This window comes from Xenopus laevis, chromosome 1S, assembly GCF_017654675.1.
Source record: "Xenopus laevis strain J_2021 chromosome 1S, Xenopus_laevis_v10.1, whole genome shotgun sequence".
NCBI lineage: Eukaryota > Metazoa > Chordata > Amphibia > Anura > Pipidae > Xenopus > Xenopus laevis.
The window spans coordinates 29,701,448-29,757,361 of record NC_054372.1 but is presented as its reverse complement, the minus strand read 5'-3'; the positions used below and the strand labels follow the sequence as shown (position 1 = coordinate 29,757,361).

Sequence of the window (55,914 nt, the reverse complement as noted above, 5' to 3'; positions counted from 1 at the left end):
ATGCAAAAGTTTTTTGACCACGCCCATTTTGTGGCCACACCCCCTAATTACCGTGTTCATTTTACAACATTTGGCAGGTTATGAAAGTTTGAACATATTTCTGTGGATTTTTTTCAGTTATTACAGGTTTGCTTATGAAGGTGTATTGCCCTTTAGGGCAGAGACACACGAGGAGATTTGGGGAGATTTAGTTGCCCTGCGACAAATCGCCTCTTCTTCGGGCGACTAATCTCCCCAATCTCTCCCTTCCCGCCGGCTAAAATCTAAATCGCCGGCGGGATGGCACTCGGAGCTCTTCGGGTGGCTTCGGAAAACGAATCGCTCTGAAGTAAGGTTGCCATCTTTTCTGAAAAAAATACCGGTTTTCCTATTATAATTTTCCCCTATTAATAACATTGGGATCAACCATCCTTTACCGGCCAGATGGCAACCCTACTCTGAAGGTAGTTCGGGGAGATTAGTCTCCCGTAGAAGAGGCGGTTTGTCTCGCTGAATCTCCACATGTCTCTGCCCAAAAGCTGTGTCTAACTTTTCCCAAGGAACCTCCTTATCTAAATTGTTACAATTACTTATTTTCTTATCTCAAAGCTGTTACAAAGTATCTTAGTTACACCTGGTAGCTGTTATGGGCCCTCTACAAAATCAAATTAAGTTATAAACGTTCCTTCTTTTTCTGGCTGTTCAGTGCAAACGCGGGGGCTGCAGGTTGAGCTGTCAAAAGCGGGTCTATCCCGCTGAAGACGTGACAGTTGGGAGGTATGGTAATAGTATGGGATAAGGGTGAATGTTTAAAGTAGATTGCCACCTCACCCCTTTAATACAGGCCACATTTTGAATTCACATGTTGCTTGTAGGCGTTCGCCACCTTTTCTGGAAAAAAATACTGGCCTTCCTATATTTTTATCTTTTTTCCCTATTAATAACATTGAAATCAACCATCATTACCTGCCAGGTGGCAATACTACCTGCATGGCTACTTAGAAATTCATTTAGATGCTTGCTGCATGGGTGTGTATAAATAAGTTCAGTCTGCAGCAGATAGGGTTGCCACCTGGCCGGTATTTTACTGGCCTGGCCAGTAAAAATGATGGCTGATCTCAATGTTATTAATAGGGAAAAGAGATAAATACATAGCAAGGCCTGTATTTTTTTCCAGAAAAGGTGGCAACCCTAGCAGCAGAGCTGTCATTCCTCCCCCCCCCTCCTCATTTTGTCGGGGCTTAACAGGTTTTTTTGGCTCTGTCCCCCGGTCTTCCACCACTCTTAATTAAGGATTTTCCTGCATGCACGTGATGTTACTAATGCTTATTGCACTTGCGACATGGAAAATATTTAGCAGCACAAACACACAGAATATGGCGATGTGACTAGGGTTGCCATCTGGCTAGTATTTTACCTGCCTGACCGGTAAAAATGATACTTGACCCCAATAGGGAAAAAATCTAAATATATAGGATGGCCAGTGTTTTTTTCCAAAAAATTGGCAACCCTAGTTGTGACCAATACCCACTGTGAACTCTTGTGTATGTGTGATGTGATCTTGAGCCATTAATATTTTGAGTACCAAGGATATACCATCAATGTCATTTCTATCTCATCATCTATGTTATTTCTTGGACTGGTAAAATCTGTTTTTGTTTAAAAACTGAAGGAATCCAAGTTTCTTTGTGATTGTGTTGAGTTTTAGTTCAGTCTGTAGACTCTTATTCCTTAACTTCTACAAAGGCCCAGCTGAGGTGAAGAGTCACATGTAACAATGCTCTACAAGTAAGAACAACTGGATAGAGGAGCCTCAAGTATTTGCAGAACTAAATATTAGTATGTGCTCTGGAGAAATGTGGAGATACTTTCCTTAGAGCAATTTTAGTTATACTGGTTACTTGTCCCTGGCAATGCCAAGTGAACTGGTTTTGACCAGCCTGTACACAACGTCATAATACCCTTTTTTAAAGAAACAGTAACAGCAAAAAAATGTGAGTGTTTCATGTAATTCTAATATAATGTAATGTTGCCTTGCACTGGTAAAAGTTATCTGTTTGCTCTAGAAAGACTACAACAAGCTGCTGTGTAGCCATGGGGGCAGCCATTCAAACTGGAATAAGAAAAAGGCACAGGTTTTATAGTAGATAACAGATAAACTCTGTAATAGAATACAATGGTATGCAGAGTGCATCTGTTATCTGCTATGTATCCTGTGCTTGAATAGCTGCCCCCAACACTACATTATATATATATATATATATATATATATATATATATATATATATATATATATATATATATATATATACATATATACATATATATATATATATATATATCATTGCTGCTACTGAGAAACTGAAACCGTAGGCTGTTACAATAAATTCAGTATGGAAAATATGGCATTATTAACCATATTAATTTTCAGGGTTTAGTTCTCCTTAATAATCTCATTTTTGGTATTAAGGAAGTGCTATGTGTGTAGCATGAGACATAAATAGCTTGATGAAATATCGAATAGCTGATGCTAGATTAACAGAAATGTGTGATAAGTTTCAGGCTAGGGGTTACCCGGAAGACATTTTGCAGAGGCAATGTGATGAGGTAAAGGCACAAGAGAGGACTACATTGCTAAAGAAAAGGGAGAAGAAAACTGATGAACATGTAACCTTTGTTACACAGTACAATGTGTAAACACATCACAAAAATACTTAAATGTCATTGGTCACTGATAAAGGATAATCTACCTCATATTAGGGCTTTTGATAGACCCCCTGTGATTGCATATAAAAAAGGAAAGACCCTAGGCTCAACTGGTGAAAATGGATATAGGGATAAAAAAGTATGGAAGTGAGGGATAAGGATAAAAATGGTACTTTTCCTTGCATAAATTGCAACTGTCGTTCTAATGTTCAGAAAGGAGAATTTTTATATCATCCCAGGAAGGGAACAACAATACGTATTACCTGGTGGTTCTCTTGTAATTCCACATATGCAGTTTATGTCATCCAGTGTCCATGTGGGCTTGCATATGTGGGACAAACTACAAGGACCGTCCGGGAAAGTATCCGGGAACATAAGACTGCAATTAGAACTGGCAAAAAGGAACAAACAGTTTCTGGCCATTTTTTTGAAAAAGGCCATAATGTTAACCAACTAAGATTCCAGGTCATTGATGTAATTCAGCCAAAACGTCGAGGTGGAAATAAAAGCTTTACTATATAAGGGAGGCTTACTGGATAAGGAGACTGGAGACACTTACTCCATTTGGCATGAATAAAGAATATGACCTTAAACCAATTTTTAGATAAATCTATTGTTTTTAAGTTTTTTATACTAGTTTTTATTCTGGATCTTTTACAGACCTCTTCTTTAAAAACATGATTCACCTGCACTGTTAGAATCACTTTGGATGGATATCTGTTGAAAATTGTAACACTGTTTAAATATATGGAATAACATGTATCACATGATTGTAATTTGTTACTAACTATCCACTAGATGGCATACAAGGGTTTAATAGGCTGTGTTTGGATTAATAGTTTAGCTTGATAAAAGGCCATTTTAGGCCTGAAACGTTGCTTTGATGACCAAAAAAGGCAATTTTAATTCAAAAAGATTGAGTGGTGCTGTTCAATCACAACTGCTAGTTACACCATGTGTGACATTAGCCTAGCCAGAAAATTGTATCTATAAACTATATAAATACTTGGAATGTGAACCTGTAATGCATTTACAATAACACCTTATAGATATGTAATGATATACCTTAAAATCCATTTCAAATTGCAACAACATGGTTTATTTGCCATCACTAGTTAGGCAAAGCCCTGAAACATATTTTCAACTACACACAGACACACATACTGTAGATTCCCTAGACGAGTCTTCTGATAACTTTCTTTTGAGAAGTAGTACAGTATCATAAGCCAATTATTCAGAATGAAATTTCCAAAATACAGAAATTTCATATGCATAGTGTTAAAGAAACAGTTAACCAAAAAATAAAAGTGTTTGTATACATTTATGAATAATGTATTGTATTAGCCCTTTTTGACATTACTGGTCATATAAAGGGCATTTACTGGGCTTTCAATTTTGAGGAAACAATACTTTTTTTCTGCAAAAAATCCTTGTTGCAAGTGCTATGCTGCCCCCACCAGGAAGCAACTACTTAAGCAAGCGATTATGTTTGGTCACAAATGTGTAATAAGCAAGCTGGGACTCTAAGGGGCAAATTCACTAAGAGCTTAAAATGCGCTAGCCAGGGGAATTTTCACCAGAGCGCCGCTAATTCACTAAAATCCAAAGTTGCACTCAGGGAGGCAAAAGGTAGCGAAGTTGCGCTAGCGTTACTTTGTCAAGCAAAGCGAACTTGCACTAGCGATGCCTAATTTGCATACAGCGCCAAGTAAAAGTACAATGGACATATATGTAGCAGCAAATACATTACACTACACAAGCCTGGGAAAGCTTCATAAAATAAAATAGAGTTGTTATTTTGCCCTATACATGAGCCCACTGTATAGTTTAAGTACCATATGTTAGGAAATGTAGGGGGGAAGGAGGGTACCCCCAAAAAATTTAAGATCTTTTTGAGCCTATCACCCTTAAAAAAGGAAAAGACACCAGCGTTTTTTGGGACTTCAACTTTTTTTTAAGCAAGTCCTATCTACTCTATTGCACTTTACCTGGTCTGAGGTGGCGAAGGCAAGTCTGGCACAAGAGGTAACGTTCAGTAAAATCCGCAAGATAGTGAATTAGCTTAGTTACGTAGTTCGCCATAGCGCAACTTCGCCTGGCATAAGGGTGCGAAGTAGCGATAGAGTAGGTCCACTACGCTAGCAAATTTATGCCAGCACCCGTTAGTAAATCGGCGAAGTGGCAAAATGATGTCACGCTGGCGAATTTTCGCTAGCGCTAGCCACTTCGCCCTTATGTAAATTTGCCTCTAAGCATCTATTGCATGGTTGAGTCCCAATATGGCTGCTCACACTGAGACCTCCCAGTATAGATAGCCCCCTAAAATAGTATTGTTTACCCCAACCAAAGTACCTCCAATAGGTGCCCTTTAAAGAAGAAGGAAAGGCTAAAATTAAGTAAGCTTTATCAGAAAGGTCTAGATAAATACACCAGTATTGTGTACATATTGGCTTTTGTATCAGACTTCCTGCCTTCAGCTTAAACCTCCTTGCCCCAGGCGTGAACATGCTCAGTTTGCTCCTCTCCCCCCCCCTTCTCTGCTGTAATCTGAGCCCAGAGCTATGAGTGAGCAGGGAGAGTCTCAGGCAGAAAGTGATGGCAGAAAGTAATAGCAGCTGCTATCCGAAACAAACAGCTTCTAGAGCTGGTAAAACATTCAACAGAATAAATATAGCATTACAGCTTGCACTATTGCAGCTAATCTATTGCCAATAAAATGCCTCCGTAGCTTTCCTTCTCCTTCAAGATAAAACTTCCTATATTTTGACTGGTTTCCTTTTTTTCTGTAATAATAAAACAGTAGCTTGTATTTGATGGTACCTAAGCTGCATTAATCTATATGACAATGTTATTGGGTTTATTTAATGTTAAAATGTATATATTATAGAAAGATCCCATAACCAGAAAGCCTCCAAGTCCCAAGCAGATAATTGATTATATACTTGTACAAGCTTATTAAATGTCTATTTTTTTGTTAACAAAACATTTTTATATTTATTTATTAGGAAACAAAATTCAGTAGTTTTCCAAAAGTGAAACTTTATTTACAGTTAAATGATCAGTTAAAAACAGACAATATTGTATATATAATATGAACACATGATGGTGCTGTGTGCCATTTAATGCAGGAAACATGAATATCAATTATTTACTTATTTTTTAGAATTTAGAACCACAAGTGTTCACATTCAGTCATACAGCATAGATTTATTTTGAAACTGGAATAAATAACGGCCCTAAAACCATGTGGACCATAAATAGATGAAGAAATGAATGTAGTCGTGAAACAGGAGTTCAAGTTCAAAGTATCAAATGAATTTGATATGTACTTTTAAAACACCAAGGGGGGGATGCAATTAAAAATCGCAAGTTTTATTTACAATGGTATTTTTGTGAATTGTTATCACCGCTCGTAAAAATAATTTGCCAGCGAATATTACATTGCGCATTATCGCTAGCCAAAGGTTAGCGTTAACACCTGCTCTGGAGTTTCGTTAAATATTTTGTTGCAAAAAACACTTTGTGATTGTGAAATTTTATTACATACATCATGTATGTTTGCAAAAGCCTTTTGTTCGCAAACATTGCAAAAAAGTCGCTGGTCGTCGGTAATCAGTCATATAGGGCACAAACATGGTTGCTAACATACACAAAGGTGTTTGCGAATGAAACATATTATTCCCCCACAAATCAGATATTTAAGGGTATATTTAAAAGGTGTGTAAATACAATTTTTGAAATAAACCAGATTTAATCTGTACTGATTTTAGGGAAAAAAAAACACATAACAAAGTAGAGTTACATTTAAACGCTTTGTCCCATTGACTTGTTCCACTGAATTGATTACACCAGGTCTGAAGTGTTGTAAAGTTATATGCAGTCTGTAATGGATATCCTCCAGGATGGTAATATGTGGCTGGACAGGGTGGCATTAAAAATGAGTTATTTAATTACATAGTTTATTCCCCTACAGGTAATCATATTTATTGCAGTGCAGTTACACGTAGCAACCACACGTAGCACTGCAGTTGTTTTGGTTGGTTTACTACAAATAAGAGAATACAAGCAAAACTCTGGTTGCTATGGCTAACTACCCTGGTGAACTGTATCACACATACTAGTACATAATACTTGATTGCGGTACAGGTATGGGATCTGTTATCTGGAAAACCATTATCCAGGAAGCTGTCTCCCATAGACTACATTTTAATCAAATCATTACATTTTTTTAAAACAGTTTATTTTTCTCTGCAATATTAAAACAGTACTTTGTGCTTTATCCCAACTAAGATATGATTAATCTTTCTTTGTGTAAAAACACTCCTGTTGAGTTTAATTAATGTTTCAATTATTTTTTTAGTAGAATTAAGGTATGGAGAGCCAAGTTACAACAGTAATCCTATGGAAAACCCCAGGTCCCGAGCATTCTGGATAATGGCTCTCATACTTGTAGTTGACTTAGGGTTGCCACCTGTCTGGATTTGACCCGGAATGCCCGGTTTTCAGAAGTGTTGCCCGGGTCAAGAAAGTTTGCCTGGTTTTCCAAATAAGGAAAACTGGGCAGGATCTCCCTTGATTTACATAGCGATCATAGCCCCGCCTCTGTGACATCACTCACTCTGCCCACAATCCCACTGGGCCTCCCCTTTGACATTATGGCCCAGCCCCCTGTCCAGATCATGGGCCACAGAAAGGTGGCAACCCTAAGTTGGCTACAAATCAGTATTGGCCCTGCATGGCCAATATACCCCACATGTTGCTTTAAATTGTTGTAGTGACCCCAAACACCTCTTTTGTTCACTTTAGGCTTCTTTTAAGTCTGGAGCCTCATCCATCCTTATTATCATCCATCCATCGTTTATACTGTCTGTCTAACTGTGCTGTGTTTCTGATGTGTCCATATATCAAGAATATGCATTAAAGTTAGACAGGAGGGGATGGCGGTATTGGCACTGGCCTAGCCACACGCCAGCAATGAATCCAGCAATGAATGAAAAGCTGATACCTTTTTATGCATCAAACAGGGTGATCCCAAAAATGTATTCCATGGTGCTCTTGACACAGTTCACAAGATCAAGCGTTTCGGGACCACATGGCCCTTGGGTCCCGAAACGCTTGATCTTGTGAACTGTGTCAAGAGCACCATGGAATAAATTTTTGGGATCACCCCGTTTGATGCATAAAAAGGTATCGGCTTTTCATTCATTGCTGCATATATCAAGAATGTCATATGCTTCAATTAACTCCACCGTTGGAAACACTTGAGTGACCTTTACTATAAAACACAAAGCAGGATTATAAATCTGCACTGTAACAGAAGTTGTCTTGACTTGCAGCGTCCAAATGTATGCTGTGTATATATAATATTGGCGCTGTTCACATGAAGGCTTCTGTTGTTCATTTCAACATATTTTCTTGAAGACTAATGACCATATAAGTGAATAGTCATGGACAAAGAAAAGGTGGGGCATCCTACTGCTGTATCCTTGAACCACAATAATGACTGCCCGAATTCATAAATCATTTAAATCACTCTAGCATCTCCATTATGCATGCTTTATAGCTATCTTGCTCAATCTGACTGGACATAACTATCTAATAAAAAAACTGTAGAATGGACTTAACTGATTGTGACAATCCTTTAGTTAGTTATATTAATTATGGAAGAGGACATAAGGCGAGACATAAAAGGTTTGAGGCATAAAAGCATATTCTCATAAGTACTAAGCAGTCGCCGTTGTTTGAAGACCACATCACACCATCTTCTATGTAGGAGGAGTCGAAATTAATAACTTTGATGTCTCTTTTTGTGTAGAGAGTATTTAGTTTAATTATACTTCGCACAAATGCGTATTTTGAAGCACAGCTGTATGCCTCCACATTGCAGACTTCCTCAAACTTCATATCAAAGTGCGCATTGTCCTGAAGAGAGAATATAGCATTTAGCATTATTTAGACACTGACATTAGAAACAAAAATAAAGGTCAAGCACTATTCTAACTTTTAAACACATTCCATAATGCATATGTTGCAATGTTTTATCTGACTTTTGAATGCACTTCATGTCATAAGCAGACATTTAAAGAAGCCATATATTATCGTATACAGAACACTTGGATATACGATTCTTCTTAGGAAAGATTAGTTGTTAAACTGACTATGCTTGTAAACACACCAGTAAGGAATGATACAAGAACATAATCAGATTGATTATACATGAACTGAAGTGTTCATAAATAAGCCCATAGGTATGTATTTTTGCCTGAAAATAATGCATAAAATTAAGCCAATGTGTTTGCAATTATGTAACCTTACTTTTTATTAATGTTTTAGTTGATTTGCAATGTTCCCAAAGCTAAGCTGAGATACAGGACTCAAGAGCACACTTTTTGCTTTGCTTCAGGAACAGGCTGACCAAGAGAATAAAAAATAGTATATAATCTACAATTTGGTCATTTTCCTATGGGACCAAACTGTAAATTATATCCTTATAAACAATGTGTTCCTAAGTCAGTATGTGCCGTTTATTAGCTAGAGAGAGCACTTGCCCCAAAAAAGAAACTAAAGGGAGAAAATGTAATCAGCAAGGGGGGGGGGGGGGTAGCAAAAGCAAAACAGCCTTCAAAGTGTAATTTTGTTGCAGATAGAGCAAAGCCAAAACACTGCATATACTGTAGCAAAGGATGTAAGACACTGGACAAAAAAACTGTAGGTTACTTAAATTTATATAAATTTTAGTAGTCATCTTGGAGTTATGTGACCTGCAGCCTTGTACTTTTATATGTTCCCTTAACTCCTCGGTGACTAATAATATCTTTATAAATTACAGTAGGGGGTACATTATCCACTATATAAACAGTGAGCAAATTTGCAACTGGGCAATAACCCATAGCAACCATTCAGTGACTGGCTTTATCCAGACAGCTGCAGGTTGAACGAATGAAAGCAAATATTTGGTTGTCAAGGTTTACTGCCCAGGTGCAAATTTGCCCAGTGTCTTTAAATGAGCCGCAGAGAGTACAAGTTGTACTTTTGGGATATCACACTATGTCCATAAGTACATAAGGTACATTATAATCCTTTTAGTCTAATTCCATGGCTTGCTTTGGCCCTTCTTTAAAATTGCATTGTTGGTCCTTAATTGGCTGTCCTGATTTTTTTCTTTGTAAAAGCTAAATAATGACCCAAAAATAGAATGTGAGCAGGCAGATATCACATGATAAAGTATGGCAATTAACAAATGATATAAAATGTGTCATCACTGCACTGTATTAATAAGCATTATAGTATTGTATTAAATCACACAGTATTAATAAACAGTCTCTATGATGGCTTTTTCTTTTCCCATCAATAAAGTTACAAAGTATATTAAATGAAAAATCATTCTACTTACTGTATCAGCATCTTTCCCATCAATACACTCCAAGTCTTTAAGAAACCATCTCTCTGCGATTTCATACTTTTCATCTAGGCATACTTTATAGTGCTTTACCAAAGAGATATGAACCTCCTTCCGTTTCACCACTGAAAGAGATAGTATTGTTGTTACATGCTGTCTTTTAAAATGATAATGGCGTCCTTATTTAATTGTTTACAATGTACACAGTCTTGAATCTTTCTTATGGACCTGTCTGGACTGACACATTGAATGAAAGAAAATGACAACATGAATGATGTATAGATGATTTTCATGTATAATTAACAGCTTCTTTCCTTTTTATTGCAGCCAGGTGGGGGTATGAGCAGGTGAACCAGGATTTAATGCAGAGTCTTTAAGAAAATGTGTAACTATCAACTGAAAAATGGACAGCATTGCCTAGTAAAATGTTAGTGTCAGTTCTACAGCCATTATAAGTTTCTTTCTCAAGCAATATGTTGTTTGTAACAAAAGTTACATGCAATATACTTATACAGAATTCAATTTAAGAAAAAAAGAAGGGTGCTCGTGATATTGCCTTTTCTACCTTAAGGTACCCAATACATTGAGTTGGGAGTTAAAACTATTGTAGGATTAGGTCGAGGACTATAACACAGTTACTATTACAACTAGGACAGATTCTTACCCAAAAACTGTGGCATGAACACAAAAAGTTTTCCAGATTCCTGTGAAAGGACTGTCCCTAGGAGCCAATATACTGAGGTTTGTACTTTAAAATTAACTTTTGTACTATCTGTAATTTACTTTGCAAACTCTGAATCTTTCTACTTTGCTATATACTTTGCATATCTATATATTTTGCTAAATACTTTGCATATCTATATATATATATATATATATATATATATATATATATATATATATATATAACAAACAAGGGAAAGTTGTGCTCACCACTATTTTTTAAAACCATTAGGCGGGGGTGCAATGAGGCTGTGACCACAAAATACATATAGTCAAATACAAGAGTCCTCTGCACTCAACCCATTATCAATATATTTAAGACAGAGACATTTTGTGCATATTGCTACTGAAAAATGCCTTACCCTTTAAACAAAACAGGGATTGTTTGTCCATATATTGCAATATATTTAAGCTGGCCAACTACGTCAAAGTCATCCCATATCTGGCCAGTCCTATGCTCAATTTTATCTGATTCATTAAGAATTCTATTGCTTCATTAAACATTTTACAAAGGGACTAGGTTTTACCTGCAACTTACTTGCTGCTTTCAAAGTAAACCCCCATACTTGGCTGCCCTTTTATTAGACACCAGTGGGATCACCTGACTATAGCTGGGAAGGGTGGGAGCTACAACATGGAGCTGGTCACTGCTCCTGTATAACTATAACAAACAAGGGAAAGTTGTGCTCACCACTATTTTTTAAAACCATTAGGCGGGGGTGCAATGAGGCTGTGACCACAAAATACATATAGTCAAATACAAGAGTCCTCTGCACTCAACCCATTATCAATATATTTAAGACAGAGACATTTTGTGCATACTGCTACTAAAAAAAAATGCCTTACCCTTTAAACAAAACAGGGATTGTTTGTCCATATATTGCAATATATTTAAGCTGGTCAACTACGTCAAAGTCATCCCATATCTGGCCAGTCCTATGCTCATAGGACTGCACAAATGTCGCTGTCTTAAATATATTGATAATGGGTTGAGTGCAGAGGAATCTTGTATTTGACTATATGTATTTTGTGGTCACAGCCTCATTGCACCCCCGCCTAATGGTTTTAAAAAATAGTAGTGAGCACAACTTTCCCTTGTTTGTTATAGTTATACAGGAGCAGTGACCAGCTCCATGTTGTAGCTCCCACCCTTCCCAGCTATAGTCAGGTGATCCCACTGGTGTCTAATAAAAGGGCAGCCAAGTATGGGGGTTTACTTTGAAAGCAGCAAGTAAGTTGCAGGTAAAACCTAGTTCCTTTGTAAAATGTATAATGAAGCAATAGAATTCTTAATGAATCAGATAAAATTGAGCATAGGACTGGCCAGATATGGGATGACTTTGACGTAGTTGGCCAGCTTAAATATATTGCAATATATGGATAAACAATCCCTGTTTTGTTTAAAGGGTAAGGCATTTTTCAGTAGCTGTATGCACAAAATGTCGCTGTCTTAAATATATTGATAATGGGTTGAGTGCAGAGGACTCTTGTATTTGACTATATATATATATATATATATATATATATATATATATATATATATATATAAAAGAAAACACCAGCACCAGGGGTCTTTTTCTGTCAAATAAGCAGTATATTGTGTTGCATGTAAAACCAATGTTTGTATATATATACCAAGTCCAAAGGTGCACTCAGTTAACTTTGTAACTACCTGGGTGCCAGCACAAAGGTAATAGATATTTGCAAGAAGAGCGACACTCACAGGATTTTCTTTGCAGGTAAAAATGCGTTTATTCCACTCGTTTCGATCCCCCACAGGGATCTTCGTCAGGAGATTACTGATAGATATATATAGTAATAATGATATAATGTGATAAGTTAGTCAGTTAATTGTTTTTTTTTAAATCATTGGGGATCAATTACCTGCACATGTTAGGAATGCATGTGGGAAATAATAAATTGTTCTTGAATACGCTCTACTCTATGTAGATCAGTTGGCATTATATATTTAGTCAATGGGGATCTTAAATAGGAAATCCCATTTAATAAAGGACATACATTTATTGTATTTAACCTTTACTTGTCATGTAAATGTGATTTATTTAAATTATCATTTAAATGTGATATATTTTGTTTAAAGGGATACTGTCATGGGAAAACATGTTTTTTTCAAAACGCATCAGTTAATAGTGCTACTCCAGCAGACTTCTGCACTGAAATCCAATTCTCAAAAGAGCAAACAAATTTTTTTATATTCAATTTTGAAATCTGACATGGGGCTAGACATATTGTCAATTTCCCAGCTGCCCCCAGTCATGTGACTTGTGCCTGCACTTTAGGATGGAACTACTTTCTGGCAGGCTGTTATCTCTCCTACTATTGAGTGTTGTTCTTAGATCTTGTGTTAGGGAGCTGCTATCTGGTTACCTTCCCATTGTTCTTTTGTTAGGCTGCTGGGGGGCAGGAAGGGAGGAGGTGATATCACTCCAACTTGCAGTACAGCAGTAAAGAGTGACTGAAGTTTATCAGAGCACAAGTCAAATGACTGGGGGCATCCGAGAAACTGACAATATGTCTAGCCCCATGTCAGATTTCAAAATTAAATATACAAAAATCTGTTTGCTCTTTGCAAAATAGATTTCAGTGCAGAATTCTGCTGGAGCAGCACTATTAACTGATAAGTTTTGAAAAAAAAACATGTTTTTCCATGACAGTATCCCTTTAAGACCGAGATTTGGGGATTAATTTATTTATGTATTTTAAAATATCAGAGATTATTTAGGAATATCGTTGCTAAATTGCAGAAGTGTAGTTGGTAAAATAACAACCTATCAATAATTAGGTTTGATCAGTCTTCTATAAAATGAACTATTCTTGTACAATTTTGCAGTGGCCAGTAACAACCAATGAGCAATCAGTTTTGATCAGCATGCTAGTAGATGAATGAAAAGATGAAAACAATGATCTTACTGGTTGCTATTTGCAATTATGTTGGTGTAATTCAGCACTTATGTTATTAAATCACCTCTTCTACTAGTGAAAGAGACCGTCGATAGTGCAGTTTTTGGCCCTATAATCAGCCTGATTTTCGCTCAGGCAAATGATCGTTACACCACAAATTCACTAATGTGTGAATTGTACAGATTGTTTCTTCTTTCACTAGCGTTTCCTTCGCCACCTTAGACCAGGCGAACTGCTAAGATAAAGCTACCTCCTCCTCAATCTTATGTCAGTGACTTCATATCCTGTATGCCAGAAAGTCATAAAAGTTGTAAAACCTCTGGCGTTTTTTCATTTTTTAAAGTGGGATTGCCTTCAAAAGTCCTAACTATTAAAGATTTTTGTGTTAACATTTTTTTTCAAACATTTGAGGGGCATGCCATATTTGTTTTAGGGGGGGGGTCATGTCTAGGGCATTACAGGATCTCTTTTGTCTTTATTTTGCTTCCTTGGACATAATAATAAGTGGCCACGTCAAGCATTTGCATCATCTCTAATAAACACATCTATATGACCTATATGTACCCACCATATTAAAATTGACCTAAGTGTAGGAGTACTAAGTTTCACTAGGCAGAATTGAACGCTAGCGGAAGATCGCTAAGAAATGCTCGCGCTGACGAATTCACGCTGGCAAACTTTCACTAGCGTGAATTCGTCAGCGCATGCATTTCTTAGTGAACTGTGGCAGATTGTTTGCTAGTGAAAATTTGCCCTTTAGTGAATCTGCCCCTTAGTGTGATGTAAAGAGTAAGATTCTGAGACAATTTGCAACTGGTTTGTAGCCTTAGGGTCACCATAGATGTTAAGAGTTTTCTCTCCTTAACAACCGATTTTAGTGCGATCAGAAAGATCCGTCAAATTATCGAAAGGTTAGTGGGCACCGAACGATCGATTTTTCGTCCGACATTGGTCAGAAAATTTATCGGGCAGGTTAGAAGATTTTCATTGTTCACATTAAAATGTATCCATTGTCCAATTGTTTGCAGGGCCAAGCAGGCAGCTCCCCACACTTTTCCTAGCTCCAACTAAACAAGTTGCTGCCATTAAGACAAGCAGCAGGGGTGGGGGTGCCGAGGATCCAAAGCAGACAAGATGATTAGAGTTCTAACCGGAGAGAAGTCTAGGAAGTCCTATGGAAGATTTGCTTGGCGCATGTGCTCGGGCTCCCTGCAGCGTGCGTGCAGATACAGAACAGTAGGAGCCGTAGGAAGCATCTGCTTGGCGCCGTACAGTACAGGCCCCACTGTCTGCCTGCTTTCAAAGCGCTGGTTGGAATCTCGATGCTGCAGAGATGGGAAGGAGCCAGGCTCTGGGGTGGCAATTGCTCTGATCCAAAGTATCGGGCTCCCTGCCGTCTGCACGCTGCTGCTTTAGCTCTTCCGACAGCGCCCCTACTGTACTGTATCTGCATGGACGCTGAAGGGAGCCCGAGTAGATGCGCCAAGCAAATCTTCCATAGGCACACCTAGACTTCTCTCCGGTTAGAACTCTAATCATCTTGTCTGCTGTGGATCCTCGGCACCCCCACCCCTGCTGCTTGTCTTAATGGCTTGCGATCCCAGCTCACTTAACCGTTTGACATCACTAGCAGTTCGGCAAAACATGCCCAATGCACCACTGCCTTGCCAGAGTGTCTTCTTTCTTCATCCACCGAATCCAACAAGAAGAAGAAGCCGCATGCTGTTAGTAAGAATAGCCAGGCAGAAGAAATGGAGCACAGCAGTATCGATGGTCGCCCTGTCGCCTTTTCTGAAGAGGACAGGAAGTGGAGTTTCTGTAAGTTATTTCTTAATAAAGACTTTGTGATTTTAAAGTTGAATTTGTGTTGGTGTTTTTTTTTCGTTGTATAGTAACGAATTTTTAAAAAGATTTTTTTGATCTTACTGTTCCTTTAACTCAACAGCAACAAAGGTTGCAATTTGTTTTAAAATCCCACTGCCTACATCACACTACACAAATTCAATCTGAGGTGAACTAGAACTTAAAAAAGTTAAGAACTGTATTGTAAATAAAGGGAACCTTGTAAAATATCATATTGCATCAGACAATGCAAGTTTATAAGCACCCGTCACTAAAATCTTAATTTTTAAACATTCTATATAGAACAGTTCATGACTCCCTTCCTTTTAATTATATGTCAGCCATTTTGGTGCCGTGTTTGTACAGGACAGTATTTATTACTTTTCACTGTAAAACAAATTGATGTACCGTGATAGGGGGAAATTTGTTTAAGAGTAAAAAACTTGTTCATTGTTTCATATAGACTTGGGTTATGATTATGAAGGACAGTCATTTAAACATGCCAATCTATTTTCCACAGGAGTTAGAATTAGCCCACTGGATGTCCACAACTATGACTTCCATTCCATTCTTGGGCAAGGAGGATTCGGCAAAGTGAGTTTCCAAAGACAAATACTTTATTATTTTAATATACAGGGAATTATATGCTTTGTGTTTTATAGAGATATTTTGCAACTGACATAATTACATTTTATTTTATGTAATTTTATCTTTGAATGATTTAAAATATTATTTGTGTTAATATATGTCTACTTCTCCCAGAGTTCCATTATTCGTACTGAAGTCTAGTCAGTGATCTGATCCATCTACCTAATAAGTGTATCAGTACGACTGAGTGTCCCTACAAAAAATCCTTTAATACTAATTTCTCTATGGCTTTCTCAGGTTATGTTGGCTGCATTTGCCAACCGGAAACTGGCCGTGAAGGTCATCAGGAAGAGTCCTGAATGCAATTACAACAGCATCCGGATAGAGGCCAGTGTGCTCATGATGCCTCATCTGAATCCATTCCTGTGTCAAGGTTATTCAGCTTTTAAAATATGGGACAATATTTGCATGTATTCACTTTTGTGCCATCATCTTTTTTTTTATTCTCTTTTCATTTGTCTGTGTAACCAACACCATGTTTTCCTGGTGATGGACTACCTCAGTGGAGGAAGCCTTGCACATCACCTGGATTTCTACAGGAGCCTGGAGCCACAGACAGTGCTTTACGTTATATGGTGGGAGTTTAGGGAAAGGCAGTTGGCCTTTTCCTAAAATAAAAATAATGCTATAAAGCAAAGTATAACTCTGCCGCTCCAGATCTCATCTCCATAATTTTTTTGTTGGGTTATCTATATTTTAATCACTTTTACATTGCTTCCTACTCTCAATTTGATTCTTTTTGTATCTATTTGACCCATCTGATTAACCCCTACAAATTCTTTTTTTTAATATTACAGAGATCTTAAAGGAGAAGGAAAGGTTAAAACTAAGTAAGCCTTATCAGAAAGGCCCACCTAAATATACCAGTAAACCCTAAAAGTAGTGCTGCTCTGAGTCCCCTTTCAAAAGAAACATTGCATTTCTTTTCTTCTATTGTGTACACATGGGCTTCTGTATCAGACTTCCTGCCTTCAGCTTAAACCTCATTGCCCTGGGCAAGAGCATGCTCAGTTTGCTCCTCTTCCCCCCCCTTCTCTACTGTAATCTGAGCCCAGAGCAGGGAGAGACTCAGGCAGGAAGTGATGTCACACCATGTTAATACTGCAGCTCTTATCCTAAACAAACAGAGAGTTTCTAGAGCTTTTTACTCAGGTATGGTAAAACATTCTACAGAATAAATATAGCATTCTAGCTTGCACTTTTGCAGCTAATCTATTGGCAATAAAATGCCTCCGTAGCTTTCCTTCTCCTTTAAGCCTGACAACATCCTGCTGGACCAAGATGACTATGCCAAAATATCTGACTTTGGCCTGGCAGTTCCAAACATATTTGGCAACAGGACCATCAGTAGCCGAGCAGAGAAACTGGGGTACATGACTCCAGAGGTGAGCAGTGCAGTTTCTGTAAATTTAGCATAAATTCAGTAAAATGATTGTATTAGAATGTGCCCAAAGCAATGATCTAAACTCAGCTTATAAAATGAACAAAGGGATATCAAGGGATATCTCGGTATAACTCCATTTATATCTGTGCATATGTATGTTGCTAAAAATTCAGTTTCTTTCCCCTTTTTACCTCAAGAACAATCCTGCTATTGAGATGAATTCATCTTTCTAAACTGTATCAGCGCTGTATGTGAATTATGTCTGTTAATGGGCCCCCAGAGATAAAATTATGTGATCAGTAGGAAGGTCAGAATATTATAAAGGGAGTTTATTCACAGATTTCTTTGATGTTTTGTATTCACTTTGTTTTCAAGGTCCTGCAAAGGCAGAGATACAATGCTGCAGTGGATTGGATTTTGCTTGGAATCATCATCTGTCAGATGGCCTCTGGAGACTATCCCAACAACAGGGATAAGATCATCAGCTCTACTATCAATAATGAGCCCAAGATTCCTCGTTGGCGGAATGAAAATCTAAAGGATCTTCTGAGAAAAGTAACATGAGCAGTGGGATGGAGTAACAGGTTGAGGTCAATACTGAACCCCACAGTACTTCATTAATTCCCTTATGGACAACCAATCTTTACAATGTGCATGGTACAAGTGATAAAATATTTAATATGCAATTTTGTTTTTTTACTTTAGCTACTAGAGAAGGATCCACATGAGTGTCTTGGTGCTCATGGGAATATAATCAACCACCCATTTTTCTCATTTATCTCATCTAGGAAAAAAGCATCACTGCCTTTTCAGCTAAGAGCAGTAAGTACTTGAATGCTGAATGCTAATTAAATAGACTATAGCTCTGAATTAATATCATTACATAACAACATGTTAGCATATTCCATATAAGCCTGACTAAAGGGTTGTTTTTCTCTTTTTTCCTGCAGCCTCCAATGCCAACTGAAGGGAATCCTCAGTCTTTCCTGTTGTAGGACCTTATACCATTTACATAGTTATAACAAACAAGGGAAAGTTGTGCTCACCACTAAATTTTAAACCATTAGAAAGGGGTGCAATAAGGCTGTCACCAGAAAATTCATATAGACAAATACAAGAGGTCCTCTGCACTCAACCCATTATCAACATATTTAAGACATGTATATAGTTATTGCACATTTTTTATTATATATGTCTGTTGAACCCATACTCTGATATTAATGCTTATAGTCCAATCATCTACAGATGAACTAGAAGTTTATTAAGAATATTCTGAGCAAAGGGTAAACTTCATAGACATGAGTAAGCCTCACTATTTTCTTATGTTATTTATTGACTGTTGCTATAATATTATTAGACCCCCTGAGGAATGTTACACCCGGAGTGAATGGACAGTAACAGGGTTGAAGCCTTGACGTGGCGTTACTGCTCATATGTATAATCATGTGCTAATTCAACCAATTGTGACACAGTGGGAATGGTATGGTCGTATTATCAGAACTGCAGTATCTTTGGGCAGAGCAGATTTTTTTCTGGAATAAATGGGGTTTTAACGTGTGACATTTCCTGACCAATTTTATGGTGTGTGTTTGGAGTTTTAATACCCATTTAAGTGCAAACCAAAAGGGTGTGTTTTGCAATAAATGAGAGATATGGCTAACAAAGTTTACTAAGGCTGGAATAGGGGTTCTAAACCCAGATGTAACATTTTGCATTATATTTTGCATTATAAAACATATTAATTTCTAAGCAATTTTACAATAGATATTAATTACAAATGTTTTATTATTTTAACTTTATTTGTTAACATAACTGATACTGAAAGCGATATCTGTTTGTCCTTTACTCTCTCTGCACTGCTGTTCTGACTACATGCACCAGTAAAATAATACTGCAGTAGTCAGTTCTCCCCCAGCCTTGACATAATTCCCACCATGCCTTGCATGTTCTATGATTAACAGACATGTAAAGAAGGAGAATTACAGGCACAGGTAAGTCTTTGTGGGAAACCAGTCTTTGCTTCATAGATACAATCTGATAAACATTCGAATATATGGAGAAATATTAAATTTCATCAAGACATGTCTTGAGCAGTCTCTAACACTATACCACCACCACCAAGCTAAAATAAAAGAGTACAGCAGCAAGTCATAATTTTGGATTGTTAAAAAAAAACACATAGAAACCAAAAGAAAGGAGTCTTTTAGTCAGGCCACAAACTGGGTCAGTATCCAGGTAATCAGTCCTTAGAGTCCCCGAACATATGTTTTTCCCCCACATAATGCACTTTTCCTGTCTGTGAAATTGTAATTCAATTATCTGCCTTGCAAGAAATAAACATGCAACAAGGAGACTGTCTGTGGTCCATGGCTTTGATGGAGCCCAATGCTGGCCAAACCACCAGCATTTACAATATGTCCAGAGCTTGGAAGGAAAAAATGTCTGCTCTATAAGTTGCACTGCATTTAATAAAATTGCAAGGGCTTGCCCTGCTTAACTAAACTCCTGTGTGCCAGTGATTCTCCTATTCTCCTCTGCTCTATAAAGAACCAAATCAATAAACATGTTTTAATCAAGTTCCAATAAAATGAGAAGTTTTATATGATATTTTTATGAATTGTGGTTTGGTGAAACAAGACAGTATTCTCTGCTATGGACTGGGCCACCAACAACTCCAGGTGAGTGTATCAGAGATTTCAAATATATTTTTAAGACAGCAGTGAGCTAGGGTTGCCACCTGTTCGGTTTTTATGGGGTGCCGTTTGTCCCAAATACATTCTGTATACAAAACTATCCCTAATACACAGAATGAATGTCTCTCGTGTTATATAAGTATTTGTGACCATACACAGAGAAAAAAAATATACAAAAGACTTATTTCTATTAAAGAATAAAAACAAAATCTGGTTAGTGCACAAAAGGATGTCATTATATCACAAACTCCATTCTGTACAGTTTAACAAGCAATCTGTCTCACAAATGTATAACCTCCATGTAAGGGACGCACTTATGTGCAAAGTTACTTACAGAATGAATTATGTAAAAACAAAGTTGGACATAATATATAATAGTGTAACTAACTAGTGCTTGTCAAGCTAGATTTGACTGACAAAATAGATATCTGTGACAGAAAGCAAGATTTTATAGTACAGGATTCATTCTTTCCACAAAATGACAGTTTTGTTTCACAAAACAGATAAAATAACCATTCTGTGAAGCAACACTGACAGTCACATTCCTGAACCAATAAGAACAAAGCGTATTGCCATATACAAACAAGATGAGAAGTGGCCAGCTCTACTCCACATGGCTAAGGCAAAGTATCTGACCTGCTATAGAGGGCGCCCTCTAATGTCCCCTGTGCTGCATAGTAATAAACATGAACAAACATTTCCTAAAAGAGCTGCTGTTAAACACTACAGGTTCATGAATGGAAGTTTTTACAAATGGCCGAGAAATATAATGCTGCACTTATAATGATTGTAGAGAAAGAAAAGTATGCAAAACATAAATATGATCATTTTAGGTGATATGGCTATTCTTATTGTAGTAACCTGCTTGTGTGACCATTTTGGTTAAGGGCATTCCTGCTGTTTTGCCATGATCTTATGACTCACTCCTGTTCCTCTTCCTGTCTAAACTAAGAGCAATAATGGGACAGGCCACACCCACCTGCCATCTTCTATTAAATGTACCAGAAGTTACTGTGCTTGTCTGGCTGCTTTGCCTGATTCTCAGAGAAAGTTTTGTATATGATAGTTAGACTCCAATGTCTCCTCCTAGCTGTAATCTTGCACCAATTGGCTTATAGTAGTCTCTTAATAATGTGCTTAGCTATAGTTCAACTACTACATAATAGATTTAGCCAGAGACTTGGGACTGATCATGTGCACACATACCTCCCAACTGTCCCTTTTTCAGAGGGACAGTCCCTCTTTTGACAACTCAACCTGAGGTCCCTCATTTGTACCAGAAAGTCCCTCTTTTCTCTGCACTGAACAGCCAGAAAAAGAAACAAAGTTTTGAACTTAATTGGCTTTTGGCAGAGAGGCCAGTACAGCTAACAGGGGCAACTAAGATGCTTTATAACAATTTTGAGATAAGAAAATAAGTACATTTAACAGTTTAGATAATGAGAAATATTTTAAATTTTTTATAACCTGCTAAACTTTGTAAAGTGAACATGGTAATTAGGGGGTGCGGCCACAAAATGGGTGTGGTCAAAAAATTGCTGCACTACATGCAAAAAAAAAATTTTGTCTCTCTTTTTATTTCCAAAATGTTGGGAGGTATGACATACCTCCCAACTGTCCCTTTTTTGGAGGGACAGTCCCTCTTTTCTCTGCACTGAACAGCAAGAAAAAGAAACAAAATTTCTAACTTACAAGAAGTCATCTGTAGTATGGGTACTTCAATGTGGTAAACTAATTACTCACCACGCAAGGGAAGTGGCCCAGGTGCACTGCCCTGAGCACTCAGCATAGGGGGCGGACGAACCGAAATGTAAAAAGGAGCAGGCACCAATTCAAAGTGTAAAGATCTTTATTGTGTCCAAAATTTCTAACTTAATTGGCTTTTGGCAGAGAGGCCAGTACAGCTAACAGGTGCAACTAAGATACTTTGTAACAATTTTAAAATAAGAAAATGAGTAATTTTAACAGTTTAGATAAGGAGAAATATTTTCAAACTTTTATAACCTGACAAATTTTGTAAAATGAACATGGTAATTACGGCGTGTGGCCACAAAAATGGGTGTGGTCAAAAAAATTGCCACGCTACATGACAAAAAATTTTACTTCCAAAATGTTGTGAGGTATGACCACGCATTCTCTATAGTATGATGTGTAGGTTATATGAGCAGCCACTCCTGAGTACTGTGTGTAAACAAAAGGGGGTCATTTAGGCAGGGGCAATTTTAGGGGATCATAATCTAGTTATATAGAAGCAACAAGCTATACAATGCTTTATATTTATTTATAACAAAAGACTCTAATCCTCTAACCCTTTCACATCAGAGTAGGTCGAGGGGGGCACAACACTAGAGCAGAGAGCACAACTGTGCCCATGTCACATGCATGTCCAGGGCCGCCAGCAGGGGGGGGACAAGTGTTCCGGGCCTGAAGGGGGGGCACAGAAGTGCTGCATTTTAAAAGAGCCGGTCCCCTTTATGAGCGCCCGAGCCGTGCGGCCATTTCACATATTACAGAATGCGGAAGTGCCGAAAAGACGAAGCTGAAGTCCCAAAGCGGCGAAAAGACCCGAATTCACGAAAGGAGTTGAAGTCCTGAAGCCTTTTGTTTACACACAGTACTCAGGAGTGGCTGCTCATATAACCTACACATCATACTATACACAATGTGTGACATGATCAGTCCCTAGGGTTGCCACCTTTATTAAAAAAAATTACCGGCCAGTGGGGGGCACCAAAAGGGTGCGGTCCGTGACTCTAAAGGGGGCGGAGCTACGCAGGGTGCCGCTGAAAGGGGCGGAGCTATGTGGCGTGCCACAAAATGGGCGGAGCAACATCGCACAGCGCTGGAAAAAAGGTAAGTTATTTTCGAATTGGGGGCAGGCCAGGGGCTTTTTTTAAAGGGTATTTCAAATTACCGGAAATTGCATTGCTGGTAAATTTGCAATACCGGCCCTGGCCTTGGCAGGTGTTTTACCGGCTAGGCCAGTAAAATACCAGCCGGGTGGCAACTCTATCAGTCCCTAGGGTTACCACCTGGCCGGTATTTTACCAGCCTAGCCGGTATAACACCAGCCAAGGCCAGGGCCGGTATTACAAATTTACTGGCAATGTAGCTGCCGGTACATTTGTAATACCCTTATAAAAACCCTCTCGGCCCGCCCCCAATCCCCTGTAAGACCCTTTTTCTTCCCACCCCCCCACCAACCGGTAACTAAATTACAAAAAGGTGGCAACCCTATCAGTCCCAAGTCTCTGGCTAAAGCTATTATGTAGTAGTTGAACTATAGCTAAGCACATTACTAAGAGACTACTACAAGCTAATTGGTGCAAGATTACAGCTAGGAGGAGACATTGGAGTCTAACTATCATATACAAAACTTATAACTTATAAGCAGCCAGACAAGCACAGTAATTTCTGGTACATTTAATACAATATGGCAGGTGGGTGTGGCCTGTCCCATTATTGCTCTCAGCTTAGACAGGAAGAGGAACAGGAGTGAGTCATAAGATAATGGCAAAACAGCAGGAATGCCCTTAACCAAAATGGTCACACAAGCAGGTTGCTACAATAAGAATAGCCATATCACCTAAAATTATCATATTTATATAAGTTTTGCATACTTTTCTTTCTCTACAATTATTATAAGTGCAGAATTATATTTCTCAGCCATTTGTAAAAACTTCCATTCATGAACCTGTAGTGTTTAACAGCAGCTCTTTTAGGAAATGTTTGTTCATGTTTATTACTATGCAGCACAGGGGACATTAGAGGGCGCCCTCTATAGCAGGTCAGATATTTTGCCTTAGCCATGTGGAGCAGAGCTGGCCACTTCTCATCTTGTTTGTATATGGCAATACGCTTTGTTCTTATTGGTTGCTTCACAGAATGGTTATTTTATCTGTTTTGTGAAACAAAACTGTCATTTTGTGGAAAGAATGAATCCTGTACTATAAAATCTTGCTTTCTGTCACAGATATCTATTTTGTCAGTCAAATCTAGCTTGACAAGCACTAGTTAGTTACACTATTATATATTATGTCCAACTTTGTTTTTACATAATTCATTCTGTAAGTAACTTTGCACATAAGTGCGTCCCTTACATGGAGGTTATACATTTGTGAGACAGATTGCTTGTTAAACTGTACAGAATGGAGTTTGTGATATAATGACATCCTTTTGTGCACTAACCAGATTTTGTTTTTATTCTTTAATAGAAATAAGTCTTTTGTATATTTTTTTTCTCTGTGTATGGTCACAAATACTTATATAACACGAGAGACATTCATTCTGTGTATTAGGGATAGTTTTGTATACAGAATGTATTTGGGACAAACGGCACCCCATAGGTTTTGACCCGAACAGTTTGATTTTTGTAAGGGCTGTTCGGGTCTCAACTTTCTCTTCAGTTTTCAGCCTTATGAAACCCGAACAATAATCTGGCCAATACATAAAAAACATTTAAATTCTAAAATACTAAAGATACTCACCTCTAACATGGCTTAGTTACAAAAAAAAGCAAATCAATTAAAAATAAGAATGTTTTTTCCTAAATTAGCATTGCTGTTTTTCAGAGCTTTCTGGATAACTTCTGTATAATAGATCTCATACATGTAATTAAAGGATTGGGATTAATCATCAAGCAGAATATAGCTAGAGATAGGGTTTCCACCTGTGTGGTTTTGAACTGGGCATCAACACATTAAGGGGCAGATTTATCAAGGGTCGAATTTCGAAGTAGAAAAAACTTCGAAATTCGACCATCGAATAGAATCCTCTGACATTCGAAGTCAGAGGATTTTATACAACGTACGATCGTATTCCGATCATAGCATGATCGTACGATCGTACTCCTATCGTACTTCGAATCGATTTTATCGTACGATTTTATCATTCGATCGTACGATTTTCCCAAAAAATCCTTGGACTTAAAAAAACTTAGCAAGACAAACAGGAGACCCCCCATAGGCTAAACAGCAATTTGGCAGGTTTAAATTGGCGAAGTATTAAAGTCGAAGTTTTTTTAAAGAGACTGTACTTCAATTATCGTATGGTCGAATAGTCGAACGATTTTTACTTTGAATCAAAGTCGTAGTATCCTATTCGATGGTCAAAGTATCCAGAAAATTACTTCGAATTTTTTTACTTTGAAAATTCCCTTGAATTCACTTCGACCCTTGATAAATCTGCCCCGAAAACATTGCGAAAACTCAATATAATCCAGCCAGTTTCATCTAAGTGATGCAATAGCCTCGTCCCAGTGTCAGAACTCCACCAACATCATTGTGCCCACCTCTGATGTCATCATGTCTGTTCCTACATCACTGCCCCACCCCCAATGCTATCTGCCCCGCCCCCTGTGTTCAGGTTTAGCCAAAAGGTGGCAAACCTATGGTGAGCTGAGGAATTAACTGTGATTTTAAATGACAGCCTCGTACATCACCTGTACCAGTGGTATGGGTAATAAAAGTAATAAAAAGAAAGGGGTAGCTAGGGAAAGGGGCAACATATAGGAAGAGGCAACAGGAAAATGATGTACTTATGAAAGAAAAGAAAAATTGACAAATAAAGAAGGAGAAGGAAATGTGGTATGAATAAAGTAACATAAGAATACCTGCACAAAAAAGTCACAAAAACAAAATATAATCCACAATATACAATAGGCATGTAGCTAGAAATCCATGTGCTCTTCTATTTTATTTGTTTTCTAATTCCTTCTGATGCTTTGTTTACAGTGCCAGCACAAAAAGAAAAATTGACACAGGTTCTAAAATCATTTTGGCTGAATAATATATAATAGAGAATTGCATGACATACAGACAGATTATACTACAAACAAACATTACTGTCTCCATAGAGGTGAGAATTCTGCAAAAATCTGAGGTCAAAAATAAATACTGGAAAAAGTCCAGCCAAAGAGAAAACCTATTAGCTGAGATACTGTATGTAATTAAATATACATTATATTTACCTCATTAAATACTTTCAGAGTAAGATAAAAAAAAAAAGGGGGGGCATTAGTTCATCCAGCTGAACCTTTCCAAAAAAACCTTTCCAAGCTGATCCAGAGGAAGGTAAATCAATCCCCCAGAAGGCAATCTGCCACTTCAGCCTCACAAAGAAAACTATAAGCGCTGTGCACTTTCTTACTAAAAAAACTTTGTAACCAACGTTTAACCATTGCTAATCCCTCACTGATACCTCTTGGTTGGGAATTATGTGCCCTTAAATTAACATAATCCTTCCCATAATGCAGAGTGATTCTTTATACAAGAAGTGCAAGGGCAAAAATTTTTACACTGGCTTTCTAATCATAATTAACCCCTTATATTTCCTATAACTTAATCTTTGGAAATACTGCAGTAATTTGTTTTGTTTTTTTGTTTTGTTTCTAACTACGTTTGACAGGGATTCTGGTCACAGAATTCACAAATTCTCTGCCTGACACATTGCAGCCTATTGCTTGCTTCACCAGTCTATAGCCCTAACTGTTGACCAGCAATGCAGAATAAAGAGACATGGTTTGCACAGCCACAAGCTACTGTTTAGTGCTGATTTTCTTAACTGAAAATGGGTTGAGTTACTCATTATTAAATTATTTATGCACAATTGTGTCAGTGTTATAATGGCACCCTTTATGACCTTTCTGAAAATCATGGCCTCGCAACATCACACAATGCTGCTCATGTGATTCTTCACATCTTTACAGCCATGCATATGAACTACATCTGCATATATAATTTAAAAAATAGTAGTAGAAGTTTGTTACAGCCTAGAGAAAGATCATCTGCCACATAGATATATATAATGAGTAAAGGAATAAGTATAGCCTTGGCTAGGGTACATGTGTAAAGTCATTTACCTTTTTGCATAATAGATTGTATAAATTGTGAAAACAATTCAGCATCCCCCCCAACAGATCATTTTCAGATCTTTCTACAAGGTCCCAGCAGTTTGTACATCAGTATGTGTAGCATCAAAGAACTGAAATGGATAAATCAGTATCTCTCTCTATATATATTATAATTATATTATTATAATAGTTATACATGTTTTCATCAATTGGCAGCACTGCTGAACAGTAATTATTGTAATGAGGTGCATGTGCTATGGGGTTTTCCATACCCCCCACTAATATGAAGTTCATATAATGCACAGCACTACTCCTTAAAAAAAGTATGCTTATTAAAAAAATGTTACATAGGCAACATTATATTTGGTTGGTACCCCCGCCCCCTCCTCAAGCCACCCTCTCAGTTTGATGAATCCTATGCCTATGTGACTTTTAACATTTTTTTTAAAATAAACATTATTTTTTAAGGTAGTGCTGTGCATCATATGACATTACATAGTAACATAGTAAGTCAGGTTATAAAAATAGATGATTAGATAGATTAGATAGATTAGATAGATTAGATAGATAGATAGATAGATAGATAGATAGATAGATAGATACATTCTGACCTGGACACTCTCAGTAAGGCTATCCCCTTGGTAGTCTGGTTTGCTCCCATACCCTAAACTTATAGGCAGGTTAATTGGATCCCGATAACATAGGCCCAAGTGTGTTTAAATGTAATAGGGAACTTGGGGATGTGTTTGACTAAGAAATAAGGTCTGTAAAAGACTGTATGGATTTGTTAATGCTATGCAATTTAAGATTAATGGCATAACTACCAGAGGAGCGGTGGGTGCTATGCACCCAGGCCCACTCCCTCTCAGGCAGGTCCGGACTGAGAATTAAAATAGGCCCTGGCATTTCAGGTACACAGAGGCCCAATCAACCGACACAGAGGCCCAAAAAGCCCCTACCAGCCCACTAAATACTGACTTTATATGGGACCTAATAGCAGCCCCTCTGGCATTTGCCAGAACCCACAGATTGCCAGTCCAGGCCTGCTCTCAGGGCTCGCTGGAGACCACACCGCAGCCAACGCTGTTTAGGGAGCCTGAGATTTGGGTATGGGTTGCTCATGCAGTTCCCTTTATTTCAGTAGACACCTAAGGGTTCTTTCACATTACCCAGGCAGTTATGTTCCCTCCTAGGGGTCCAGATTAGTTAAAGGGGTTGCCCACTAGGGGGTAGTATGCAGCAGTATAAAGGGATTCAGACCGAGGTGTTCGGGGTTTTGTCTGGGACCTCACCTCTTTGTGAGGTTGATACAGGCCCTGGGTCGATTCTTCAGTTATAGGAGGTCAGATAGAGGCAACAGTTACTGTAATAGTCACTCTAGGAGTGAGAGAGAGCTCAGGGTAGTTAGCGAGCAGATGTTGCTCCAACAAGGAGGCTTAGTGAGGTTAGTGCCCACTAGCCTAGGGATAACAGTGGGTGAGTTGAGGGCCAGGTAGGGCACCAAGACTCAAGATCCCAGGCTGAAAATCCCTGTGAGCAGCAGTCCTCAGGAGGGAGTTACTCAGGGTCTTGGTAATTGAATGCTACCCCATGAGAGGTAATGGTGAACAGTGACTCTGCTGTATCTGATGTGATCGAGAATACTTTACTATTTTTGTTCCTGTTAATAAACCAGTCACTTTTTCTTCAAGAATTCCCTCCCCAATCTGTGTTTTTTGCTACATGAAACTAAACTAGCACCTTGAGCTGCACAGATATAGCTGGGTCCTGGGCACAAGGCAAGCAGTTCAGCCGGGTCACACACATACACAAATCCACAGCTAAAGTGCACTTACGGGTGTGTGACAGCTGTAAAGAAAATGTGTGTCTAGAGGGGTGATGGGGGGGGGGCCGGGTGCACACCCTGGGATAGTTATGTTACAGTTAAAGATAATATGCAAGAGACAGGGAAGGCAAATTTGCAGTCTGCAGTCAAAATGTGGGCACATAACACAAGTTAAGATTCTGTGTATTTTGGCTGTGCTTGATGACATTTTTCACTTACCGCATATGTCTCTGAGTCAGCCAATAACCAAAAAGGCTCTGATGGGAATCATAGGGTAAACGCTTTATCTGTTTTGCCCAATCAATTGCATAGCAGGCACAGCGGATGTTGCTCTTACACAGTCGTTGAAGTGGATGCCCACAAATTGACTAACCAACAATTCATCTGCCATACACCAACAGACCAACAAATCTGCCAAACTCAACCATAACTTTTGCATGCTTTGCCCATTAAATGATCACAGATTCTAGCCAACTGGATCACAAGGAGGCCCATTTGTAGAGAATTGTATGCATGGTAATCACTTCAAAGGATATTTCAATACTTGACCAAGAGTGGCCCTGTTAGCAGCCATTATCAGCGTGTGTATATCCAGTTAATGTAAGGTAGTAATGCAAGTAAGGCAGTATTTTGTATGGCTATTTACATTCTCTACACACCTGATCAATATTGTAAACCAACCGATAAAAGACCTAGGGGAGATCTGATTTCTGTTACTTTGTTTGAAAAGTTGCTAAAAATTATGTTTCCTTTCATGAAGCAAAACATACATTTGTTTGGTGCAGGACTGCTGTAAAAGGCACATTTCTTATAGCACAGACACATATGATGGACAATCTATGATATAAATGGCTACGTGGATTACTAATAAGTTTGCAATTTTACAAACAATTCCGCTTTTGCTACCTATAATAATGAAGAAAATGGCTTGCTTTTCAGAAAATAGGAAAAATATTTCACTAGCTAGTTAAAGGAAAGAAGAAAAGAATTACCTTTCATATGAATCTATTTTTATGCTATGCTGCCTCTTTAATAGAATAGCTTGGTTGATTAACCTGGCACTATACTTATCTTGCATTTCCATTTGGCAGGTTTTCAAACGGAACATGGAAAAAAAATTAAACAAAATTGCCTGCTAGTGGGTTTTCTACAGCTAAAATTATTCTGATCTATAGTTGCAGCCCCTTTTGAGTTAGAGAAGATGGCAGAACCTTAGGAAAGCTGACAATTGCGGTGTAATTTACAGAATTCCTTCTGTAATGAAATTCGCCCTCTCGATGCTGAATATGATATAGTATTTAATGGAGAGTCAACACCTGCCTTGCTTATTGAAAAGCTGCATTGTAATGAATATTAAGTGCACTAGGTGATATTATCATTGCTTAGCTGTTAGGACACAATTTACTCCATACGTCTAAAAAACAAAGAAAAACAAGAAAAACAGATTCCAAACAATCAATAGCTGAATGTACCCCTGCCATGGTATAGCTTTCTAAAATTAAATATAATATTAAATAGTATTCCTCTGCCCCAACACTTATCATACCCCATTTATGGAAATGGAAAGAATATATTGTATATTACCTGATGTACACAAATAAAACCTCTCTTTCAATTCAGATTTTATCTCTATGAACTCGTACAAAGTGTGTCCCTTTGGCTTGAAGAGTTTTTTCTCCATGTCTTCCTTTAGAAGAGATGACATATCCAATCCTTGGCTGCACAGATAGCCTTTTTGTAGAACACAATCATCCACTGCAATGGAATAAGGTACAATATATGGAATATTTCCTCAGTTAGACTTGCTTCTCCCAGTGCTTGAATAAAAACGATAGTAGAGTGGGTATAGTTTCTCCTTTGGTGACTTCATGAACGAGCTTCCGGTAGTAAATGTATCCGCTTCCAAGTTTCCTTAACCACTGGATATTCCACGCTGCATTCAGATTTGCATATTTAAAGATAGGTAACATTAACACTGTTGTAATTTCTACAGCTTTTTTTTTCTAAACCCCAACATGAAGCAAAAGAAAACTAGTGTAGGCTCCATTATAATAATCTGTTAAACGGCCGTCTTGATGTATTGATTGAGACGCCCTTCCATTAAGACTATTATTACAAGTAGTGAGTGAGGGCTAAACACTTAACGCTTCCCACAAGCCTATATCTATGACGTTGCCTTCGAAAAAGGAGCCAGACAATTCCCAGCTCATAACCACTTTCTAAATCATGCAGTATTCCCCTTGCATTAAAGCTAAGAGCTACACTTCATGAAAAGAACAGTATTCATTTTTGTGCATCACTGGTTTCAGAGTACAGAAGGCTCATTTACTAATAAAAGAATAGACAAAAAATAGATAATTACTAAAGCACTGCTGGCATCAAACCATTTCTCTTTTTGCAATTTTATTTTTTATGGGTGCAAGTGCACAAGTCCCAGTCTGCTGTATGAGTCAAAGGCATCTTACCAGCCCTCAGGTAATCATGTAGCCTTCTCATCCACTTCATGTACTCATTCCCACTGGTCTATAACTGGATTATCTTTTTAAATCCCAGGGGGCATGCCAGAGATTCTTCCAAATAGCCACCAATATAAGGCATGTGTATGGGATGCTCCTCAGCCTCAAAAGGTATTTGACTTATTAGGAGATGCTGTGGTCTTACTGCAGGTACCGACAAGTGATACTGTTATCTGTATGTAATGGGTTACTGATTAACTTACAGCCTGGCCTTTCTCTTTCACTAGAAAATGTACAGAGGTACTGATTACATGTTCCTTTGTACAGCATTAGTACGGGAACTAAATAAATAAAATTAAAATAAATAAAAGTGCAAAGGTCATATTATATACCTATGCTTGTGTGTATTTTCTCCAGGTACCCTGGATTGCTCCCATACTCCAAAAACACACAGGCAGGCTTAATGTCTCCTGTTAATATTGACCATAGTGCATGTGAATAAAACAGGGACATTTGACTGTAAGCTCAGCTCTGGAGGGCACTGATGAATGATAAATAATCTCTTTAAAGCAGAATATGTAGGCGCTATAGATATAAAGAGTAAAAATAATTCAATAATGTAAAAATGTTTACTATGTACATCAAGTTCAAACTGGAATACAATGGAGTTGTCCTTTAGCAACTGCTGAAGGGTCACAGGTTTGGCACCCCTGATTGCTGTAATTTTCCCCTAAAGATAGGACTCAAAGCTCACTGTGCAGCTGGAAGTCTCCTCTTCTGTCTCTGCCTATTGTTGTCCTTCTACTACATTTTTATTTGATAAACATGATTTCCATTTATTTTCTTCTTTCACTTAAAGGGCATGTAAAGGCAAAACAATAAAATCACATTTTCACTTTCTTTAATGAAAAAGAAACCTATCTCCAATATACTTTGATTAAAAAATGTGTACCGTTTTTATAAGAAACCTGACTGTATGCAGTGAAATTCTCCCTTCATTTACTGCTGTGGATAGGAATTGTCAGATGGTCCCTAACTGCTGAGCAGGGAAACAATCATACTTATGAACAGCAGGGGGAGTCCCCGCCTTACTTCCCAGCCATGCAGAACTCAAGCAGATTTGTTTGTTTCCATGTAGAGCAGTCGGCGACTGTGTAGAGATTTGTATTGGATTTTATTTTTGCCTTTACATCCCCTTTTTCCAACTCCAGCTGCAGTGACAAAGATCATGGAGCCAGATTTAAACAAATTAAACTGGGATTCTATTTGGAGGATTATTTTGCTGCAATTACTGGTTCTGCAGAGTTGGAGAACGTTTGTATTAAACAATACAAAAACTATAAAATCCACATTAGATTATGTGACAACACAGGACCCAGTGCAGTCTGCATATTCTGATTATAAATCAATCTTGTTGTATTGGCTTCTGGCAGATATTATTTGACTTGTGCTGTTCTGATAATTTATGACAATTCCTAGACCTCCCAACAGCAGCCCAGATCACACTGAGCATGTGAGTAGTCTTGGACTTGCAAATAATGAGTCTGAGCTCAAAGCCCTTTTAAATATTTGAATTTTGCACGCACTGCGCGTAAAACCAGGAAGTGCATGCCGCACGCGCCCTAGTGTACCAGCGATCGAGGAGGAAAGGACCAGGCAGCGGGTGTCCCTGCCGGAGACGCGGTGGGCTTCCCAGCCGGCCCACTAGGCCACCATGGTACATCAGTGTCGGTAGCTATCAGAATCTTTTCCTCTGATATCAACCTTGCATGACTGGGTCATAACCGATTGACAGAAGGAGAACCTCCCCAGACCTGTGTGATTTAATTGTCTGACACATGTTTCACCAATTGAATAAATACAGTTTTGTTATCCATGGGTCTGTCTAAATCCATTTGTGTATATCTAAAATCACATGTAATACAATTCTCAGGTCGCAAACGTTGAACTCAATAGTTTGAAAAGAGTCCAGGTGCACCGCCCTGAACCTTCAGCTAAGGCAGCGGATAATACCGTATTGTAGTAGAGCAGATACTCAAAGACCAATCTTCTAGACATACTCGTAAAACTTTTTGTAGTTACAGCCTTACACGTTTCGTAACTCACAGACACTTAATCATATGCCTGAGCCTTTTTTGAGATACGAAACGTGTAAGGCTATATCCTGATTTACCTAATAAACTACAAATCGTTTTACGAGTCTGTCTAGAAGATCGGCCTTTGAGTGCCTGCTCTTATCACACACAAACAGATTAAATGGAAGTCACCGCATATGTGGTCAGTGTTATGGCAGGAAGATATGTAGTGCAACTGTACAGCCATCAATTATAGTAAAAGTAAGGTTCCTTGACATTATTTGCAGTAGGAAAAGTAAATAAAAAAAATCTATTTTAAAATGAATTTTTTTAGGGTTGTTAATAAACAGGTAATAAAAGTGATTCAGTAATATCTATAAGAAAATGTAGCTTCACCAATTTTGATGTCTTGGAAAAAAAGTTGACCTTTTTTTTTATATAAATGTCCATTTGTCTTTATGATGTAATTACTGTATCAATGTATTTAAATCAGTTTTCATCTTTCAAAGGCTAAAGGCAATCTGTATATATACAGAGAGTAGTAGCCATAGGGCAGGAGAGGGTTTGTTACAAATGCATCAGTCTTAAATTATGGAATGTATTATGGAATGTAAATAACATTACTTGGTTATGATTGTGGCATTTGACAATGTGGCTGAGGGACCCTGACGAGAATATCTGAGAATATTAGGTAATCTACTTCTGTACTGTCTTGATCAACCTGGCGGGCCACGGCGCCGGCTCTGTGCGCGCTTGACTGCGCATGCGCAAATTTCTTGCCAGCGCGCATGCACAAAATTTTTTGCCAGCACGCATGCGCGGAATTTCGCTACAGCGCGCATGCGCAAAATGTGTTTGCGCATGCGCAGAAGCGCAAGCCAACAGTGGCAGTCGGAGAGAGACGGGACCGGACACGGGGTAGGCGACAGAGCAGGTACGTGCCTGGCGCCCCCTCATCTTTGCGCCCTTTGCACGTGCCTACTCTGCCTACCCCAAGTTCCGGCCCTGGTGTTGATCTGTCTGCGGGATTATATTTCCTCAACACGACCATTGGCATAACTAGATATTACTGGGCCCTACAGCTAATTATTTTTCAGGCTCCCAAAATGTCTAGAGGTTGACTTCTTTTACCAATATTCATTGCAATTGTGTATGAATTAGGGCCTCATGCAGCCTCTATACCTCCTGTGCCCCCCCTGCAGCTGCAGGATGTGCTTCCTCTATAGTTACACCCCTGAACAAAAGTATTTAGTAGTGACGTTAAATGGACTGCAGTCGAATAAAGACATCATAACATCATATTATTTCAATAAAATAAGTCGGAATAATGCTTACAAATCCAAGAAATACAAAAAACACATTCAAAGGCAAAATAAAGATGCAAAAGCCATTTGTTGCGACCTTTAGATGATCCCCACTGTAAGAAAATCGTGTTAACATTCACTTACTCTACATTAATGCGCTAAATTCCATTATCTAGTAAACTCAGCATTTTATATTATTTCCTGTAAGCCAAAAATGCAATCAGAGAAATAATGTAATCCTCAAGGAACTATAGGAGGTGCAGTAGTAGCTATAGGCATCTTGAGAACACTTAACCTTTAAGATTGCTTTTCCTTCAGCTAGCCAAGTATATTTACATGGATCAACATTTAAAAGCATATGTATTTATATAGAGCATTTTTATATGAATTTGGTATCAGTATTATGAGTTGGTAAAGAGCATATGGGCAAATCATGTTTACCTACTACCTACACTGTTGAAATATACTTGTTTTTTATATTAATAGTGCAAATAAAATGTTATAAAATGTCTTTTTTAGTTTACACCGCTAGAGCCTTTTTTTACCCATGAGCAACATTCAGATGTAAAACGAGTTGGGGAGCAAAACCAGCATGAAAAATTTTCTTGGGGTGCCAAATAAGGGCTGTGATTGGCCTTTTTGTAGCCCCTATGTGGACTGGCAGCCTACAAGAAACTATTTGGCAGTACATCTGTTTTTTATGCAACCAAAACTTGCCTCCAAACCAGGAATTCAAAAATAAGCACCTGCTTTGAGGCCACTCGGAGCAACATCTGAAGGGGTTGATGAGCAACATTTAGCTCACAATCCACTAGTTGGAGATCACTGTCCTAGAGGATGACCACCACAAAACTCTGAGCTCCATTTACTAAACCAGGGGTCCCCAACCAACGGGGCTTTTTTCTGCACATTTGAAGCAAAATAACCCTTAGGGTAGTATTTAGACCGAAACTTATAAGAAGAGTCTTGAGCAAAGTGAGTCTCTTGGATCAAATCTATATCCACATTTTGGTTTTTAATCTCCTTTAAAACTACGTATCTCTTAGTGATACTATTCAGCCCTTTGGCATTAATAGAAACAAACCTAGCCATTACAAATTATAGCAAGAGATAGCTTTATACCTCATACCCTCTTGGGAGGATGTGGAGAAAATATAGTTATGTCGACCAGACTCTTTACATAGAAGAAGGCCCATCATACAATTAAACAGCTCTATATGTAAGCTATAGCTCGAATCCCCAAATAAACATTGCTTAGATGCAAAATAACCACAGTTAAGAATCAAAAAAAAAAGAATAATAACAATAATTATCGTGAACAACCAACATATAACATATGACAATTATAACCTTTAGATATCTGAACAAGGCACGAGCGGATACCAATTTGCATCAGCCCCTGTCAGGCAGGAAAGAGGAAAAAAAATGGAAAGGTTAGCTCTTGAGGTTAAAGTCAAAATATTTAATCCCACGGATTTGGTTTCAGTCAATGTGGGATACCCCCATCGATAAGGGATATTAGCGCTTCTCAAAGCTTGGGTTATTGGCTTTAGTTCCCTCTGTTTAGACAGGGTTACCGGTGATAAGTCAGCATAAATTTGAATCTTGTGGTTGTGAAACTCCACAGAATTAAGAGTGCGAGTTTTGGTTAAAATGGCCTCCTTGTTCTCATAATAATTGAAGCGCACAATGATGTCACGCGGTGGCTTGTTCGGAGGTGGTCGAGATGCCAGTGACCTATGTGCCCTATCCAATGTCCAAAGAGTATTAGGGATTTCTGAGCGGATGTAAGCCAGTAGCTCTTGTAAGTACTTGGGCAGCCCCGCGTTGTCCACCTCTTCTGGGACACCCCTAAATCGCAATTTTTTTTTTTTTACCCATGTTCATGGAACCAGAGGCTTCTACGGCAAAACAGTGTCCCGAGCTGCTAAATAAAAGCTATAGTTATCTGATTTTCTGCGTATTTATGACCGAGGAGCACGGAGCTTCAGAAAGTGCGTGCACTCGTCTCCATGGTTGGCCACGCCCCCCTCCGTACAATTTTAATTCTTTCACAGTTGTATTGAGTCTTTGCCCCCACCAGATTCTGTCGAGTGCATTTATTGATAAATACGGTAAAAATGTGCACAGATGTTTGATCAAAGTGGTTTTAAGAAGATAGTGAGAAATTTTCAGATTTTAGTTAATAGCCCCCTAAGTGCGCTTTTGTTGCCCAGACAAGGCAATGCTGTGGGTATTGCATAACCATCTGCCAACTCTGTAATCCATTACAGGTATGGGGCCTGTTATCCAGAATGCTTGGGATCAGGCGTTTTACAAGTAAGGGGTCTTTCTGTAATTTGGATCTCCGGATAATTGATTCTATGCCTATACAAATTTTTAATGTATGTTTACACCTTGCATTGTGCTACATTGAAGTTAATGACATGGCAATCAGCCTATCACCAATCACCACTTCATCAGCTCCGCCCCCAATGGCACCACCCCACCGCTAATGTCACTGGCTCACCCCCTGACATCACTAGCCGGCCCCTGATGTCACCGACCTGCCCCCCAATGTCACTGGCCGCCCCCCCAACATTATTGCCCTCCCTGCCCAGTTTCCAGGAACTAAAAAGTTGGCAACCCTACCCTTCCACATGTTGCCAATGTTGCCTCTTCTGATGAATTGTGTGCCTTTGGATACTGGTGTAACCTGGAGCTACTGCCACCCTTCTCCTGGCACATACCTCCCAAAATTTTGGAAATGGAAAGAGGGACAAAAAGATTTGCTACAAGGAGCATGTCGACATTTTTGACCACATCCCCTAATTACCATGTTCATTTTACAAAATTTGGCAGGTTATGAAGGTTTGAACACATTTCTGTGTTTTTTATGTGTTATTACAGTTTTGCTAATAAAGGTGAATTGCCCTTTAAGCTGCAAGTCAGTTTCCCCAAGAGTCCTGCTTATCTTAAATTGTTACAATTGCTTCTTTGCTTATCTTCAATTGTTACAAAAGTGTCTAAGTGCACCTGCCACATATTCTTGTATATGCTTGTGCCTTGGTATATTATTTGTGAATGTGTTTTTTGGAAAGCATTATCCAAGTGTAAAGCTGGCCATAGATGCAAAGATCTGATCGTACGAATCATCGTAAGATCGGACTTTCCCATCTCCCGACCCGCCACTAACCATTCAGACCAAAGCCTTACCAGTCAGATTAGTTTTAGAACAGATCAGCAATGTTCTGCCCCTGACAGCAATCGTACGATATCTATGTCCAACCAAAGCTAGTGACAGTCTCCCACTGAAAATCGTACGATCGGCAATACATGCAGAGATATTATCGGCAGCCGAAATTTTCTAACCTGTCCGATCGACCAAACGTCCGATCTCCGTCCGACGAAAAATGTCGTGACTCTCCACACATGGTTCGAAAATCGTACGAATCCTCAATTCGTACGATCAGATCTTTGCATCTATGGCCAGCTTTAGTAAGTAACCACCTTTGCTCAGAAGTTTCCGGCCTTTGTAGGGGCGATCATCAGGCGGCAGCAGGCCCAATGCCCCCGCATCACAAGTGCAATGAAGGCAATATTGCTCTCTTCACTAGCAGAGGCAAATTTCCACATTAAAACCTAGAAATTCATCCCCTAAAAGTTACAAGGGGTGGCTTTTTGCATCATGGCAGGAGCAACCCTGGGCCTTTGTGCATACTGTATTTGTAGTAAAGGAGTCCTACACATTGATTGTAATAAAATGTTTCTCCTGATCTTAAAATAAATTAAAATAACAGGCACCTTTGTTATTGCCATTTGAGATTACTTGAGGCTTTATTTACAATCAGTGGTTATGGAGATAATAGACAAAGGTGCGGTAACTGTATTTATTTTTTTGCAGAGAAAGGACTTTGAAAAGCTAAAGAACTTGTTTTGTGTTCACCCACAGAACTCAGCAAGTACTAAGACAGGTATAATAATAGACCTTTTATTTGCCTTGTACATATTGATTTATGAGTCTGAGCACTTGTATAAGTATTGTCATTTTAATTACTTTCTAGCTTTTATGATACAGATTTGAAACTCAATACTCTGCTTTAATTACCTGACTTCCTGTACCTGAACATGCTCCTACAATTCACATTGCTTTAATGTAAAACAACAGAACTGTCTGTATTGTGTATCACAATTTGTATAAACAATTTCCCTTTGCAGTCATCACTTTACATCCTGGCCTTCTCTGAAGGCCCAGATTTGTGGCTACAAAGGCCCAGGCCTAGGGCTGCAAATAATTTGGGGTGGCATGCCGCCCGGCCGCTTGCTAAGGAGCACTGGGGACGCGCAGCTCCCCAGTGCTCCGACGTGTGCAATCGACCCAAATCCGGCCCTGCTTCTCTGCAAAAATACCCTGTGTGCCAAAGCTGTTAAGGCTAGGGCCCCATTACATGGATCATGGCCTGTGGAGAAAACCAGGCCAAGAATCTGCTGCTCCTCTTCTGCTGCATTGCCTGCAACTGGAATCATTACCTCCCTGCAGACAGACAGAAGAGGAGCAGTGGGACAGCCATTCTCTGCTGGCGTTTCCGTCTAATGTGACCCTAGCCGAAAGCAGTGCAGTTAAAGATATCTCTTGGCCAGAACTTAAGGCCCCCATACACAGGCCGATAAAAGCTGCAGACAGACCGAGTCAGCAGCTTATTGGTCTGTGTGTGGGGCCCTCCAACGGGCTTCCCCGATTGATATCTGTCCGAATGTCAGCCAGCTGTCGATCGGGCAGGGTCAAAAAACCTCGTTGGATTGCGGCCACATCTGTCCATATTTCCTCCATTCTGATACGATTGTTGGGCCCTAGGGCCCATGATCCAATCAGCCTGATATTGCCCACCTCAATGTGGACATATCAGGTAGAGATCCGATTGTCTGGCGACATTCCCTAAACGAGCGGATCTCCCAGTGTATGGCCACCTTTAGACCACAGTAAACATTTCAAATTATGGGCAAACCTACTGGGTTATTAAAGGGAAGTAAATAAAAAGCACCCCTTCTATATATATATATATATATATATATATATATATATATATATATATATATATATATATATATATCCCTGTGCTTGTAAACAATTTAAATATTTAAAACCAGCAACACAAGATAATTTTTGAAAAACTCATGAGCAGCCAACGTGACATTTTGGTCATCCTTTTGCCATCCTTTAGGTCCTTTGGTCCCTGGGCATAATTTAGTCAGCTAGATTGGGTCCTCAGATATAGAGGGGAAGCTGTTTCCTTTTCCAGAAGCGACTACCAACCAGATGCCCCCATGATGTCTTCACCTTGGTTTATTTATGGACGATGTTATAGTGACTTTATTGGGATATATGTATATTGTCTATTGACACGGTGATTTAGAATTTATATATTCATTTTTTGATTTTTTATGCTTTATTTTTATTTGATTTTTATTTTTGTTTTATATTTATATTTATGTTTTTTGTTCTATAGCTTAATAACTATTTATTTCTTTTATAGCACTTTCTGAATTTTGATGCTAATTTAAGATGAACATTTAGTGGTTCGGATATGGGTATCTAGGTTGTGGCACAGTAAGGGTTAACCTATTGATGGGGTACGCAAATAATATAGTCACCACGATGTGTGTAGGGGTTGGTTTGTGGATTCTCTTTACTTTTTATTATTTATTTATTATTTTTTATTATTTATGATTTAGGGTTGTCACCTAATACATGAGGGATCCGATAATATTCAAAGGTTGGTAGCTTTATTCAGTGGTTACCATAGCAGTAGCAGGCGGGCAACTATTGTTAAAAATGTTTAGTCTAGAGGGATGTTTAACTATATAAGGATACGAATATGTTTAAGACTGAGAGTGCCCCAGCGCAGACCTTCCACCTCTTTTCAATTGGACGATACATTGTGCAACATAGATAGCAATTTGAATGTCATAGCAATTGGCAAAGGAAGTTAAGAACTTTGTTGCACAGTATCTTGATTTTAACTGATTTTAACTGGTATCAAATAGTTTGTCGTAAATTATGTTATTAGTTGCGAGTGGCAGATTAGTATGTGTAAATTGTATAACATGTGACAACTTAGTAGTAGTCGATTTCTGATGATGAGGTGTATACGTCATTTTCAAGTTGGCCTGTTTTCCCGCCAACCAGGGTATTTAATGCGTGTGTATTATGTATTGTGTACTTTGAAAAAGGCCTCGGAGGAGGCCGAAACGTCAGCCCTTTACAATAAAAACTTTTATTCATTTTTAAGACCTGTGAGTGCGGATCTTGCTTGTACGTTGGAAATTTCGTTTTTGATACTGCACCCAGGCAACTATAACCTGCTGTCGAGAGTGCCGGCTCTTGGATTGACTGTATTGGAATATTTTAGCCTGGCACCCGTGAGTTTTCGGATACTAAAAACAGTGAAATTAACATAACGCTTATACTTTGATTGGCCTGATAACTACCACTTGGACCGACGTGCCGACACCTCCCAGAGGTCTCAATGGTCTGGAGTGGGGACAACATACTCGAAGTATTGGATTGAGTCCCGTGAATACACTGCCTGCTTCTTACAGATGAACCGCATCAGTGACGGCGTGCCGGTTGCACCGACGGGTGACTGTGACTGGGCAGTCGGTCGGTGAATCGCAAATGTGAGGGGAGGCTGATCGCTTCGATTGGATTGCCGGCACCTGTGAAAGCCCTGAATTTTACAACCTTCCATCTGCTTGAGCTCTATACCGTACCGGGACCCGCACCTGAATGTCAGCGACTCTTTGTATCCTCGAGCTGAACAAGCGCCGGATGCTGAGCGACCGGGCCCATATACATACGGTGAGGTGAGCCTTACGAGCAGCAGAGTTTGTTGGCGCCCGTGATAATGGCACCTGGGAGCGATACTCCCTGGTTTCGGGGTAAGCTGCATGTGGATTACTGTGCAATCCCTCCGCTGAGGGCTTCGGTGGAGATCGTTGGATTGGATCTTTAACACCACACTGAAGCGACTACCAACCAGATGCCCCCATGATGTCTTCACCTTGGTTTATTTATGGACGATGTTATAGTGACTTTATTGGGATATATGTATATTGTCTATTGACACGGTGATTTAGAATTTATATATTCATTTTTTGATTTTTTATGCTTTATTTTTATTTGATTTTTATTTTTGTTTTTATATTTATATTTATGTTTTTTGTTCTATAGCTTAATAACTATTTATTTCTTTTATAGCACTTTCTGAATTTTGATGCTAATTTAAGATGAACATTTAGTGGTTCGGATATGGGTATCTAGGTTGTGGCACAGTAAGGGTTAACCTATTGATGGGGTACGCAAATAATATAGTCACCACGATGTGTGTAGGGGTTGGTTTGTGGATTCTCTTTACTTTTTATTATTTATTTATTATTTTTTTTATTTATGATTTAGGGTTGTCACCTAATACATGAGGGATCCGATAATATTCAAAGGTTGGTAGCTTTATTCAGTGGTTACCATAGCAGTAGCAGGCGGGCAACTATTGTTAAAAATGTTTAGTCTAGAGGGATGTTTAACTATATAAGGATACGAATATGTTTAAGACTGAGAGTGCCCCAGCGCAGACCTTCCACCTCTTTTCATTTGGACGATACATTGTGCAACATAGATAGCAATTTGAATGTCATAGCAATTGGCAAAGGAAGTTAAGAACTTTGTTGCACAGTATCTTGATTTTAACTGATTTTAACTGGTATCAAATAGTTTGTCGTAAATTATGTTATTAGTTGCGAGTGGCAGATTAGTATGTGTAAATTGTATAACATGTGACAACTTAGTAGTAGTCGATTTCTGATGATGAGGTGTATACGTCATTTTCAAGTTGGCCTGTTTTCCCGCCAACCAGGGTATTTAATGCGTGTGTATTATGTATTGTGTACTTTGAAAAAGGCCTCGGAGGAGGCCGAAACGTCAGCCCTTTACAATAAAAACTTTTATTCATTTTTAAGACCTGTGAGTGCGGATCTTGCTTGTACGTTATATATATATATATATATATATATATATATATATATATATATATATATCCCTGTGAGCAGCACTCTGCTTGTAAACAATTTAAATATTTAAAACCAGCAACACAAGATAATTTTTGAAAAACTCATGAGCAGCCAACGTGACATTTTGGTCATCCTTTTGCCATCCTTTAGGTCCTTTGGTCCCTGGGCATAATTTAGTCAGCTAGATTGGGTCCTCAGATATAGAGGGGAAGCTGTTTCCTTTTCCAGTGTGAAAATATTCTGCTGGCAGTTGATTGACTGGTCAGTAGATGTCACTATTCTATTTTATAAAAGGGGAAGGTCCCATGTGCTCAGTCTCTTTGGGCTGCACTCTTGCTGTGCGGGTCCATCTACAAGAATTAGACAGCTATACTCGTTTTATAGATCGCTCTAGGAGTGATAAAGAGGTTATTTAGTTGAGCAGCTCAAGGCTCCGCCAAGGAGATTAGAGGGATTAAGAACCCCGGGTATTACTGACCCAGAGTAAGGAACCAAGTGTTGAGATAGGGATGTCAGGAGTTCCCCTAGTCTGCCACTGGAAGATATCCTGAAAACTGGGCAATACCCATCACATGCTGTCAACTTACTCTCTGCTGTATATTCCCTAGCCTGTGGGGATTCAGCCTATACGTGCTGTGAGTATATGCTTCCTTTATGCTGCTGTGTATGTTCTATACTCCATTGTGGATCAATGTGCTAAATGATCTATGTGCTATTGTTCAATAAACACAGTTCTTTGTTCAACCGTTAAAGAACTACTGGCGCCCATCATTGTGCTATCGCACCAGGTTACCGTTACACTACACCCTTGCCTCCACCCCGCTGCGAGGGCTTACCCCTGAGAAAGAGAGCTCATCTGTGGTCTCAGCCCACCAAGGAAAGTAGTTTAAACTGCCCTAGCACAAGTCAGTTTACTATAGTGCTACATATATATATATATATAATAATGACGCCAAAACATGTTGCATGGCGTGTAAAATCTGGTAAAACCATTACCGTGATGTGTACTTTGTGTATAAAGCCCCCCTCACATTATGGTAATTTCAAGTGTTCCATCATGGGAATTCAGCGTGTTAGCCTAATAAACTTATGTCACCTCCAGGTTGCCAGTTCACCTCTACGTGACTAAGGTCGGGTTAAACCTAAATGTATTAGGCTAACACGCTGAATTCCCATACTGGAATACTGCAAAATGTTTTATTTAGTAGTATGGGGCCCTGTCATTCTGTGTATCATACTGACATTTTTTGCATTGTGATTTATAGTAATGTTTGCAGTAATTCACACATATATAGATACAGTATCTCCTATAAATTTGTTCTTATAATACATATATAGAAAACCTTGGCATTTAATGGGTAAGAAACTGATAGCCATAGTGTCTTTAATTCATAACAGATATTATAAGTTTACACTATGATCTAAACAATTAACTATTACTGAATCCAGGGAAATTCTTTAGAACTCCCATTTTAAATAATGTGGTTGGGCTCAGACCATAAATATTTTATGTTAAAACAGACTTATGGCTACAATATGCCTCTTTAGTGCCTTTTCTCTCCATCTTGATATGTCTAGAAAAGAACCTTAAGTAAGACCACAAACCAAAGAAATAATAATTGCAATTTGTGTAAGTGTGACTCATGAAGAATAAAATATGTAGGTAATAAAACATATCAACTGGAGAATAGAATGGCCATTAATGTGATATATTTCATATTTAAGATCCATAAGAACAGAGCATTTCCGAGACAAAACTTAAATATTAAATTAAATTCATATTTTGCAACATATATGAAACAAAAATACATTTTAGCTTTTTTTCACTACAATATAGCATTTATTTGAAAGATGCAGAATTTGCAATCTATGTGCTAAAAAAAATATTAGCTGACAAAGGTTTGTGCAGTTGGACTACAGCCTTAGTAGTACCCATAAACACTAAGAAGGTACCTGTTTGGCTCTTGCCTAAATGAGGGGTACTATGATCCCTCAATTTACAGTAGTACATAGACAACAAATGATATATAGATATTGCTACAGATATGCTATAGATATAAAATACAGATATGAACTAGTTCTACTGAACTATTTCTCTTTTTCTTACGGTATGAACAAAGACCTTAGTGATTAAGCAAGGTCCTGTGCGAGTGAGTGCTATCTCATCCTCTCTGGAACTCTCACGGCAGTCACAGAAAACGTCAATTCAAAAGCACAAAGTGTATTGACTGATCCATTATACGAAGTTGAGGAAGGGGATTTTATAGGGTAAGTATTGAACTTGATGGATATGGCTTTTTTGAACTTCAACATCTATGCTCCGATATATTCAAAAATCTGATAATTACCTTTTTTGACGATATAACATATTTCTAAATTATAAGTAATTTATGTTAAACTAAAACCTGTTTGATATGTGAAGTTTTAAAGGAGAATATCAACTCATGTTTTCAACAGGTATACGACAATATATGTAATAATTTACTTTCTTAATCTTACAACCATGAAGGTCGCTAAAAAAAGTGGTTGAAATCGGTGGGAAAAAAATCTATATTATACAGTAGGCTGGTTCTCATATAGAAATGTGCTATATTGTTCCACTGAGTGGACAACTAGTTCTAGTACCTTTATAGGCTGTAAAACAGTGCCATTCCCTCCACCAGATTTTTTATATTCGGTATGTATAGACATTGTCAATAGACTGACTTGCAGGAATAGGTGCTGTCTCCCTAGTTAAGGCATGAATAAAAATAACTATAATTGTTAGCGCCATATAGAAGATATATGAGGCAAAGAGGAGTTATTGTGGTGTTGCTCTGACCTGGTTAAAGGGGAACTATCACAAAGAAAATGTAAGCTTCAATACACTGAAATAAGAAACTTTGTAAATACAATCAATTAAATATTCTGCATCGTTTCTGAAATAATCAAGTTTATCTTCACTATCCCTCTCTCAGCATCTGTTTCTCTTTATTCTGTCTTCATGCAGCAGTTGGGTGTCAGATAATCATTGACAATTAGATCCAATATATGTTATAGGGGAAGGGGTTCCTTTCCCAGCAGATGAATTAGAGCTCATTTAAATAACTGATTCCAGTAAATCTAACAAAATAACTGCCTTTTGCACAAGTTCTGCATGTAGAGAGACATGAGGTCTGGTGATTTTAATAGAGTGAGCTCTAATACATCGTCTAGTCAAAAGGATCCCCCCCATCAGATATAGAACTGTCTATGTGTTGTTGGATCTAACATATGTTGCTCTTGTATACTCTGCAAATGCCCTACTGTCTATAAGCACATGCCTAGACCCTTACAGAAAGCAGAGTCATTATACAGTGGGCCAATATTAGTTTCTCTATACCACAGCCTACCTACAGTATTGCACGTCTTATGAACCTGAAAAAACTAATAAGAATTAATTTTTTTTACCCACAGTGAAAATTTTAATAAAAAACCTCCATTGTATTTTCTTGACAGGAAATTGGCCTTGTTACTAAAAAGAGGCCAATATCTTTTCAATGCAAACACATGTGGAAGTGCTGGTAATCGATAAGGAGGTATGTTTTATAATGTATGTATACATTTAGCTATGATGTCAGTGTTCTTTTTGCACATTATAATGCTAAAGAAGAGTATCATATAAACGAGCACAGAACAGTTGTATACTTGTATCAAGAGCATACATATACATACATGAGCAAACAATATAGGAAGGGAAAATGAGATAAACAGAGGAGTGAAATGTGCTGGCGTTCAACGTGTGGACCTCATTTACATGTTTAGTTGTATTTGAGAGTTTGCAGTGATGTTAGTTCTTTCAGAGAATAGGCTTTAAAGGGAAAATATACACTATAACAGTAACAATGAGAGTATATATATTTTGTGGTTAACAGAACTTATACTATTCTCCATATCAGCGTGTACACACATGGTCAGTGTCTTAGCTTAGTTAGTTATTAAACAGCTCTGTTAATTACATTACACCCATGAGTTAGGAAGAAGCTTTTGTGCCCAATATCTGTGTGTTAAACTGTTGTTACATCTGCATAGATTTTTAATAACAGGGGTATGAGATCTGTTATCCAGAAACCCGTTGTAACGAAAGTTTAGAATTAATTACTGGAAGGCCATCCCTCATAGACTCTTTTTTAGTCAAATAAATCAAATTAAAGAATATAAAGAATGATTTCCTTTTTTCTCTTTAAGCGTAAAAGAGAAACCTTGTACTTGATTCCAACTTCGATATATCTAATCCTTATTGGAGACCACAAAAATGAATTAACGTTTAAATAGAGATCCAAGTTATGGAAAGATCTCTTATCCGGAAAACCCCAAGTTCCATTCATTCCTGATAACATATCCTATACCTGTATATGGTTATGATCCAAAAATGATCAAGTCATCATACAACTTCAAGGTAATCTCCATATTGTGGCTCAAACTATTTAACTCTGGTCATATTTTGTACATGCTGGAAGGCCTGGATTTGTGGAGAGGCCACCAAGGCACAGGCCCAGGTTGGCAGGAATTTAGGGGGTGGCATGCTGCCCAACCACACCCACATTGGTTCAGAAAAACTGGGGAGGCACAGGAGATACAATATTTTTTAAAATGTCCTGTACGTCAATCCCCATTGCTTTTATCCTGATGATGAAATTTGATTGATTAAAAGGGAGGGGACAGGGTTGATAAATGACAGCGGACCTAGGGGTGCCTGCTATGTAAATCCATCCCTGCACGCTGGCACCTCCCTGCACAGTCACATTTCTTGAGAAATTGCACTTTCATTCCATATATTTTACTTAGCTCCCATAATCCTCCTTTTTTGTACTGAGGGGTGGACAGGGAGAGAACAGCCACCATAAGAAATTATGGGGATCATCATCAGGGGCCGCTCCTCAATTGGGGTTCCCTGGGTGATGGGCACTGACAACAAGTTGAATAATGCCATAATAAAAAAAATTCCCTTTGTGCACATGGCCATTCCCCTGATCCACTCAATCGATTCCCCATTATAAAAAAACCCTTTCTACAATCTACCCAGTTTTTACCCATCCTCTCACAAGCCCATTCCCTTTACCACAAATCACACTTTTTTGTACATTTTTGTAGCAGGAGTCGCTGGGAGCGATAGAGATTCCTTGTTTGCAATGTCACCAATATGTGTCACAGAGTCCTTGCAGCAGGCTCCTTAGTGACCCCAATTTGTTTCTGGCCAAATCACAGTGATCACCCTCCACATCCCAATGTAAGAAGAGACAGAGTGTGACAAACAGAGGAGAGAAAGCTACACACATAGCACCAATAGGAGGACAGCCATCCAACTTGTAGCAAGTGAGGGCTGGCTGGGCCAAGGGACCAAGACAGGAAAGAATGTCCTTGACAGGAGCTGAAGATTGTGGATACTTTCAATTCTTGCTGCACAGAGGAAACATTGAAAGGAACAGTAATAGCAAAAGAAGATGTGTTTTAAAGTAATGACAATATAATGTACTGTTGCCCTGCACTGGTAAAACTGTGTTTGCTTCAGAAACTCTACTAATAGTAGTAGTACAAGCTGCTGTGTAGCCATGGGAGCAGCCATTCAAGCACAGAATACACAGTAGATAACAGATAAGTTCTGAAGAATTGTATAGTATACTACAGCTTATCTGTTATCTGCTGTGTATCCTGTGCCTTTTCTCCTTTTTTTTAGCCTTGAATGGCTGCCCCCATGGCTACAGAGCAGCTTGTACTACTACTATTAGTAGAGTTTCTGAAGCAAACACAGTTTTACCAGTGCAGGGCAAGAGTACATTATATTGTCATTACTTTAAAACACATCTTCTTTTGCTATTACTGTTCCTTTCAATGTTTCTATAAACTATAGTTGTGTTTCTAAATCAAATACACCAGTTTTACAAGTGCAGAGAAACAGTACATTATATATTCATTACTTTTTAAGACTTGTTTATAGGGAAGCTATGTTTTCCTACCAAGGGGCAAATTCACTAAAGCGCGAATCGGCTAACGTTAGAGCAAATTCGCACACGTGACATCATTCCGTTACTTTGCCGATTTACTAACGGGCGCTTGCGTAAATTCACTAGCGAAGGGGACCTACTCTAGCGCTACTTTGCACCCATACGCCAGACGAATTGCACTATGGCGAATAGGACGTAACTACGCTAATTCACATTTACTGAACGTTACCTCTTGCGCCAGACTTGCCGTCGCCACCTGAGACCAGGCGAAGTGCAATAGAGTAGATAGGGCTTGCTTCAAAAAAAGTTGAAATTTTTTCTAAGTCCCAAAAAACGCTGGCGTCTTTTATTTTTTTAAGGGTGATAGGCTGAAAAAGATCGTAAATTTTTATGGGGGTACCCTCTTTCCCCCCTACATTTCCTAACATATGGCACCTAAACTATACAGTGGGCACATGTATAGGGCAAAATAACAAATCTATTTTATTTTATGAAGCTTTCCCAGGCTTGTGTAGTGTAATGTATTTGGTGCTACATATACATCCATTGTACTTTAACTTGGCGCCGTATGCAAATTAGGCATCGCTAGCGTAACTTCGATTTGCTTCACGAATTAACGCTAGCGCAACTTCGCTACCTTCACCTCCCTGAGTACAACTTCGGATCTTAGTGAATTTGCCCCCAAGTGCTGAGCAGATTGTAATCATGGTGATCTGATCAGCATTGGGCCCCAGCAGAGTCATGGGCCATGATGCTTGTTTGGTTCTTGTACAGTAGATGATTGATTTAGAAGTACACAGATAGGAGACATTCATCATGTAGGGGATTATCTGTACACTGAGAATCTAATTATTTACCTTGCAAGTGCCAAACATGGATGATCTTCAGTTTCACTGTTTTCACTATTTAGCTCAAGAAATAACAGAAGCCATGGCTTTTCTGTGAGTAAAACAATAGACAGAAAATATGTTCATTGCAAGCCCAGGGCCAGATTTCCCCTGAGAGTTCCCAGAGGCCACAGGAACTCTCACAGGATCTAACGCATCCTTTTCAAACCTGTAAACCTGTGGCCTGTGCTGATCTAACTTGTTTTTAAAGTACACTACATAACAAGTAATTACAAGTTGAGAACAGTAAATACTTCATGTCTTTAGAAAGTTATATATTTCTCAATATATTTTCATGTTCATCATATTTTATAAAGTAGGCAATAGTAGGAATAGTCTCTTCCAGCCAAATCTGTATTTCCCACAATACCTTGCTTGTGCCTCTCATCCTCATTATTTGTAGCTCTGTTAATCATAGACCATACAAGGGATTGTGTGAATTGTTTCTTGACTGGAGAAGAACTCATTACTGGAACATTGTATTACTGGTGCATGTAGTAAGAACCAGCAGTGTAGAGATAGTAATGAACAAATAGAAACTGCAATATCAATTTTATTAACAAACTTTAAATCATAAAACATTTGTTATTAATGTCCATTGTGAAGTTGCTTAGGTCTAAATATACTTTTATAATGCTAAATGTTATAACCCCTTTTCCTGAAATAACTTCAATGTCATATCTCTCATTTATTGTCTTCTCTCAGGGGGTCTAATAATATTATATCAACAGTCAATAAATAGCATCATAAGTACATATTGAGGCTTACTCATGTGAAGTTTACCCTTTACTCAATACATTCCTAATAAACTTCTAGTTCATCTACAGGAAGCTAAAAAAAAAAAACCCATGTACTGGGGGAAAAAAACCCTTCCTGGCATAGATGATTGGACTATAAGTATTAATATCAGGGTGTGGGTTCAACAGACATGTGTATGAAGGCAAAGCAGATTGAATGTTAGACCCCCTTGCCCTCTTGTTACACCCTTGGTCTTTCATATCTCACACTCACTCACACATTCACACAGCATTCACTTCACACTATTAACTATAGCTAATAACTATACTTACCTGTACCTGTAGGAAGGAAAACGTAAATAAATAATGTTCAATAACTATATATGTGGTATAAGGTCCTACAACAAGAATGACAGAGGATTCCCTTTAGTTGGCATGTAATGCTCCATTGGAGGCTGCAGGAAAAAAGAGAGAGAAACAACCAGCCAGGATGATATGGAATATGCTAACATGTGGTTATGAAATGATATTAATCCAGGGCTATATTTATTTTTTAATTAGCATTCAGTAATCATGTACTTACTGCTCTTAGCTGGAAATGGGATGGTAGGTTTTTATTTTCCAGCTCCACCCAGTTGATATAAGAGAAGAATGGATGGTGTTTAGTATTTTCATCCCCAAGACGTTGATCAGAATTCTTCTCTAGGAGCTGAAGGAATAAAAACAAAACCAGAACATTTTTGAGCTCATTGGATTCTAATGTAATGATGTATAAAAACACAGACCATTGCCAGCAATGGAGATGGGAAATAACTATGTGTGGGGTTCAATATTGACATATATTTATAGAGCTAATGATCTTCTCCCTGTTGTTGCCTTCAAAAAAAGGGGAGTCCCCAGAGGCCTTTTGACATATTATAATTCTAACTGCCCACCAATAAACTGCAGCATTGTATCTCTTTCTTTGCAGGACCTTGAAAACAAAGTGAATACTAGACTTCAAAAAATGAACTCCCCCTATAACTTTTTGACCTTCGTACAATATTACAGGAACTGATCGTACAGGACTGGGAAAGGGTAGAAAGATGTGAAGTTGGAATGAATCTCAGTTTTACTGCTATAGTGCTGGCTATTAGGATTAAATTCCCAAAATATTTTCTCATGGCAAGGTAGAGAAAGAGAAAATCATTAGCAAGAGAATAATTAAACCTAGAACTATGCACAGATATAAATGGATGTATCCCCCTGTATAAATCCTAATATACTGTATATACTCGAGTATAAGCCGAGTTTTTCAGCACTCAAAATGTGCTGAAAAAGGCACTGCTCACCTCTGGTGCCATGTATCCCATTGTCCCTGCCCGGCCACCGATGGTCTTGTTGCCAAACATGTTTGGAACTGCCAGGCCAAAGCCAGATATTTTGACATGGCCATCTTGGTCCAGCAGGATGTTGTCAGGCTTGAGATCTCCGTAACAAAGAAAACAGAGAGTATTTCTAGGGTTTGATAGGATAGATCAAGTAGATATACAAATAATCAAATTGTGAGTAGTGATGGGCGAATTTGCGCCGTTTCGCTTCGCCGGAAAATTCGCGAAACGGCGGAAAATTCGCGAAACGTCGCCGGCGTCTCGTTTTTGACGCCGTCGCCCGTTTTTTACGCCGGCGATTTTTTTCCGTGAATTTTCGCGGGCGTTTCGCGAATTTATTCGCTGGCGGCGAATTGCGCAAATTCGCTGCGAAATCGCGCCTGCCGAATAAATTCGCCCATCACTAATTGTGAGTGGGAAGCAATGTAATAATGTTCAAAATATAAATAACCCAATAGAAACGTTATGGAGAGGAGAGCTGGAGAAGCAGAGCTATACTGACCGATGAACAATGCCGCAGCTGTGTAGGAACTCCAGGCCACACACAATCTCTGCTGAATGGAAACTTTTACAAGAATAAAATGTTAAAAATGCATCATATACATTTTTAACATATTCACTTATATGTATCTCTTTGTTTACATTGCCAAAAAAATAGAGATACAAACAGGTGCAATTGCTTTAATCACTTACAGCACTGTCTCTGGCTCCAGGCTCCTGTAGAACTCCAGGTGACGTGCAAGGCTTCCTCCATTGAGGTAGTCCATCACCATGAAAATATGACGCTGTTATACAGACAAATAAAAAAAGAGATTAAAACACTAGAAATAATTGTGCAAAACTGAATAAATGCAAATATTTTCCCAGTTTAGTACCTGAGTTTCAAAAGTAGAATAGCCTTGGCACAGGAATGGATTCAGATGAGGCATCATGAGCACACTGGCCTCTATCCGGATGCTGTTGTAATTACATTCAGGACTCTTCTTGATGATCGTCACGGCCAGTTTCCGGTTGGCAAATGTAGCCAACATAACCTGAGAAAGCCATAGAGAAATGTATATTAAAGGTTTTCTTGTAGAGACACTTCCACTCAGTCATACTGATACACTTATTAGGTAGAAGGATCAGAGACTGATTGAACTTCAGTACAAATAATGGAACTCCAGGTGAAGAAATACATTAACACAAATTAAATTTAAAAATCATTCAAAGACAATTAAAATTATAAATAAAATAGAATGTAATAATGTTAATTGTGAATATGTCTATAAAAGTGCAGAGCATATAATTCCCTGTATATTCAATAATAAAGTATTAGTCTTGGGAAATCAATCACTCACTTTGCTGAATCCTCCTTGCCCAAGAATGGAATGGAAGTCGTAGTTGTGGACATCCAGTGGGCTAATTCTAACTCCTGTGGGAAATAAAAGTGCATGTATGAGTGACTGTCCTTCATAACCATAACCCAAATGTATATGAAGCAATTAAGTCCTTTCCTCTTTCACATACTTCCTATTATCATGGTACATACATCCTGTTGCACTGAACAGTAATATACACTGTTCACATGCAAACACAGCAGCAATGAATTGTATAGTAAATGGCTGAAGTATATTTCAATGACGTTATTCATGATCTGTTCTATATATGTTGAAATAATGAATATTATTTCTTATAATTACAAACTTGCACTCTTAGAATTGTTATCTGACTGTAGCAAGGTTCCCTTATATTTATCATACCGTTTTTAAAGGGGACCCGTCACCCAAAAAAATTATTCAAAATCCTATTTTATCACATTAGTCAAGCGAAATGAACTTTAATTACACTATATAAATTATTTGAATCTTGTTTCCTTCAGTCTGGGAATTCAAAATGATAGCAAGCAGGCAGGAGCCATTTTGTGGACACTGTTATTAAGGCAAGCCTTGTATCATCTCAGAATCTTGTTTGTGCACCAGAATGGGGGACCTGATGTCCATCCCCATGTCCTGGTTACACAACTAAATGATGAAGAGAATGGGGGAATGTGGGGAGAGCAGTGACATTTAGGAAGTGCTGAATGGAAAGTGAAAGTAATTGTCTGCCCCTCCTCTATGCCCATGGCATAGAGGAGGGGCAGACAATACTTGATTGACAGCTGAAATTTTTAAATGAGTTTACAACAGCTGAATGAATGCTTTAATAAAAAAATGAAATTGGATTTCATGTTTAATTTGAAAAGGACTTTTATTATACAGATTTTTGTGTCTGGGTGACAGGTCCACTTTAACTTTACTTAAGTTTAGTTAATATTTTGATCTTTGTCTCTCCAGTTTTGGTTTGTGGTTGCTAGGATCCAATTGCCATAGAAAGCAGGCAGTGGTATGAATAACAGACTAGAATATAATAAAAAAGTGCTTGCTTGTTTTAATTGGGTCCAAAGTGCAGTGCGGATAGCACAGGTGCCAGTCTACTATACATAGGTCTTAGGTGGCACAATATGTAGGAGAGAGACTGACTCTCTATAGCAGCATCAATATTTGCTCTCTTTTGGGGGCCATGCTGTAAACTGTATTTATGTATGTATGATATGGAAAAGATTTACAAATGCATTGAACTTTCAGCTCTTTTTCACAATTTGCACATTACCCCAGAAAGGCCAAATTTGAATTAGAGCATATTACCCACACTTGTCGCTAAATAGTCTAAATATAGCAAAAGCATCTTTTTAAAATACCCTATTAATGCAGCAAACTCTGCTTTGGGCACATTATCCCTAATAAAAATATATATTTATATATATATGCATTTTGAGAAAGGTTAGGGTACTAGCCGAAACGTCAATCTCCTGCTATTAAAGTTCACAGCATCCATAAGACATGCGAGTGTGTCTCTTCATATATATATATATATATATATATATATATATATATATATATATATATATATATATATATATATATCAAAGCACTGCTCTCTCTTTTAGTAAGTGATGGGCTCACCCTCTGCTTCAGGGCCATAGGCCAGCTTAGCACAGTATTATTGGACTATTGGCATCCAGCACTGACACAGTAAAGATGATTTACTAGCATAGGTGCTGAATTGTATACGCCTAGTTGCCAATAGCTACTAATAAGAGGTTTGCTTTCATCATACTGAGCAAAACGAATTGGGTGCTATTGGCAAATACAATACAGCACAAGCAGAGATATCAAATAGCAACCAATCAGAACATTGCTTTCATCTTTTTGATTTATCTCCTAGCATACCAATCAAAACTGATTGCTCATTATTTGCAACCAATCATGTTTTTGCTTTCATCTGATAGCAAACTGATTGCTGATTGTTATATTAGCAACTGCCCCCGTGTAGTTTAACACCATTTTTAATAAATAATCTCTGATATATTAAAATACTTGGATAAATGAATTCCTCAATCTCTGTCTATACAAAATGCATCTGTCAGGACTTACCCTGGTGGTCTAGTGGGCAGCTCCTTCGGCGTGGACGCCCACTGCACAGCTCCCTCTTCCTCCTATGCCGGTTCTCCTAGGGCGCGCGCTGTATTTAAAGGCGCAGTCACGCTGGCGTGATGACGCCGGCGCGAAATTCAAATGTATTTAAGGGGAATTTAGGTTTCAGAAAGTTGCCCGTTGTTAGGCTCAATTTGCCTTGTTCCTGGGTGTTGTATACTACTTCTTCTGACTGATCTATTGTGTTTTGACCCTTGCCTGCCTGAATTACTACTTTGAACTCTCCAATCCTGATCCTGCCTGTCTGTGACTGTTCTGACCTCTCCAACCTGACCTTTGCCTGGCCATCGACTATTCTTCGCTCTCAATCCTGATTCTGACCTGTTTGACTATTCTACTGCTTGAGCTGGCCCGGCCTGCCTGTTCCTGTGGCTTCCTATCTTCCAGCATCCTTGTAAAACAGTCGTGCCCCATTGCCTGCCAGAACTTATGCCTTGCACCTCTCATTAAGTCCAGGTGGCATCTGAGTACGCCGAGGGCTCCTCCCGAGGCCAAAGGCGGTCACTTAACTGGTGAAGTCGAGCCGAGACCAGGGTGCTTGGCATCTGTTCTGGTGTAGGGTGCCGACCGTGACAGCATCACAATTACATAGA

At 38.5% G+C, this 55,914-nt stretch overlaps 1 protein-coding gene across 1 annotated transcript; it reads right to left on the bottom strand.

Moving 5' to 3' along the window:
* Nucleotides 1-7,855: 7,855 nt before the first annotated feature.
* Nucleotides 7,856-31,040, bottom strand: exoc1l.S (exocyst complex component 1 like S homeolog). The gene is made up of 3 exons (XM_018240744.2): nt 30,556-31,040; nt 10,079-10,209; nt 7,856-8,607 (listed from the first exon to the last, which is right to left on the bottom strand). Exons 1-3 carry the CDS (start codon nt 30,674-30,676, stop codon nt 8,344-8,346), a joined length of 516 nt encoding a protein of 171 aa, XP_018096233.1. The 5' UTR covers nt 30,677-31,040; the 3' UTR covers nt 7,856-8,343.
* Nucleotides 31,041-55,914: the final 24,874 nt, after the last annotated feature.

What these genes read in the sequence shown, in the direction of transcription:
- exoc1l.S (XM_018240744.2), bottom strand. Translation starts at nt 30,676, where the DNA reads ATGTCATCTCTTCTAAAGGAAGACATGGAGAAAAAACTCTTCAAGCCA. An exon ending in GTTTTATTTGTGTACATCAG is followed by an intron (nt 10,210 to 30,555) that starts GTAATATACAAT and finishes TATCTCTTTCAG; the next exon opens with TGGTGAAACGGAAGGAGGTT. An exon ending in ATGGGAAAGATGCTGATACA is followed by an intron (nt 8,608 to 10,078) that starts GTAAGTAGAATG and finishes TTCTCTCTTCAG; the next exon opens with GACAATGCGCACTTTGATAT.